We start from the raw sequence: 60,948 nt of genomic DNA on the forward strand, positions 1-60,948 counted from the left end.
CTGGAGAGAAAAGTGGGGCAACGGATCATGCAAATGAAGAACATTATAAAAGTGATGGCGAGCCCTTGAGAAGGCACGTGAGTGATGAGTCCTCTATCCATGCAACTGAAGATGATCATGAGGAGGATGAAGTTGGATCCAAATTACAATTGGGTCCTCAGTGCACTCTGAAAGAGCACCTTGAGAAAGATAAGGTTTGTATCCATGTCTCTGCTGAAATTTATGGTCACGTTTCATCCTTCATTCTTTATTGATTAACTCTCTTCTTTCTTTTGGTTTAATTATGGGATTAATGTAGGACGATGAGAGTTTAAGGAGATGGAAGGAGCAACTCCTTGGAAGTGTGGATGTGAACAATGTTGCAGGTTTATATTCTACTTCGTTTTTCCCTTACAAGCATTTTTTTTTATCAAATTATGATCATCCGTATTCAGAACACATAAGGACATTTGACTTATTCTTTTTAAGTTGGTAGGACTATAGCGCAAGCATGAAAGCTTGTAAATTGTAATATTCAAATTTGCATTATATTTTATTACTAAAATTAATAATATAAGGCTATGTCGTTACTGCTTAATAATTATAATATTAATAATTATAACAACTGTGTTGACTTAGCTAGGCAACTACAGCAAGATTAACATGAGGAACCATGCAAATTGGCATTTTAATTCTGTTCGTGTAATGAACAGTTTGAGGAATCATAATATCCACTATATAGTCCATTAAAACTTCCAAACTAGTAGTTGGGATTTTCTTTTTGTGAACAATAATAATTGGAAGATTTCTTTTATGTGTATGTTGGAGATACTATGTTTGTTATATGTTCTTTTTTTTTTTTTTTCTAAAGCTGCATCAATTATTACGTTAATCTTTCTTTCCAGAAATTCTGGACCCTGAAGTGACTATTACTTGTTTGACTATCATCTCTCCTGATAGAGATGACATTGTTCTTCCCATTCCTGAAAATGGGACTCCAAAGGGTTTATGGTTTACTCTTAAAGAAGGTAGTCATTACCGCTTGAAATTCACCTTCCATGTGAGCAATAATATTGTGTCTGGCTTGAAATACACCAATACTGTTTGGAAGACAGCGGTCAAAGGTAAGTTTTTTTTTTTTTGCCTAATTTATTTCAAATTAAACTTGTAACATGCAAAACTTGAAACACACTCTTACAACAATTCTAATTTCAGTGGATAGCTCAAAAGAGATGCTTGGAACTTTCAGCCCTCAGGCAGAGCCTTACACACATGAGATGCCAGAAGAAACCACACCCTCTGGGCTATTTGCAAGAGGATCATATTCTGCAAGATCAAAGGTAATATTAATTCTAAATACGTTGAACTTGATTGTACAAATATACACATTCACACACACAATTTCATAATAGGATGATATATTCCTCTTAAATGTTGCATAAAATAGTCACGCTATCATGGTTTTGTCATTTCAGTTTATCACTTCCATAATTTCCCAATTACAATTCTTTCTTTCTTTCCTTATTTTTTGCAATGTTTCTTTATTAGAAGTGACATATTGTCTGGATTTAATATATTCTGGTGTTAGTTTCCTTGTACATGGATTACGGTCTGTAGTGGAGTAGAGGTTTGTTGGCCACCAACTTCTTGTGTTGTTCTTAATAGTATTATATATGGCACATATCATCATAGTAATAAATTTGAAGTGGTGCTTTCACTGCATACTATAGAAGAGAATAACATTTATATTTTCTTCTATTGTTGTATGATACAACCATATACCATCATATTTTGCTTTTTGCAGTTTCTTGATGATGACAACAAATGCTACTTGGAGATCAACTATACTTTTGATATTAGGAAGGAATGGGCTTGAACAAGGATGGCAATATACTCAATTTGCATCTGCATTAGTAATTCTTATTCATTTAGTCAAATATTTTTTTTTTATTTCTATTGTATTGACTTGAGAAATTCAGATATATGGTAGGTACTAAATTCATGTATGTACTAAAACTATATATTTTTTGGTATTGACTAAAAGAGACAGAGGCAAAAGAGGATTCTTTTGTAACTTTCCCAATAAAAGTGGCCTAGTTGTCTATTTTTTTTTTTTTATATAGTTTTTATATCTCTTCTTAGCTTCATTACTTTTGCCAATCTAAATTTGGGGCACAATAATCTCTTTACTGGTCCGGTTGATTTTGAGTTTTGAAGTAAAGTCGTGGTATGTGGGCCGGGCTTTTCAACCAATGAGTGAAAATGGAAAAATAATCTATATTATTGGGCTACCATAGTTCCGGATAAGAATATTCATAAGAGAAGAAAAAAAATTATATTACGGATTAGCAAATGGGGTATAAAGTCGAAGAAGGACGGAGACAAAAGAAGGGAATGAAGGGTGAGATATAACGGGGTGTACTGTCGAATGTGCAGGAAACATGTTTAGGAGAAAGAAGGAAGTTATAATAAAAGAAGGATAACTTTGAGGATATTAAAAACTATGGGGTGCAGGAAGGAAAAAAATAAGAATTAATAATTTAACTAAAATTGAAAATTTTCAAAATAAAATACTAAATCTCTTTATTTTAAAATAGAAGAATTAAAATTATAAATTTAACAAAATAGGAAGACAAATATTATATGTAATCAGGATAAAAATTACAATCCAACCTAATCCATGAAAAATTGCAAATTGAGTTAGGTTGACCCATCAACTCTTGTAAGAAATAAAATAAAAAACATGTAATTATTTTATTTGTCTTTTAACTTCTTCTTTTTTTAAATTTGATAATCAAATATAATTAAAAAAAGAGAAAAATGTTGTAAAAGTAGTAAATAAAAAAAATACTTAATAGATCATCATAAATAAGTGTAAATGTTAAATATAGTTAAAAAGAAATGATTGATTGATTTATTGAAAATCTAAATCCAACTCAACCCATTTGGGTTGGCTACATAGGTCAAATCATTAGATTTAATTCGTTTTGGCATCATAATTATGATCTCTCGTCTTATTCAATTAACTATTGATCGATGTCCTTCTTCTAGGCTAGTACTCGCCTTATCCATTGGTAGTTACCGTTTCTAATCGCTTTTGTTACATTTGCTGATTAAATTTGAATACATAATTTTTTCTAACATTATTACAGTCCTTTTTTTTTTTTGTTTGAGGAAAACATTACTACAGTCCGTTAGAATTGCATCTAATGAGGATTTTCTAGATAGGTTAGTGTATTGGAAAATCAAAACCTGGTCCGATATATGCCTTGATGGTTACACAAGCCTAATCAACCAATTTAATAACTCTTGAGCATTAAGCCTATTATTACAAGTCTGGAGTTGATCTTGACCATCGTCATTTCGATCTCCACCCTTGGTTGCATCTATATCTCTAGTTTATTTGTATTATGAACAACCTACAAAATATTTTTTAAGATGATTTTGTCCAACATCCATAATGTCCGTTATTATATAGATATGGTGTACTAAAATTATGAGCAATAAACTTTAACTATAAGCATTAATTTTAATTTAATATTATGAAACAAAATTTAGTTAGTTAAACTTTACAGTTTGTTGTCCTCAACCTGGACTAATGATTTGCTTATTGCAACTTAAAAACATTTACATAGAAATAATTTTGTTTGAAACATGTAGGATTTTTCTTAGTTTTACTAAGGATGAAATATAATGAAATGACTTCTTTTTTTTTTATCTGGAAGATATATCCACATCACGCGCATTAATCAAAATATAAAAAATATAACTTGTCTTTTTTATATTAACTATTTTAGCACTAAAAAAACTGCTTGTTTTATAGAATTAGAACTTGAAACACTTGTTAAGTTATAATAGTCCTTTATCAGTTCATTTACGTGCTCGTTGGTGACAAAAAAAAATTAATTATTGTAAAATAATAGAGTTCGAAGACATAACAAGTTATAATGTAAGAAGGAATTCTCAATGGACATTGTCTTTATTTTTCATAGTTATGAAAGCCTTGTGTACCTAATAATTCCTATTATAGGTAAATGATTATTTTAACGTAAATATATGACAATTTAATTTATGAAATGATAAATTAAATGTGAAAAAATATGATAATTATATTTTATTGTATAATTTAATATTAAATTAATTCTGGAACACAGTTCAGATGTTTCACAATTTCAAGAATAAAATGATAATTTAATAGATAAATAAATAAATAAATAACTCTTCTTTTGTAGGTTTTGGGGCATGTGAACAGCATGGTCAGATTTGAGCATTGGTATGTATGTATGGCTAAACGTCAGCTTCATTTTTGGTGATGAAAATAAATAAACTAGAAATGAAGTAGAAACCATTTATGTATGTCGGTTAGCGAGATGATAAAATGGGGAGATGGAAAAATGGTGGGGTAGAGTGCAAGGTTGGTCTATGATGGGTTAAAGAAGTAATTTAGTTAAAGCGGATATGGAAAGGCCACCATACAAGGAGAGAAAAAAAGTGTGTTCCAGAGAAGCATTTCCCATTAAAGTATATTATGTCTTCACCCTCTAGTTAGAAGCATCTCTTTGCTGTAATACCCTTCCAGCTGGTATACGTACCCTCCATTCTATCTTTATATACCCTCCTTCCATTCTCCTTCCTCGTCCTTCACATTCTCCTCTCTGAATTCCTCTTATTCAGGTCTGTGTGCTCTTCTATCTCATTATCTTTCCTTTCCTTTAATTTACTTTTGTTCTGAATGTCACTCAATCTATGGTTAGGTGCAAACTTTTAGCTTTTCTTGCCTTTTCACATTTGAATGCCTTTTTTGTCTCATGGGTGCTTGTGATTTTGGATCAGCTAGTCTAGATCTGTCTCTTTTCATTATGGGGTTCATGAAATTATGTGAATTCTGTCACTGTGTACTTGACTGCTCTAAGTCTAACTCGCCTACATTTGGCTTGGGTTTGTCAACAAGTTTGAAACTTTGTGGGGAAAATGACCTAGTAATGGATTCATTCCATTGGCACTGGTTGCGGGTGATGATTAATAGTTTCAAAAAAGAAAATAGAAAATCTTTCAACATTCATTTCATTAGGTGTCTGTGTCTGATCTCGAATTTAGCATTTGGAAATTTAGTCTTCTGGGAGTTCTGATTTTAACATTTTTCACTAGTGTGAAACAAAAGTAGCACATTTGAAGTGTTCTTCGCCTCTTTCAAATTGTTATATTTTTCATATCATGTTCCGATCCGCAATTCCTTCCGCTTACTCTGGTTCAATTCGCATTCCTAGATCTTCCCTTATGCATTTCATATTCTATTGAATATTTTATTATTTTTCATTTGTTCCTTTATATGTTAACTTTTGCAAGATCTGGTTCCGGCCATTATGTTAGTCTCTAGATATTATTAGTAAGTTGTAGACAACTTTTTAGTGAGATGTAAAGAAGGTTAGGTGGAAAAAAATTAAGAGGTTTATCATTATTTATTTATTGGAGATTGAGTTTGAACTCGGAGCTCATTTTTTATTCGCGCATTATTTAACTTTTTTCGCAGGTTGGTAGGTTTTGTTATGATGAGATCTAACCAATGTGGAGCTCTTTTCTTACAGGAATTTGGAGAGACTGTTGATATAGAAAGGTAGGATAAACCAGTGGCCAAGGAATATATGGCGTTTTCTATGGTTTTCATTGTTAGCAACATTATGCTGCTTTTCAGTTCAGCATTTGCCAAAACTGCTAGTCCTCCCTCTCTGAGCCCAACTCCAGCACCAGCCCCGGCACCCGACTACGTGAACCTCACCGAGTTGCTCAGTGTTGCTGGTCCATTTCACACCTTCCTTGGATACCTTGAGTCCACCAAAGTGATTGACACTTTCCAAAACCAAGCCAACAACACTGAAGAAGGAATTACCATCTTTGTTCCTAAGGACAGTGCCTTCAATGCTGTAAAGAAAACTGTCCTATCCAACCTCACCTCTGACCAGCTAAAGCAAGTGATCCTCTTCCATGCCTTGCCACATTTCTATTCTCTTGCTGAGTTCACAAGCCTTAGCCAAACCAGCTCTACTCCCACATTTGCCGGAGGGGATTACACTTTGAATTTCACTGATGATTCTGGGACAGTGCACATTAGTTCAGGATGGTCTAAGACCAAGGTGAGCAGTGCTGTTCATGCCACAGATCCTGTTGCAATATATCAAGTTGACAAGGTGCTACTCCCTGAGGCCATTCTTGGCACTAATATACCTCCTGCACCTGCTCCTGCACCAACTCCTGATATTGCCCCTGCTGCTGATTCTCCAACTGAACACAGTGCAGATAGCAAAGCATCATCTCCATCATCTACTCATGATGACTCCTCTTCTCACAAGTTCATCAGCTATGGAATCTGGGCCAACCTTGTCTTGGCAACTTTTGGTGTGCTGGTGCTCTTCTGATGGCACTCTTCCTATTGAATATTTAATTTAGATTATATTTATGTATCTACATTTGGTGCCACTTGCTTTGATTTGAATCCATTTTTTTGAACATAAGTGTTATTCAATATATGTATGAATGTGATTTCTTCTATTATACTATTTTTTTGTTAAATCTCGTAGCATGTGGATGTCATGTGATGTGGTTGCCATGTTATTATGACTGTATCTACCTTTTTTGAGAGTTTAATGCCATCACTTAAAGTTAAAGTCTATTCCCAAAGTTGATTTTATTCCCTAAAGGGATGTTTCCGGAAATCAAATGATAATGGGTTGGCTGATTTACAAGCTCTTTTTACGGTTGCTGAAATGGAATTAAAGATGCAGATTTTATATTGGGCCTTTTAACGTTCCAGCTCCTGAAGACCCGGTATTTTTCTTATCCCAGTGGCATGTGACAGGAGATGCGGTTTTGGAAAAAAATAATCAAGGATATATTTTTTCCAATCCAGATCTTGTAACTATAATTAACATGTTTTTTTTTTGGTCCTTGACAGCTTTTTAGGCTGCCTGGTGAATTCATAATTCAAACTCTAATTAATATATACAAAAAGCTTTTTGGTCCTTGTAAGTAAAACTCGCACGGTGTTGAAGTCTTGAAGTCCATTTCCAATGCAACCTTGCTGTATTGGATTGATAGTTCCTTGACGAAAAAGAAAGGTTGATAATTATGAGATGCTAAAGTAATTTTTGGCCAAAAAATCTTTGCAATGTCGTTTTCAAAATAACTACAAAGATAATTGAAAATTGGGTTAAGTATGAGCTAGGCGACTTTGTTTCACCTAATCAGTATGCTATGCGTTGGCTTTTTTGAAGGATACGCTTCTGGAGATGGAATTTAATCTATCTTTTTGGTGACTTAATTAATTTTGAAGCGTATATTCCATTGCTCCTTACCTCTTAGAGGGTGTGGAGGGTCTTGCTTGCCCACTGCATCAAATGAGGCATTAATAAATAATAATATTAAGGGGTTATTATGGTATGGATGCCTATAAAATTAGCCAAAGATGGTCTTCCAGTCTCCTCCCATCTTTTCTTTGCTTGCTAATGCTCACTGTTTGATTCATTATCAGTCAAATGCAATTTGGGTTTGGACTTTGGACCTTTACTGTTGCCAGTTGAACTCCAGGCCAGAAGCCGAGTAAAGTAAAAAATAAGACTATTTCAGAAGTATTTGCTTAAGAGGGATCCAACTGAGGGAAAATCAAATTTATTTAAAATGCAAGTGACTGTGCTTATGATTTTCACAAAATACACTCTTAAAAAGTCCTAATTACAGGCTCATTAAACCTGTCAGTCTCATTACAGGTTCAAAGTGGCAAAACCTGTGAGATACATAGAGGTCCCACCGAAAAACCAAAAGTCTTAATTATTGTGGTTACCAAATAAAATAAAATAAAGAACAACTCCTTGTTTGATTAGTTTGTAAAGGGAAAGTTAAAAAAAAAAAAGTTAACATGATGCCCTTAATATCATGAATAGGGTTTCAAAGATTAACATTGTGTTTGTTTCCAACAATGGAAATCATATTGAGAGGATAGAAATGAGTGTTATTGGTTTGATAGGGACAATAAAGGCAAGAAATATGTTTAAAAATGGTGGAATGTTGTATTATTTTTACTCAACTTTTTATTTTTTTCGTCTTTATTTCTCTTGAATCAAATAACTTTATTTATCATTTTATTTCTCACTTGCTTTTATTTTTCTTTTTTTCATCTACACTATTTTCCTCCTCTCAACCAAACACAACCTAAAACATGAACGGCTTTTTTTTCATATATTTTAAATTTGTTAAGCCTGCTTTCTTATTGTTGGGACTTATTTTACCTGTTATGGTTTGCTTTTGTTTAGTTAATAAGTCGCTATTTGATTTGTTAGGAATCATTTTTATCAATATAATTAATGAATTTATGTGCATGATTTTGAAGGAAAATAATAAGAGAAAAATGAAAAATAAATATTGAAATCTTATAAAAATAGTAGAATTTGAGTTTGCCCCTAAATCTTTGTAAATATTGAGTTTTAAGTAGTTTTTTTAACTTTTGTATAAAAATATCAATACATTGTCTTTTGTTTTGGAATGAAGAATTTCTAATCATATGTTTTCAACTTTAATCATCTAAGAAAACAAATTTTTGGTGTTTAAAAATGCTGAAACTATGCAGTGCTCTAACATCACTAGTATCCCAAATGCGAGTTAACATCCTATCCTAGACGCTTGACCAACTCGTTGAACTCTTATTGCAAAAAAATGTTGAACATTGATAGCGTTCCAGGGTCTCTGATGAGAGAAACACTAGACTACTAACAAAATCACAGCGTTCTTGCATCTTGGATGCTAGGCTTGCGTAGAAGGGACTAAATATGTTACTAGAGAAAAAAATACTAAGAAAATTATTTAGAGACTAAAAACAAAAGGTTTAAAAAGCTTAAGAACCAAAAAGATATTAATCCCTACTTTGTAATTGAACTGTTATTCATTTAAAGAAAGTTTTATTCATGAGATTGAGTAATCTACTCTGTTATCGATGCTTTCTTGCAACTAACCATTGATGAGATTGATCTTAAACGTGTGGACGATGAGAAATCGTATATATGTGATTTGGAGATGCCCTTAGAATCTTAACAACTAAATATTTAATGCATAATTGTCACTTTGGAGGAACCCTTTTAACTTAAGCGCTGTACTACCTTTCATTCTTTTGCAGGAACCTACCATTTCACTCAAAATCTCGTCCATGCCAGAAGACTTATCACTTGAAATCTCAAATCTTAGTCCACCCAATTCAAAATCCCATCTTAGCTGCTAACATTCTGTGGCCATCCCAAACATCCAATCCATCTTATATGTGGTATTAGACAAATTAATAGTAAAGAAGTTAAATACTAATACAACTTTGTGCGAAAAACTTAACATTTGAAAAGAATAGGTGTTTTTAATGTCAGTTAGATAGATATTAGAGTAAATGTCAAAGCGGTTGCATGTGATAGTTAAGGGATTGGACCATACATGAATGATGAATGGAGCTAGCTCTCACGAGGTCGGCTATAGTTCATTTAGCAAAGATATTCACAAGTTCGCCTTTCTTTTTATGATGCACGCCGTTCTATTTGTGTACAATTTTAATTTTTCAACTATCTTCATTGCCTAAGTAAAGCATGCTCCATATTCAACATGACATTTAAAATAATAAAGTTTTCGAATTGATGGTTCAAGATTATATTTAGTTAATAGCGCATGCATACTAACTTATAATTTAATGTGACATTGTCTTGCAAATCTTTCCTATAAAAAATAAATATATTTAATATCTTGAATACTTAGAAAGTATTCAATAATTTGTTTGCCTAATAAATAAGATTAATAGGTTTTTTTTAGAAAAGAAATTAAGATTAATTTTTTCTTTAACTTTTGTATTTGGTTTGATTGCGATGAAAAATAACTTCTTTTTATTGTTTTTGGCTAAGCAAATATCTTCATCTTAGAAATAAACGTACGGAAATGTTAGGTGTGGATTTATATAAAGGAAAGCGGAAATAAATGTTGTTACTGAGTTCCGATTTTAAAAAGAAAAAAAAAACAAAAGAACACGAGATTAAGAACATTGCATATATATAATTTTATATAACAAGGAAAAAATTGTAGACGGTGATGAGAGTTTTTTGGGTTTGTGAAAAAGCAACAAAATAGATAAAAACAATAAGAAGGAAAGAGGAGTGTGGGGATTGTGAATTGACGCCAGATGTCAATTAGCAATTTGGCAATAGCAAAGTAGAGAGTGAAAGAAAAGCATTGCATTTGGTACCGTTTGATAATTGATAGTATTCGCGTTGCATTCCCTTTGTCTTCGCGGGTCCTTTCGTTTTTTTCTCCCCACCGCATTTCCTCTTTCTCACAATCAAACAACACACAAACCTCTCTCTCTCTCTCTCTCCCTAATACGATGACGAAGCCTTTCCATCTCGCTCTCCTTCTCTGACTTTCTCAGGTACGTTTTCTCAATTCTCCTTTCCCAATCTCTTCCTGCCTGCCTTGTCGCAATCTACTGTTGGATCTTTGTAATTTAAATATTCTCGCACCGTTGATTTTCATTTCAATACAAATGTGTTATCTCTATTTGCTTATAAACATTTCATTTTTGTGTGTTGGCTCAGTGTTGTTCCGAGTGTTTGTTGTTTTTCTCCAACCGAGTCGTAGTCGAATATGTCTAGTTTCGTGGGTGTCCTTGTTTCTGATCAATGGCTTCAGAGCCAGTTCACTCAAGTCGAACTTCGAACCCTCAAATCCAAGGTATGTTTCTTTCTTCCCCTCTTCTTATGTTTTTCCTTGACACCACAATTTCGGACTCATAACACGCATTGTGTTTGTTTCTTACGTTCTTTCTAGTATGTGTCGGAAAGGACTCAATCGGGACGTGTTACTGTCGGAAATTTGCCACCCATTTTTAAGAAATTGAAGGCTTTCTCTGAACTGTTCACCGAGGATGAGATTAAGGATGCCTTGGCTGAGTCATATCAGAACATGGATGAAGAGATTGATTTTGAGTCCTTCCTAAGGGTGAGTTTTTGTTTTAAGGTTTCTCAATTCTGCTCCCATTTGTTCATGTGTAATGTGTTTCTTAATTTAACTTTTACTATATGTTGTTAGAATGGTCTGTTTATTGCTTTCCCAATGAAATTGTTGGAAAATATACACTAGAATGTCATTTGATGTTCAAATTGCCTCAACTCTTCACGTGTATATGCACCTTACATGAAACCACAATTTGTGAGTAATTTTGTAGGTATTAATTATATTTATATTGGACCTAGCAACTTATTCGGTGACATTGAATGGCAGGCACATTTAAATCTGCAATCCCGAGCAATAGCTAAAGATGGTGGTTCAAAAAGTTCTTCTTCATTTCTGAAGGCAGCTACAACAACTGTTCATCATGCAATTAATGAATCTGAGAAAGCTTCTTATGTTGCACATATTAATAACTACTTGGCTGAAGATAAATTCATGAGTCAGTTTCTTCCAATTGATCCATCTACAAATGCGTTGTTTGATCTTGCAAAAGATGGAGTCCTTCTTTGGTAGATTTTCAGGACTCAATGTTAGCTCAATTAAAAAAAATGTCCCCCCTTTTTTCTCCCTGACTTTGCTGTTTATTTTTTTTGCTGCAGCAAGCTTATTAATATTGCTGTTCCTGGGACCATAGATGAGCGAGCTATCAACACAAAACGGGTTCTTAATCCATGGGAAAGGAATGAGAACCATACCCTTGGCCTCAATTCGGCCAAGGCTATTGGGTGCACGGTGGTTAATATTGGTACACAGGATTTAATTGAAGGAAGAGTAGGTTCAATCTTTGTTTTGTCCCTCTCTTCATGTTTCCAGTTTCCTTTTTTTTTATTTGACCGACTTTAACTCATTTTTGAAAATTTTCCTGTATGGTTATTTGTAGCCCCATCTGGTACTTGGTTTGATTTCGCAAGTAATCAAGGTAAACTACTGAAACTCCCACCCTTTTCCTTGCTTAATATGGAACTCAGATGAGGAGGTTGAGACCATTTTCATTGGTAAGACATGTAAACTTATGCTGTCTTTTTTGTTTGTTTGACTTTTCATTATGGTGGCAACATTAGATTCAATTGTTAGCTGATCTCAATCTGAAGAAAACTCCTCAACTTGTGGAATTAGTGGAAGATGACAAGGTGATATTGGATAATATTTCTTTTATTTGTAATTTACAAGTACAATGGTTTTCTTTCCTTTACATATTTCAGAAATGTGATTGAAATAAACCTGTGTTATCTTTAACATGCTGGCAGGATGTGGAGGAGCTTATCAGTTTAGCTCCTGATAAGCTCTTGTTGAAATGGATGAATTTCCACTTGAAGAAAGCTGGATATGAGAAACAAGTTACAAACTTCTCTTCTGACCTAAAGGTGAGGGAAATTCTTACTAACTTTCTATGCTGACTTACTCTAATAGAAATATTTCTGGACGTGAATGAAATATGATCCAGTATTTCTTATAAACAACCTTTTATTATACCCACCACTGCCTCCATTTTTGTGCCTTTTAAATCAGTGTAACAAAACTGTGGACCTTCTTGTTATACTCTGTTGGCCTTGACAACCATCTACAAGTTTTCAAGGAAAAGATTCACTATATTGCCCTATCTCATGCCAATTTCTGAATCATTGTGTGGCTATTTTTTATGTGCATGATGTTTGCATAAAGAGATATAATATGATTCTAAGCTGCATGAGTCTATTATGTCTACAATATCTTCTTTTTGCAGGATGGAGAGGCTTATGCTTACTTGCTTAATGCTCTTGCCCCAGAAGTGGCAGGCCCATCTGCCCTAAACACAAGTGATCCAACAGAAAGGGCAAACATGGTTCTTGAGCAGGCAGAGAGATTAGATTGCAAGAGATACCTCACTCCAAAGGACATAGTGGAGGGGTCACCTAATCTCAATCTTGCATTTGTTGCTCAAATTTTCCAGCATAGGTATTGTTCGTTTTAAGAGGTTGCAAATGTGCTAATGATTTCATTATAAATTATGCTGTTTTCTGCCCTTCTATGAATGGGGATGGGTGTGGCTCCTATATCATATAACATTGTCACTAAAGGTTATGTATTTTATCTGTTATGATTATCCTTAAATAGGGCTCTGAGTAATAACTAATAAGTGATGGATCTCGCTAGTTGATTCATTTGTTAGGGACAAGTAATTGGGTTAGTGAAAAGTACAGGATGGATCTTGAACTGATTTAGATTGTGAGTTTCATTTATATAAATCCAATAATCTCTGTTACTTGTACTTTTGTAGGAATGGCCTTACAACAGTTGACAGCCAGAAAATGTCCTTTGCTGAGATGATGACTGATGATGCAGAGACATCTCGGGAAGAACGATGCTTTAGACTATGGATTAACAGTCTTGGAATTTCCACTTATGTCAATAATGTTTTTGAGGATGTCAGAAATGGGTAAGTTTTCCACTGTTCAGTTGGCTCATCATCTGCGTCTTCCATTTTCTTATCATTTTGTTTTTAACTTGTCTTTAAAAAATTTCCTTGATCTTAACTACTGGTTATGATGGTCCTTATTTCCTTTACTACAGATGGGTTCTATTAGAAGTTCTTGACAAGGTTTCAGCTGGATCTGTCAATTGGAAGCTGGCCACAAAGCCTCCTATAAAGATGCCGTTTCGGAAAGTTGAGAACTGCAACCAAGTCATAAAGATTGGGAAGGAACTAAACTTTTCATTAGTGAATGTTGCTGGTAATGATATTGTACAAGGGAATAAGAAGCTCTTATTGGGTGAGTTTCATTTTTTCCCTGCTTTGTAATGATTTGTTATTTCTAGAGAATTTCTTATGATTGTATGGTTGGTTCCCTCTCTTTTAGCATCTGCTTGAATTCTGTTTTGTCCTCATTGCATTGGATATTTTGATGGGTCAACGCATTATTTTATGCTTTTACTCTATAGTTAAATCTGCCCACTGAAGATAATCAATAGCCAAGATATGTCCTTGTGATTTATTACCGAGGAATATCAGAATATTCTGTGTGGTGCATATTCATGTTATACAAATCAAGATATATAATTGTGCGGTACAAAACATAAAGCTCTAACCCTTATTGTGCCACGCCTCCCCATCCCCCCTTTTTCCCCTTCTCATTGTGAACTTTGAACAAATCACTCACTTGTCAGTGTACAAAAAACAGTCCTCTTATCGAAATCTTCTCAACAATGGCCTCCATTTTTGGTTGTATGGAATGCAGTTCCAACCTAAGTCTTAACTCCACCTATCCTTATCCACCAAACTTCTACTTCGAGGTCAGCAAAACAATGTTTCCATTTCCTTTTCTGTGGTGGACGCCACCAAGTTTAAGTTCAAAAAGGAAGACAAGATCTGAACTTTCTTCTTCAAGACTGTCTCTCCTTTCCCATCCCCACCCCACTAGGAAGACTGATTATTCTATCAGATTGATACGATTAAACATTTATTTCTGATCCGATCCTTTAATGAACGAAATAGTTAAAAAAATCTGGAAGATGAACAGTGTAAAATGTGGAAGATGGGCAGTGATGATGTGGCAGCACAATGGATATTGGATAAAATAAAGCCATGTGGAAATTATGGCATGGCTCTCTGTTAGCCACATCATCTCTTAATAGGATTGATTCACTTAAGTTGGGGACTAAAACTAAACACACTGGAATAATGACAGACCAAAATGATAGAAAAAAAATTATGACTAAAAGAAAAAACATATATTATTGGATATTTCTTTTATATTGTAACATTTTCATTTGTCATTGTTTTGTTAAAAATCTGCCCCATTATATGTAGGGAATATTCACCTCCATTTTTTCTCTGTCCCCAGCATTCCTGTGGCAGCTGATGAGGTTTACTATGCTTCAACTTCTGAGAAATTTGAGATCACACTCACAAGGTAAAGAGATTACTGATGCTGATATTCTAAACTGGGCAAACAATAAGGTGAAAAGAGCAGGAAGAACTTCTCAAATGGATAGTTTCAAGGTATAAAACCATCTATTGAGAGTTATGTATGTGTGTGTGCGTGCGCGCACTTATATAGTTCTTGCTACTCTTAATTTTACATTCATCTATAACAATTATCAGTCTTAAATATTTTTGCTGCTCATATTGGGAGAAAAATTACAGGCATATGTTATCAATAGTACTAAAAGTAATTTTATTAAGGCTTTTGATGAAGAAAAGGACTGTTCAGTGTGCATGATGGTTGCTTTGATGTTGGACTACAACTCATTGTTGATATTTTTGTATTGTGCTTCATCAGGATAAGAATCTTTCCAGTGGCATTTTCTTCCTTGAGCTTTTGAGTGCAGTGGAGCCAAGGGTTGTCAACTGGAGTCTTGTTACTAAAGGAGAGACTGGTATGTCAACTTTGTCATGCTATTGAGAAATTGTGCTGGCTAAAATGCAGCTCTTTAATTTCTCATTAAGCATTATATTTGACTATTGGCATTAATATGATGAGAATATGTTATCTTATGAGCAACGATTGAAATGGTCAAATTATTCTGTTATATGAATTACAGGTGAAGATAAGAAGTTGAATGCAACATATATAATCAGTGTCGCCCGAAAACTTGGGTGTTCCATTTTCCTGTTACCTGAGGACATAATAGAGGTACATTTGTCGATGTTAAACATAATTTTGATGATAATTATGCCAATTGTCTATGAAAAGGGGTGTATGGACTTAATTGGTTGCAGTTTGTTGCCAATGAATATGCTTTTATATGACTAGAAATAGATGATGTTTCTGAAATCTTAAAATTGGAACGGTACGTTTCAACAATTGATCTGGTGGATATAATGGAGAGCTTGTCATTTATTCAACGTAAATAACGTACATGGAGCAGCATTTTTCTTCTAGTCCTAAATGTATTTGTTCATTGAGCTTCCTGCCCACATACTTCACTAATCCTGCATTTATTTGGCTGAGAAATTTTGTGACTCTAGCTTATTTTGCATTTAACATGACAGGTCAACCAGAAGATGATTCTCATTTTAGCTGCTAGTATAATGTATTGGAGCCTCAAGAAACCTGAAGAAAACATCACCCCTGAAGCATCGCCTAAAGCTTCAGTAGATGGTGAAAGCGAAACAGATTTAGTTGATGAGGTATCCCATTTAGCCATTGACGAGGTATCCAATTTAGCCATTGATGAGACAACTTCGGAGAATGCTAGCTCTTCTTAAGTTAGTAAAGGTTGAAGTAAACCATACCCAATGGAGAATGAGTGGGAAAAAACACATTTTTGTTTATAGGGAAAAAGGAAGATGCCAACCTCTTGGTTCCCAGCTTGAAAGAAAGCTTATTGTTATGAGAAACTGCAGATAATAGAAGGATCTTGTAAATTCTTCTTTAGAATTTTTTTGTACTTAGGCATATTCTTTGATGAAAATTGCATGCGAGGTTTCCCGATAATAATATGGGAGGAAGGCATCGTTTTATTTTCCGGCTAATTGTTAAGATTATTCTTAATGCGTGCATACAGATACGGGTTGAAGTGGATGAACGGAACCAGTGATGATTATCCACTTCATTTAAGTGGTTTTTCTATTTCAAGTCTTGGATTCAAATATATTTATACAGGTAGTTGATGCTATGGCAATTGGAGATTATGCATGCCAACTTTTTTCTGTTTTGCTCGAAATGCGGATTTATTCTTGGTTTCTTTTCTTAACTTGGTTGTCAATATAGCCAGCAGAATTGTAGAATTATACATCCACCAACGCAACAACAATAACAAAGCATTTTCTTACTTGTTGGAGTTAACTCTGTACGTAATGTTTTTGTTAATAATGTTTATAAACAAATTATTGACCACATTTCTTAATTGTTTTTTTTATCATTTTTCTAGATCTTATCTCTAGTGATTCGACTATCCTTCATTTGTTTTACTTTCCTCATTAGAACTTTTACAAGTCTTATTCACACATTCAAATAATTAAGGCAGGTTTCTACTGTTTTTTATGTTATAAGTGCTATCCCGACGTTTTATTGCCTAAAATTCACCTGTATAGTAAAATTTCTTTCGGGTAATACCTTTTAATTAAAGATAACATCTCAAGTCCTTCTTCATTCCATCCATTACACTTAAATCATTTGATTGACATCTCTTATCTTTTATATAACATGTTTGAATATCGTTAAAATCATAAGCTTTTTCCAAAGCAATAATGTGTTGCTTCACATTCACCAAATCAAAATTGATTTTGACTCATCTTACCACCATCAAAAACATGCTATTGGTCATTCTATATGATGAACCGTGACTTTTAACATTGATGAAAAATGTTTTGGCACATGTCAAACAAGTATCAAATAAGTGTTGGTATAAAAAAAATGTGTCTGACATTATAATACTTCAGCCAAAAGAGGTGTACTTGCTTCATATATCAGTAATTATAAGTACACAAACATTCTACCCTTTTGTTGATCTTTGCAACTTTCATCGTCCGTCATTATTGAGCAGAAGTACTGAACCGATGTTGATGGCTGAACCAAACACATCAACATACATATTCACATTTCAAGAACTGATAACAAAATCATTGTAAACTCGCATAGAAACAAAAAATGAACAAATTAACACACACACACACACATATATATATATAGTCAAACTGTACTCAGAAATTAATGTCTTCAACTCTTCATCTAAACTCATCCCGTATCATTGTAATCAACCTTGTCGTTAGATGAAAAGTAGTAATCGAGTCCACTATATGATTTATGATTTATTATTATTATTATTATTATTTGGATCATGCTAGTGAATATTTTAAATATATTAGCTAAGAAATTAATAAATAAAAAGATTTTATTAGAAATCATAATATTAATATGTCAGAAATATTAAATATTATACTTTTTTAATATATTCAATTTTAATTCTTTAACCAGGGCATTCTTGAAGTAGGTTTTTTGGTTGTTGAAACTTGAAATACTGGTTAGCATAGCTTGTTAGGATATTAAGACAAGAATATAAAAAATCATAGCATGTATTGTTCAATATGCCTGAGTTTCCTTAATGTTGGGTTTTGCTATGCCTCTTGAATTCCTCATGTTTCGATATTAAAAAGAAAAGAAATATATGCTATTGAAATTACGCTGGTTGGTTCTATATGTTTTTGTTGCTTGCTAATTTATTCCTCCTTTGAATCATTGTGTAATTGAGATGCTGAAATGAATCGGTTCAATGTGAGTGAGGAATTGGTGAACTTGAAAAGAAAAAAATAAATGGGAATGGGATCTATTAGTTCGATGTTAGTGAGAAACTTGTGAATTTAAAAAAATTCTTTATAGAGTCACAAGAAAGATGAATTGCATTGGTTCTGGATTTGATTTTGCATTAATTCTATTAGTGTTTATTTGGATTGTTGGAAGTTGAAATTGGAAAAATTGGTTTGAACTTGTTGTTGTTATTGCTGTATTTTTTTGGGATCCTTACAAGGAAGACAAAGGTATTTTGGACAGAAAAAAAAGAGAGAGAAAGTACATGTCTAATAAGAATATAACTGAGAGGGTATCTCATATTCTCCTATCTAATAAAGTCAGCGGAAATTAGTTATTCCGCCTCACCGCTTACAACTCATGAACCCATCAATCCCAACATTTTCAATTTCCTTCCATCTCTAATTTTTCAATGAAAACCATAGCTCAACCATACACCACGTGATCGCATTTATTCATTCATACTCACCGTAATAACCAATACGTCATTTTGATATTTCATTACTTTCCTATTCAGCGTTGGTAAAGCAATAGCGATTTGATATTTGTTATGAGCTTCTTCTTGTCATTGAACTTCCTGTGTAAGAAAATGCATTTAAGTTGATGTTGCCCTTAAGTGGCGACTTGCAACCAAGCAATATTAAGTCCATTATCCATTAGTTGATGTTTCGAAATTTTACCAGCACATGACATTCTTGATTTTATCTAAACAAAATATTTTTAAAATTATGTAACATTAATTGTGCCAGAACTTAAAAAAATCTGTCCAAATTGAACAGGCTAAAAATGAGTTGGGCATTGAAGTACCACAGCAGTGAAATTTGATGTTGATACACATTATAACATTAATTAATAGTTTATGATGTGTCCATATCCACATTTACACTTTATGACCTACAAACAAACATCCTGAAAATGAACAGGGCTTGTGTTGTGGCATGCCCCGAGGGAGAGAAGAATTTAAGGTAATGCATAATTCTGCATTCTGCTCGAGGCAGTGGAGGACGACATTTAGACTTTGGAAGCAACGTGCGTACCCAAAAAAAAAACAAAAAAAAACCAAAAGACAAAAAAGCAAATGCTATTTGTCCTCCATTCTAAGGGAATTTAGCCTTCTGATCCTCTGATCAAGCTCCTTCATCACTTCAGGTTCTTGCTTCTTTCTTTGCTTTGATATGGTATTTGTTGTCATGGAACCTATCTTGTCAAATGCCACCTGCAAAAACATAAGGAAAGTTTAATTCAACAAATGCATGCACCTTCAAATGGTTTTCTTCTTGTGATAACATGGAAAGGAAGGATGTTAAGATAGGAAATAGTAAAAGTTATCTTACTGTCAATAGATCGTCTGGATCAAATAGGTGATGGGTGGTCATCTGCAGAATATTGATTACTTCGCCAACATGATGGGTTAGAACTAATTCATTTTCCTTCATCTGCAATTGGGGGCGACAACTGTTGAAACATCCCTTCCAATGTGTTTTTTCTTTTATCAAAAATCAAGAAAGAACGAAAAGGCTACACTACTGGTACCTTAAAGATTGCCAAGGCCACGTTAAATATAACCTTAGCACCCTCATAGAAGATAACATCCCATACGCGAAGAGCTGTCTGATTCATGGAAGAAGTATTAGTATGTGGAACAATTTAGCATTTGAATGTATAATTTACTGCAGCACTATTCTAACCTCGGAAGGCAGGCTTTTCGAAAAGAGGCAAAGGAACCACTCCGTGGTAACAAGGGAGACATCAAATTCCAAAGCTTCCAAATGAGTCGCAATCCTGCATTTCCATTTCTACAATTTTCAGAAGATACTAAGAAACAAACATACGATACACAGTTAACACATCAAATAAATTTACCTTGGACATTTTTTAGAAAGTAAATCTTTAAACACTCTTTGTTCCACATGGCATCCCGACAAGTTGTTTGTGTAACAGTCGTTAACCAGGACGTTTTCCAACAAGACAGCAAGCATCCAAAATGCATCTTCTTCTGTCTTCATGACAAGCAACAACAATGCTGCAACATAATTTAATCCCTGGAGCAATAATATAGTAGAGTCAATATTTAAGAAAATATGTTCCCAAGTATGCATTTAATTTTTTTAATTTTCAAGTAAATCACATATTATTGTCAACTTCAATTTAACTGAAGAAACTTTGTGGCGCTATATTTTACCCGCCTTAAATTTTTAACCATCAAATATAGTGGCTGAAGTAATTGAGAAAAACAAATGTAGGTAGAACATAGAAACTAATCCACACTTTAGTCACACGATGTTGTTAACTAGTTAGAAGAGAAGGATTGAGAGGCCTGCATTTACTAATTGAAGATAGAACATCTAATTGCAGAAGAAAAAGAATAGAAGCAGAGTTGATTGAATCAAAGAGTAAGACACATAAAAAGATATTTTCTCTTCAAATACCTAATACAAAACATAGGTAGTATCCAATTTCAATTTAACAAGACATAGGTAGTATCCAATTTCAATTTAATAACAAGTCAGAACATTGTCTTTTGTATACTGAGCAGGGGGTCAATACTTCAAAAGAATGGACAGAGCAAACCCACCTGACAATACCCAACATCAGAATCACGGAAAGAATAGGCAACAAGAACACGCCTGAGAGCAGCATGTCCCTCAGGAGTGTCCAGCCATGGGTGACCAGGGAAGGTTCTGGGTAGATCCTGCAAAAATGCTTATATAATGATTAGAAGCCGAATAAATATAATGAACAAAGTAACAAGTAGACAATTTCATATTCTTCTTGAACAAAAATCAATAACCAATCACAATTTTAAGGATCACATCAAAAACCCTGATGACAAGTTCTTTTCCAAACCCATAAAGTACACATTGTTGGACAAGTAAATAAACAACAGCCACATTCCAAAATATATACAAAAGCCTACACAAACTTGATCCCCAATGTCAAACAGTACCAAATACCCACACAAATTCCTATTTCTTTCTAATTAACATTTACTCAAAGCTGCGTTTTGCCTCAACTAAATTTCGTGCACTCAAGAACATGTAAATTATTTGAATGTGATACGCCAATACGGTTCATAGATCCTATAATTGTAAGGGTTACAAACATAGGGCTAACAAATGCTTCAACTCTTAGATCAATATTAAATTTTGCTCATTGGAAGAATAAAGAAAACAAAAACCACACCCACAATCATCCATCAAAATCTGCGGCAAAATTTTGTCTGAAAATCTTTTCACAAGTCACACAATATAAAGTCTAGACAAAGTGATTCCTCCACGAAATTCATTTGAAAATGATCCACATACACACCTGCAAGCACTTGTAAAATAAAGGGTGATGCCCACAACCACAATTAATAAACTTGTAATCAAATACAAAACAAACCCAATTGTGTGATGATTATAAAAACCAAAGGGGGGGGGGGGGGGGAGTTGCTCACATGATCTATCTGCCGGGTAGCAGGGGTGACCTTCCCTTCCACTGCTTTGGTCAAATCATCATAATAACTGTCAGGCACGGTGGACTTTTTCTTGGCTGCCCCTGACAAGGAAAACCAAATCTTAGGCCTAAGAACTGGGGGTATCCCCTTCCTGATCAACTTCTTCAAAGTTATAGCATTAGCCATTGCTGAGAATTTCAATGAGGATGTGAGGGCACTGCCTTGCCCTATGGTTGTTTGCAAATACCAATTTGCCCCTTTGCTGGCCTCCAATGCCCACCAAACCCTTCCCTGTTGCCTCACTTTCTCCCTTACCTCATTCAACACATTCACATCATCCACATTCCCTTCAACTGTGAACCCATAAAGGTCTTGGAATTTCACAGTCAGATTTGCTCTCCTGGAATGGATGCTGGGCCTCAAAACTGCAACTTGGGATTGGTATTCAAAGGCAAGGTCTATTTTGCTTTTGGTTCCATACATTTTTTCTTGTGCCAGATCAAGAAAGAATGAAAGATAGCCCACAACAACAAAGGGGGTTTGGCGTGGCTTCGGTGTTCAGACTAGGTTGTCTTTTGAATTGGAAAAAGGAAGGACCTTGTCAAATAAGAAAAATTATCCACTAGTCTGAAACCGTGAAATGGTCCATTTTGTGGACCTGGGTGCTTGAGATTAGGTGAGGAGAGGCTGCAAACAAAATGGGTGAAAAAAGATTTGGTGAAACAAGGGTTGGATTCAAAACTTATAACAAAAGGGGGAATTTTTTTAAAGACACTTTCCGCATCCCCAGGAAGTTTGAGACTTTGATGTATTGAGCTAAAAATCTCTTCTGAGCCTATTGAAAACAAATAATAAATGTAAATTGTGGAAAGAAAAAAATAGGGGGGGTTGAATAGTCAGGTACAGAGAGATAAGATGAGACCCAAGAAAACAAAAGTGGGAAAGAAAATGGAAAAAAAGAAAAAACAATCAGGGAAATTACAGATCCTTTAAGATGAAATGTAAAATACAGAGAGGAATGATGAGGAAAAGTGAAGAAGTCCTGAAATGGGTAATCAGAGTGTTCTAACAAAAGAATGGACTAGAAAGATAGGGACAAGAATAAAAGCCTGAAATTTAGGGGGGAGGAAATTGCATAGAAAGAGTGTAAAAACAAAGAGAACGGAGAAATAGGGGGTGCTGCTGCTGCTGCTGCTGATCTGAGCTGGTGGGTGGCTTTCGCTCTGCTACATACGCTCGCCTGTTTATGTGGTTTTATTTTTCGGGGACTCATTCAAATTTCACCTTTTTCATATATTAAAATATATATATTAGAACGTTAAAGAAGAAGATATTCACCATGTTTATTAAGAATTAAAATGCTTAATTTGATGAGGGAAAAGTTTTCAATATGTTAAATGACATAAATGCATTTTTAAATTTTTTACCTTTTTAAGATAAATAAATATCTGGTGTCTTATTCTTTGAAACTTCTACTATTTTGCATAATTGCATATTCTATTAATTATATTAACACTTATTAAGTATTTTTTTAGAATAAAATGCAAATTTAAACATATAACTCCGCATAGATATCATGAACAGTTTCATTATGTTATGTCTGATAAAAGTAGTTAAAAAGTTATTTGGAAGTTATAAAATTATTTGTAATAAAAAAGTTTGTAGCAGAAAACTTTTAAGTAAATTTATTAGATTATAAATGTTTGATAAAATAAGTATTGAAGTAATTAAAAAAAGAAAAATAATATATTTAAAAAGGATAATGAAATTAAAGAAATATTTAAGAATAAAAAGAAAATAAAATATAAAAAGTCAAATGCTAACTTTTAAAAAAAATTAATAATTTCTAACATTTTTTTAAATCCAGTACTTCAAATAATAATGTGTTTTAAAACACTAACTCTTTTTATATTACATTTTTATCTTCAATATATTTATTCATCTTTTTTTTTATATTTTTTAATAAATTATATTTTTTTTTATTTTATATTTTTCAATTACTTCAATAATTTTTATCAAACACTTATAATTTAATAAAATATTTTTTTAACTTTCAACTATCAATTAGTTTTTTAGTTAATTTTGTCAAATATAACTAACATTAAAAAATGCTAAAAATTAATTTAAAAAAATTATTTATTGAGCAATCAAATAAATTTTTTAATTAGTGAAAAATACTATAAATTAACTAAAATAATTTATCAAACTTAATTTAAGTGGATAAAAATACATAAATTATTATAAATCTGATCACGTCTATCTTGAATTGATACTTATTAAAAAAATACTTTGCATAAATTGTTTAAATATCTCACCTCTAGTCTTAATCTTAATATATGAAAAAGATTCAATTTAAACTTTATCTATTGTGAATATATATATATAAAAAAACAAAATATCAACCAATTTTCAATCTTGAGATTACAAATTTAAAGGTAATTATTATGATAGTAAATAAATTTATTATTTGTGATTAAATAATAATATAAGAATTAATATAATATATATGATAGTTTATAATTACATGATTTTGTAAGAAAATTACATTATTTATATATATTATTTACTCAAAAGATAAATATTAGTATAAATAAAAAATTAAGGAAAAACAATTAAAATAACAGGTACTTCGATAGATGCTAGTATTGTTAAATAAACCAACGATTAGTTATAGAAATTATTTCTTTTATTTGATATTCGAGTAACAATTATTAATTTTCACTATGTTTTTTAAAATAAAAAATTCAAAAAGAAAATTGATGATTCGTGCAGATGAGATACAAGCCATGCACAAACGTAATTTTTTTTTTGTGGTAAAAACTAATTTTGTGTAATGTTAAATTTAGGCATTAATGTAATCATTAAATCTAAATCGACAGATGAAAATGAGACAATTCATATCTTAAATTCATTTTTTAAATTTATTTTATTATGATAGAATTTGAGTTATTCATTTTTTTTATTATTTTAACGGTTGTAATTTGTTAACTGCACGTTATGCATAAAAATGAAAGCAGAAAATTCCGATGCCCCAATTTCACAAAGAAAATGATTGTTTTACTCTCAATTGCTTGTTCAGAAAACGTGCTGGTATAGTGGTATTAAGATATAGCATGATTTTCTTCAATATATATATATATAACATAATTTTAAAAATAGAAAAATAAAATTTATAAATTAAAAAATAAGAGAATTAAAAATATAAATTAAAAAAAAAAGAGGAGAAAAAATATATTATATCTTTTTCTTTACTATTTAAAAATAACATATGCATTTGCCCGCTATTAGTTTTTCCCAAATAAGTACATCACGTTACAAAGTCAAAATCAACTTCAAGGAACAGTTCAAATTTTCAGAATCAAGGATGGTAGTCTCCGATTGCCCATAACGTGCAGAGTGTTAAGAAAAAAATTTCAATATTTAAATATAGTTACATAATAAGTCGTGTCAAAGACTTCGTCCTGATAGTCAGATAAAAAAAAAACAGTAAAATTATTTTTCACCAAAAAGATTAGTATGATGCTATTATACTGTATAGCAAAACACGAGCTTAAGAATCTCCAACATATGCTAAAATAGTGGTTTTTTATCAGAAATAAACTAAAATAGTGGCAAACAACAACACAATTCTTATATATTTCTGAGATTTAATTTCTTTCTTAAAGCGTATTAATTGTTGTTGTTGATTAATTTCTAGAAGTAAAGGGAAATACAGAAAAGGAGAAATGTGAGGACGCGTTGTTTTGTGGACCCACAAAATGATTGTTTGGATTTGAGGAAAACTGAGACAGTGTGGGTAGGCCCGTCATTTCACTAGCGCCAAACGGAAGAAATCACGTGTGGCTGCGTGTCAGCGTGTGAGTATTCTCAAAGGAAGCAGGATATGGATAAGGCTCACAAAAGTTTTACACAACCTACTTGGTTGATTATGATCTTACATGTTACTGAAAATATTTCCTCCTTTTGATTATTTGTTATCAACTTATCATACTATTTAGTTTGTTTTACTTATAAAAAATTTCTAAATCAAAATTAAACTCATAAATATTATTTTAAAAGTATATAGCACTGGCTTTTCATGCCCTTTGGTTAATGTTTTTAGAAAATTAATAGTAATTAAAACCTCAAATGTAGTAGTTATGTTGCCATTAATATTTTGAAACTATTAACAAAAGAAAAAAAAGGTTATTGGACTATTAGTTGTTTTATTGGTTCAGTCAATATGAGTAATTTGGGAGGTACAAATTTGTGTATTGCATGATTTGTTTATTAGATAATTGCCCCAGCAGTTGTTCTTGTGGCATGGGCCGGCTATTGGGCTGGACTGGCCGGTTGATATCGACGTGGGTCCCAATACCTTCTGGAATCGACAAATTTAAGCCATTTTTCATCTTCATCCAGAAATTTTAAATATAACTGTATATGATCAATTAGCATGAATAGTACTATTCCAATCTAAGCAGTAATTTCAAATAATTATAAATCTTGGTAAAACAATTATATATGAATTGTGAAGATTAAGAATTTATTAATGATCACATAATTATTTCAAAAAACCATGTTGTACATTATTTTCTCAAAATCTTGATTATTCAAATACAATTTGATAGTCCATATTTATAAGGGCAAAACTTATAAACAGTTTTACAGGTACTGTTTTTATTGTTATCCAATAGTAACATAACAAGTGTATTATTTTATTAGCGTAAATTAAGAGCATGGTTAATAGAAGTTTTTGAGTTTGGTTCTAGAACTCAAATTTCCATTTCCAATGGATCTAATACTATTTTTGTTTAAAAAAATAATATGCTTGAGATTGATTGAGTTACAGTAAGAATTTTCAAAAATTTCACTTGCATTTTATGTGATATTATGAGATCCACCACAATGATCTAAGAATCTAAAATAGAATCTTTCACTAAAAATGTTCTAAGAGACTTGACTTAGATAAATATTAAAGTTTTTATATTCACACACACGGATCCTTCATTGAGTGGAGAAATCATTTTTAAATACATTGATTTTTAAAAAAAATTCTTTTACCAAACAACTTTTGGATATTTAAAACTAAAAATTAAGAATTTTCAAACAACTTCCACTTTATTCTTTTAATCTCATTTTTTAAGCTTTAACATTAAGCACTTTTTCGGTGAAGGATAAATGGTGAAGAGGAGAAGAGATACAAATTAGTTTGATTGTTTTGTAGAAAAATTAAAAGAAGAAATATCAGGTATTTTTTTAAGGGAAAAAATTATAAGATTATTTATAATATGTATCAAAATTATAAGATTATTTCTATCAATCGTATTTCGTACAAACAAACGTTATTTTGATTTTTTTTAACTCTGAACTTATAAAAGATTCTCGTGGGTTAATTTGTTAGATTAATATTTTGTTATCGTGGGAATTTTAAATTGAGGAAATAACAAAGCATGTTTTAGAAACAGAAAATATAAATAAATAAAAGGAAAGAATAAGTGCATAACACACTGATGAGACCAACCTGATTCCTTTGGTACAAAGATAAAGACCATTCACGTGGTATGTCATTATTATGATATTTTTATTTAATGAAAAACTCCCTATCATTATTATTATGATATTTTTATTTAATGAAAAAAGCTACGAGGAAGAGAGAAAAAATTGTGTATATTCCACAATTTCACCAAATTTATTCTTTTTTAAAATAAAAAAATTCACCAAATTTATTAGAGTAAACATCAATTTGATTTATCAACAGACACAATTACCAATATCATAATAAAAAAACAAAAATCATGAAAAAAAAACACATCAATTTGATCTTTGAAATGCACGTGTATTAGTTAATTGTGTCTATTGTCGAATACTAATGAATTGGCTTAATAAAGTTAAACGGATCTATTTTTTTATATTAATGAAAATTCTGAGTTATTCTATCACATATTAAAGAGGAAAATCTCAACTAAATTAACAGTCAAAACATCATTTTCTACATATAATTACGTGAATCTAATTAAAACAAGAAATGTGATATATATTTCTAAAAAACTCTTTCCTAATAAAAGATGAAAGAAAATTTCATCAAACTAAACTATTAATAGTAACACTATGTAAAACAAGTCTATTTGTATAAAAATTACTCTCACAAATCACAATAGATGTAAGAAATAAAAAAAAAACATGAATAAGATTTACACAATTTAGTCATTTATTCCAAAGTCTCAGTCTTAAAGTTAAACTGATTTAGTTAGTAATACTAAGAAACAAGTTGAACAGTATTATTAATTACATAGACTTTAATATCTCATTTTTCGTAAAATAAATTAAAAGATATTTTATTTAAAAATAAATAAAGTTTTAAAAAAATAATAGGGTTTTTATAATTAAATAAATCAAGAAAAATAATTTTACTAATTAAAATAATGACTTGAAGAAAAATAAAAAATAATTTTAATTTATTCATTTGATAAAGAGTAAAATAGAGTTTTTTTATAAAATAAATAATAAAAAATATAATAAATAATATACTGAGTATATATTAACTATAAATATGCATATTAGGTTAATTTTTATATTTTATGATTATGATACGTCTCTACACTGTTTCAAATTCACTTTTCTTTCCCTCTCAAAATTATCTTTTTTTCTTATATACACTTAAACCTATCTTTAAGAAAACTATATTGATTATATTTCAATAAATATCATGATAATACATTTTATGTATGTAGTGGGTATGCCATGACTAGAATGACGAGCAATGCTTGAGATTCTTGGAGAATGGTTATGATTCCCTTCTTGACATTGAAAAGGTGATTTTGGCAGAAGGCATTATTCTAGAAACCCCGGATTCTAAGTTAGCTTCAAAGTGTGAGTTTCAAATGGATGTTGTCATGTTGTGTCATAGACCAAGTGGAAAATAGGGAACAGAGAAAGAGTACAAGGCCTTGGCTAAGGAGCTGGATTCCATGGTTTCCGAATATCATGTTGTGTTGTTAACAATTGTTGTCCATACCTTCCTTTGAATTACAAGTAACACATTCATTATCTACTCTTCTTGAATTTTTGCTTTAGTTTAGCTTCAATTTAGTTAGAAAATATAGTTTTATAGAATTTTAGGTTGTAAATAAAATTTTAATCATTTTCTCCTAGTTTCTACTATTTTTTTTCAAGGTTTTGGAGTACCAATTGAAAATGTCATTCATGATGTCTCACCTAGCAAACTATGTTTACCCAACAAGACTAATTGTGCAAACAAGGTCATGTAACAGTCCAAAAGTGAAGAAGTGATAAGTCATTAGAAAACTTGCACAACAAAAAGAAACTCAATTAGCAAATAAAGGCCACAAAGTGAAGAAAAGACATTTAGAATTTCAATTGTCTAAGAATTCATCCAAAGAGTTAAAGCTTGCACAACTAGTGGAATCATATTTGAAGTGTCTTTTGAAATTCGTAAAGAACTCACCCAACAAGTATGTCTTGCCCAATGAGTCGATCACACTTTGAAGTGACAAGACAAAAGTTTTGGGCCCGATATAAAATGACATTTTCTTAGGATTGACATAAACTTAAGGTTGTGTGCGATGACTAAAGCTCCCATCTACCTCCATCTTTCATTTTCCTCCATTTTCCTTCAATTTCTCTCTTGCATTTTGTAATTTTAAGGTCTCTCGTGACAATGAGAAGTTAGTTCATCCATTGTTGGGGAATTTGTACACTAAGTTTACTTTTATGTAGTTAATCTTTATATTTATTCAATGTTTATTCCCGTGCTATTGTTTCTTTTTATTTTGATTGTTTGTTTTATGGTTTGATTGACTTTAATTCTTTGTTTTTTATTATCATTAGAATATGCTTGAAAACTGAGTTTTGAACACAACATCTACAGATGAAAAGATGTTTGTTAGTGATCAACCATATGAATATGTTTTATAGTTAAATTGTTATTGGAAAATATTTTTTGACTAAAATTTGAAAGTGATATCCAATGAGTGTCATATCTAGGGATGAAATAACATTTGTTAATCTTGATAAACTTTTGTTTTTGAATCCAAATGGTTTAACTTGACTTGCTAAAAGATTAAGAGTTAAGTTAAACAACTTAGACTTTCTCACATGAGAAATCATTATTAGAACACTATAGTAGGTTAAGGTAGCATTAGAGTCAACATTGGATACATAAAACTTTTATAACTACTAAGTTTAGTGTACTCAAATCTCCAACACTTCATTTAATTTGCATTTGACTCCTTTTGTCCATCAATTATTTGTGTTTTTACTCACCTTTTAATTGATCTATTTTTGTTTTTTAATCATCTTATATTAAAAATCCAAATTATATTTTCTAGTTATTGAGTTTGCACAAATAGTTTGATACAAATAAGACTATGTGGATATAATACTTGGATTTTCCATTTGATACAAATAAGACTGTGGATATAATACTTGGATTTTCCATTTTATACTAATTGCATGATACTTTAATACGCTTGTGAAGGATTTGACCATTCTCAACACATATCTTATAAAATTTCTTAAAAAGGCTTAAGTTCTTCTATTTTGCTACTTGTATTTTAGTTCTGTGACTAATTTGTTGGCTACAAAGGTTTCCTGCTATATATCCTTGTTTTTTTTATAATGACTAATGACAAAAAGGTTTATGAGAATTTAGCGACACATTATGCATAGTCATAATCATACAATGATAATTATAATTTATAAAATATTATTAGGCATGTACTTCAAAAGAATAACAAGTTATTATTTTTTTTTTACCTCTAAAGAAATTGTGGACAGCAGTATCTAACAGTAAGTGTCTAATCTATTATAGGTTCAATTCGTTTACATTATATGTTCAAAAAATTAATATCTATAATTATAGTATCATAAATCTTATTCTCATACTTAATATTAATAGTCTAAAATTTAATCCATTAAACAGGCAATGCTACTCTACTATATTTCAATAATCTTCAATTTAAATGACATTATATTAGTTATTGGAAACAAAACATTATTAAAACGAAATATTAATTATATCTAAAAAATAATGAATTATTAACAAGGCAAAAAATTATAATCGACTGAAGCAAACATCAATAAACTCACATTTGTAACAACTTGAATTTTTTATAATAAAGAAGATAGCAGTATTTAAATAATAAATAAATATAAAAGTTAGGTAGAAATTAATAATAAGCGTGAGAAACATGAGCTTTATTTTTTGCAAAATAGTTAGGTAAAAACTAATAATAATCCGTGAAAAATAAAATTGTCTCAGTAACCTTACAATAAATAACTGAATGAAAATATAAAATTTATAAATAAATCTACACAAATATCAAATAAGAACTTCTTAGCCTTATAATTATATAAAATGTAAATTTAATTGTATAATAAAACAATATCTAATTAAAAGAGAAATTTGACATTCGTTATCTTTAAGAAAAAACATTAAAAATTATTTATTATATTTTTCGAAGTAAATTATTCATTATATTTTAATATAAAAATTATTTATTATATTAAAATATAAAATTGTAAATATTTTTAAATAATTATAACTTTAATTATATGCATAATATTTTTTTTGAGAAAATATGCATAATATTTGTTAACCAGTGCCTTAACCATAATCGTTAACATATCATGATTCTTTCGGTAAAAAAAAAAATATATGATGATTCTTTTTACTTCTTACGTGAATAAAATATGAATTTTGGATAACAATATGAGGATTTTTTTTAAAGGAATATGAACAAGTTATACACCACTACATTCAAATATATATTTTTTCCGCATTTACGCAGATAAAATAATAATTATTTATCGTAAAAAATTATTATTATTATTATTATTTGATTTGTTTATATCTTATTTTTCTAAAAAGAAAAAAGAAAAATCTTATTTGAATCAAATATCTGATCTGGAGATTCTGAACTGCTTACGTTGGCTTAGTTTGCACTTTGCACAGGAGAGTTTTATTTGTTATTTTTGAAAACTATCCTACGTGTAGACTTGTTATTGGATCGATGACTTATATTGTCCAATCACAGACTGACACATGAGAAAAGCGGAAGGTAGAGCAACGACGCCGTTTCCAGTTTCAGCAAAACACACAGTTGAGATTAAAAAGCACAACTTGGTGTGTCGTGTTGTGTTTCATCTCCATCTTTTTCTTCAAATTCCCGTGAAGAGACACTCAGAAAGGTATCTATATATCTATCTACTATCTTTTGATTTTCTGGATCCGTGTTTTTGAGATGAGTGTATGAATTTACCGATTGTTTTTCAGATGAGGTTATCGTTGAGGCATGCTTTGGTGTTTGTGTTAATCGGGGCGTTGTGGAACTTGCAAAGGGCAGAGGGTATCCGATTTGTGATAGACAGAGACGAGTGTTTCTCCCATGATGTGAAGTACGAGGGTGACACTGTTCATGTCTCTTTCGTTGTTATTAAGGCTGATTCTCCCTGGCATTACGGCGACGAAGGTGTCGATCTCGTGGTATGTTCTTTTAAACTCCATCTCATTCCATGTTGCCGCTTTTATTTTCGGCTTCTTTACTCTCAATGGGAACCACTAATACTCAACGTTTCTTTCTTGTGCACTTTTTAAGGGTATTCATATATATGCTATTTGCTATTTGCTATTTGCTATTGTTGATAGGAATTTCTTTCAAAATTCTGTTTAGGGGAGATGGAAGGGAGTAGAACCATTGGTACATGAATACAAAGAAAACCAACAATAATTGCTTTCTCTTACGCCTTCCTGTTGGCTTATTGCTTTAGGGTTTGTTATTGCAACAAACCATCAATTTCATCTTTGAAATCTTACCCTCGCTCTCTCCTAAATGATCCTAATGTGAAAAAACTATGTAAGTAATTTCCCAGGCATTTGAAAACATGCTAAGTAGTCACCACAAATATTAAAAGGCCCTTCAAATTGGTCTCTGAATTTTACTAAAAATACATCACCTCTGATTTTCTGTGCTATTCTTCACTATAACCATGAAACTTTTATTTGTTTCTACATCTCGGGATCCGTTTTTAAGCTTAAACTAAACCCCATTCTGGAAATTTAAATTCATTGACCATGGTCCTTGAAGCTAAAATTATGTTTGTCGAACACCTAATGAAGAAAGGGTTAAGAGATAACTTCACTGTGCAAAACAGTTAAGAGTTTTTAAAGCAAAAGTGTATGTTTGTCAAACACCTAATGAAGCAAAAAGTTTTATCAATGATTAGGAGATAACTTCACTGTTCAAAACAGCAGTTCTTTAATTTAGAGAAGGATGAGTACTTATGGTCATAGAGATGTTGTGCATTATATGTAGCAATTTTCATGTATCACCTTTTACATTTACAATTATATATAAATGGTCCACATTCAGATAGTTATATTTGTAATTTTGTTCTACTTACACAGTTGATAGGAATACCCTTTCTTTGAAATTATCTTTTCTTCCTTTTTCCTTAATACTCTACCTGATCATATGTTGGAATCTCATTACACCACAATGTAAGAATTTCAGGTAAAGGGACCTTCTGGCGAGCAAATTCAAGATTTTCGGGACAAGACCAGTGAGAAGTTTGACTTTGTGGCTCACAAATCCGGGGTCCATAAATTCTGCTTCACCAACAAGTCTCCTTATCATGAAACTGTCGATTTTGATGTACATGTTGGTCACTTCTCTTACTTTGAGCAACATGCAAAAGATGGTAATGCCTCTTCTATGAGGTCCACTTGTATTTGCTGTTTTTTTTTTTTTTAATGTAAAACACTGCTCTTTTAAGTTACATGGAAGTCTAAAAAATGAGAGAACTTTCATTGAAACTTTTTGTGACTGTCTGCAGAGCATTTCACCCCCTTGCTGGAGCAGATTGGGAAGTTGGAGGAAGCTCTATATAACATTCAGTTTGAACAGCATTGGTTAGAGGCTCAGACAGACCGCCAAGCAATAGGTATTATTTATGGTTTACTTTTCTGTTTATCTCACAATTTACATTTTTCTGTGCATAAAATCTTTCATACCCATCAATACATATTACTCGTGTTAAAGGTAAAACCCTAGTTTATGTATGCCATCTTGTTTTCTATTCTTGATACCATTTAATATGAACTAATGTCCCAACATGTGATCATCCTAATTTATTCAGCTACCATACCAAAAGAGACCACCCTGTTGAGAACATTGCTTCCTATCTCTTTGACAATGTTCACTGTTGAGAACATTGATTCTGGTGAAATGTTTCGAACAGAAAAACTAATACACTAAGCATCTTAGTTGATAAAAGCTACAAACTTGTTTCTTCCTTCTATTAACTCTTCTTGACTGCGGATGCAATATGGTGTTATCTTATGTCTGGAATGCAGTGAACGATGCAATGAGCAGAAGAGCAGTACACAAGGCAATTTTTGAATCAGCAGCACTGATTGGGGCTAGTGCGCTGCAAGTCTACCTTCTGCAGCGATTGTTTGAACGAAAGTTGGGTACCTCAAGAGTTTAGAGCTACGAAAATGTTGAGAATCTGTAACAGTACAAATGAGAATGTTCTTTTAAACTTTTCTCCGTTGTCATCACATGGATATTTATACAACTAGTTGTTCAATCCTACTCATAATACATGTGAAAAGATGCCATTTAATGTTTATTATAGTTGATACTTGATTTCCGGTAAAGACTAAAATATGACAGGCTACGTCAAAGCTCCCACCATGCCCTATTCATCTTTTTGTCGTAAATGAGAAGTGCTATAACATATTTTTTAACACTTTTTTTAATTATTCAAAATTTATTGAAATTACAAAATCAAGAGAAAATTAGTAAATATGATGTGAAATTTATCAAACTTTGTTATTTTTAATAAACTTCAATGATAGAGTGGGCTTTTAAAAGAGTGTGTATGTAGCATTTTTCTATTATAAATATATCCTTCACTTCATGGCTCCTGATTAAGCTGTTATGGCTTAAGAGAAATTGATATGTACTTTGTGAGCAAAATCTCTCTCTTATTATCATTTCCCTTTTAAGATTAAAACGATGGTTAAATGTGAGTTGCCGTAGTAACCTACATTCTCAAGTCGCTCCATATTTTAACGGGAATATATCTTTAACTCTATCCAGTATTTAAGAACTTATTATCGCTTAGTACGAGAGAAGTTATTATTGACGATTGGCACATACGTAACAGGAAAATTTCACGATGCGCCCCTTAAATTTGAATCAAAGTATTATGTAAATTAAATTTCAATTTCAACTTTCTATGATTATGATTTTGTTTACCGTGTGACTCGAAAGAGATGTATTATAAAACAGTAAATCCAACAAGAAATATAAAATAGTACGCAGCAGGTGGAATAAATAAGAATATAGTTATACACAAATATCAAACTCTACTGTAAAGTGGAAACAATACAGAGAGAAGTGTATGATGCAATAATATTTGTATCCTAATAAAGCCCAAGTACGGACACTAGGTATAGATATATGAGAAGAGATTCCAGCAGGAGCCATCATATATATATATATATATATAGCTCCAGATATGAACAACTTAACTATCTTACGTTTCGGACCTCTTCATGATTCTGCAGATGTGTTTATACAGCAAAACCATTTTTTCTGCAATGAATAAAAAAGTAACGTAAGGATTGAGCATGAAGCAATGCAAGAAGTGTGTTGACGAAGGTAATTAACTTACATAATGGGACTTGCCAAGAACGACTTGAGGGGGGTTGCATTTTGTTGTGTTATTATGATTTGGGGGAAAGTGGATCTTATTAGCACCAGTCTTTCTCTCATTCCTGGCTTTGTTGAAGATTACTGAGAAATCCTGAGCTGCTGATGGATTATTCACATCCCAGTCCCCAAACTTAGGTAATGCTCTACCCCTCTCCTGCACGTACGTATATATGTATTCAATTTCAAATATTAATTAATGCAATTGCATGCATGCATGCCTACGTACCGCCATGGTCGATCGCTAGCTGCAGAAGAGAGGGAGGAATTGAACGATATATATGGCTTTGGCTTTAACTCAATATATGATGTTGGTTGATCCTTCTCCTTTTCCTTGATTTTCAGTTCCCAAGGCGAAGGAGGAAGAACAAACAATGAGAATTGAGACAGGAGCTAGCGGGGCCAATGCCAATCAAATACACTTTTCACGCCAACCACGCTCAACCATCAAACTCTTTCTTCTCTTTTTTCACGCCTCATTTTAATTACTATAACTGAAACAAAATATTAAATCCACTGATATATTCACCTGTGTCTCACTTAATAGACTATATTTAATTATTTTTTTTTATCATGAACTCTATTTTTTATGTGTTTCACCAAAAAATCTATTAATTGTAAAGTTCTTATAATGTCACATAAATATTATTTTTTTACTTAATCTTTAATTAATTGGTTGCTAAAGTATGTATTTAACTCAATTTCCTAATTTTGTTTGCTGATTTTTGGCTTGAAAAATATCTTTTTATTGATAAAATTTAGTTGAATAATGTTGCTTACTGTAAAAAAAATGTCACATCAAATGTTTTAGCGAAAATTTAAAATATCTTACTTTTAAACAATTCACGTAAACAATTGTTGCAATACTTATAGTAAACACAATTTTTGGAGTTCACATCTCTATATCACATTTTTAATTACACATTTTAAGAGTAATGATACGATAATATTTTTCTTCAACCTCATTTCACTCCATCTTTCTTATCATATCACATATATATCCTATCATATTTACACCTATTAATTATTTTGATATATACTTTTTTCTCTTCTATCTCTACTAAGTGAAAACTAGATTTGCAGTTTTAGCAAATCTTTTTTCTTATTTTAACTTTTAGGAAAATTAATTTTCAACCGCTAAAGTTGATTATAACAGGCACATAAATTAATTTTAACAGATGTTAGACATGTAAGATTCTCTGAGTGTTAGAGTTAACTAAACACTGAAAATTGACTACTTACCATAACGTGTAAATGGGTTAAGAATTTATCCTTCTCTCTTTTCTTGTACAGAGAATTTTCTTTCTCTATTAACAATTCGAAATTTATTTTCTTTTAAAATCCCTATAAGGTGACCACTTTGATTGTTTATACAAAAAAACCTGTTCAAGGCCGTTCGGTAGTTTACATCAAAAAGTAATTCAAGGCAATATAGTATCATAATTAAAATTTGAGAAGCTGAGTAGCGATTACTCATTAGAACCCAAAAGAACAAAAAACTGTCTTGAGTTTTCTTTTTGTATTTTTTAATCAAAATTAAAATTTTAACTTAATACATATAATCGAAGAAAATTTTATTTTTATTAAAAAGTAATTACAAAAAATACTTAAATTTAACATCCAATTTAATTTTTTCCTGTAAAAAAAGAAGTTTACCGAAAATTTCTCTGCTTTTAAAATTCCCAATATCATAAAGACTAATGACTGATTGGATTGTATTTTGTGAAATTAACTAACCGAAGGGCAGTGACAGACACTATGGATACAAAGTTGAGCAAAATTGAATTTATATAAATAAAAGTGGATTGAACTTTCAACCTGGAAACAAGGGATACATAAAATAACAGACAAAATTAAAATAAAAGAGGTTATACAAATTAATGAATAAAATGGGGGAGGGGTCTAAATCTTATTGGAGTGAATTACTACAAGGACCAAATAATTACACCAATATACCTAAAGTAAATATGCAACACAACAGCCAACCTGAGGTGAGCGATTAGGATAATTTGATATGTATATATGTGAATGGTGTTTGGGTTGAAATCAAACATTATCAGTGTTGTCTGGCTTGGAGTGGGAGTGGGGTGCAGGAGGTGAAGGGAAGAAGGTGTTTGAAGCAACTGCACCTGGGGGTGGACTTGGCATCCCATAAACTTGTGGGTTGGTTTGAACCTCTTTCCTTCCTCTGGCTCTTCCAAAGAAGTAACATCCAAAACCCAGAAGAAAGCAGAAGATTATGAAAGGAAGAGAAATCACCACAACCATCCCCATCTTCTCTTCTTCTTAATTAATTGCTTGCTTCTTATGTTAATCTGAGTGAGTGAAATGGTTTGGTAGCGTTGGGAAAGAGTGAGAGTGTTATATACTAATATGGAACTAAAAGTATTGGGAAAGAGACTCAGAAAATGGTTTGGTAACGTTCAAGTTTCTAACGGCCACTTTTCTGTCCCCACCCACATTAGCTGTCTTTAACCTCACTTCACTTTTCCCTCTGGCTTGGTGGGAATTATTCTCTTTATTCTAGTATTTAATTTATTGTGTTCGTGTACCATTTTCTCATGCATATTGCATGTGCCACTCTCATGAAAGTTTTTACTATTATTATTAATTATACTACTTTTCATTTTTTTTATCAACAAACAAAGAAAAGACTTCTTTTTATATTTTTTATATATATTTAAGAGAAGGGCAAAACCCATGTATTTTATAAAGAATAAAATAGAACTTTGGTATCTCGTTTTACTTTAGTCTCCTAAGTTTTAGAAATTTTTAGATTCTTATGATTTCTTTTTATCATATTTTAATCTTTTATAACTATGAGTATATGTAACGATGGCACATGTAACTTTTAAAAATCAAACAGTTTTCTCTAAAAGTATTAATCCCAATACATACTTTTATGAATGTCATAATGTAACGGAGTTCGATCCCATTTGAAAGAGAGATTGATTGTATGATTGAACACGATATTAATGAACTTGTGTTTTAATGCTCAAAATTGAGCGATGATTTATTTTATGAAAGTTATGATGCAATACCCTCTCTATTTTCATCACTCCCGTTATTGCAATTTGTTTTGTACACAAAGTAAAAATACAACTATTAAGCAAATATTCAGGCGTACTTTTGTTTGTTTAAATATTGAAAAAGGCACTAAATAAGAAAAAATAATTTCTCTCACATTTTAGTATAATGCTCTTCAACATGTGTCATACTTGATATCAGAGCAGAACCATAGCTACTTGTTTCTTTTCTTTTTTTTGAAAACGAGGTATTAATATATTGATTTGAATTTCCGGTAGATATTTGGTGATAATCAAGAAAGTGGAGGAAAAATTGTAAGCAAGTATATTGTTTGAAAACAGAAAGGAAGGAAACATTCCAAGTTTCTAACTGCATAACGTCGGATGGAAGGAAACATTCCAAGATGATAAAGTTCAAATAAATTTGATATAAAATATGATAAACTGCGGGTAGAGCCAAAAAGCCACAAATTAGAAACAAAGAATGACCATATTTATCTAAAATTATTTTTATTGTTCACCATTGGCTACCTCAAAACTCATCAGTCCCTTTCTAAACAAAGCATATTGACCTCAAAAATCAAAATAGTCATGGTAAAAAATAAAGACTCTGCAAAGCATTAAATTTCTCTTCCTTGGGAAGCAACTAATAATATCGTAGACATAGCTCACTGGTTGCTAACCGCAAAAGAAAATACAAAACACTTGGATTACATTGGAGGCCTCCCAGAACCAAGCAGCTGACCAATTAGATTAGTCACCTAGCCAAAAAAAAAAAAATCTCCTTAGACAATAAGACAATCACTATTTGCAGTTTCCCATTATTTCAAAAGCAAAAACCATATTGAAGTCAAAACATTGTAATCCACAAGTACTAAAACCCCACTAAGATTTCATCCTAAAACATCTGTCTGAGAAACTATCTTAAAGCATAATAGAGTTTGATGAGAAAAAAAGGATAACTAATATACAACTCAAACCAGCGCCAGTGATAGATCCAAAAGTAAACTTAAGTAACATCTTACATGCCAATATTTTGAAACACAGCGGTCAATGCAACTATTTTCACCCATATTTAGCTCAGACTCCTTGTACCTGAGATGAAAAAGTGGTAAACAGATATTATCATAACATTCACATTGAGCCATAATCAAAATAATGCAACAGCAGATAACTCTTGAGAAATAAGAAACTAATCTCCAAATTGTCAAATTGACTGGACTGGATGACATTTGAAGGGCATCAAACATGACACTTTCTCAAGCAGATTATGCAATCAGAAGAGTTTCCCTACCTATTGTCAACACACTTATTGAAACAGGTCTGGGTCATCCTGAATGGTAAAAACAACAAAAGGTTAGCCAAATGTATTATTATGCAAACAACAAATCTCATAAAACAAATGCAGTCAGATTCTACATTGTACTTGCTTACAACAGCAAACAATATCAAGGCAAGCAAGAGCAGGGAAACCTACTTGTTGAATAATTCGACCCTATATTCCATCTCCTTTTCAGCCATTCCAAATATCTGCTCCATAACCACATGAATTATAGAAACACATCCAAAAACAAGAAAAACTAAATAATCAAATAACACCCAAAAAAACAAATTTAAACTTGGAACCACATTGGGGTATCAAATTAACAACATCAACCACCAGATCAGTTTTACCAGAATTGGAGGAAGAGAAAACAATGCCTACCTGTTCTTTATCAAAGGCAGAGGGCGAGATGTTGGAAGCCATTGTACCCTGAAAATCCCCTAAAAAATAAAATGATGAATTCAGATCACGAAAATCAAGGATTACAGGAAGACAAGAAAGTTTTCTGAATATTCAGAACTAAAATATACGATTGAAGTTTGATAAGAGATTTTTGTGCAACTTAATAGTATCAGGTTAGTAAACAACACTGTGAGTGTGTGTAATATCAAATTCTTTAAATGAATTTGTATATACTATTCGATATTTCTATATATTATAGTCTTCATTTATTATCTTAATTATTTTGAATAAATAATTATTGCTTAGGGAGATGGGATGTGTTGAGGTTATTGATGTTGTACCATGAGACTATTGGACTATAAGACAACATCAGTAAGATGATAGGCTATTAGAATTGGATTAGTGCTGAAGGGTTGAGATAATTTGGATAAGAGAGAGCATCACCATGTAGATTTTCATTATTTCTAATAGATTAAACCAAAGACGAGAACAAGAACAACTAAACATGTAGGGTTTCTTAATAACCTCCAAAAACTTGGAACAAAATGATTGAGAAGCAAATGAGTCATAGCACTAATTTATTGATTGAGTCATTCACCATTCCACCTATCAGGTCCTAAACTTTCCCATTATGTGAAATTTAGGCCAATAGAAACAATGTGAACTGAAAAGGTTTTCAAAAAGGCCATTAACTAAAGTTTAGGCCAGTACCAATATATCCTACAACCCAAATTCGAGGCTAAAATCCCCAACTAACTTGGGGAAATCATTCAACTCCATTCTCATAGACATAATTTTTTCAAACTTAAGGATTGAAATCCTAACAAGTTTGTAAGTACATGCATAGGTGACACTGAACAACAAAGAGATTAAAAAGGGTGAACATCACAACATCAGCAGCTCGATGATGGAAAACTGAATAACAGAACAAAGATTAAGTAACATTCCAATTGAAAGTTAAGGTTCCTGTCCCCCTTTTTCCCTCCTAATCTAGAGTGAGTCACACACGATTTTTCTTATAAAAAAAAACGCTGCGTTAACAAATTCGGTCTTCAATTCCAAATCCCTTACGCTTTGAAGAAAGCGGAGTTGAGGAAACAATGAAAAGAATATGAGAAAAAGAAACTTACAATGGGCCGAGTTGAAGTGTTGAATCTCGATTCACAACACAACACACAGAGGCCGAGAGGGTTAACAAAGACAGAGAGAGAGAGAGCGCGAACAAGTGAGAAGCTTAGGCTAGGGTTCAGAAAAGATGAAGAAAAAGTGATAAAATTGTGGAAGAATGAACTGAAGAAGAATAGTTTATTAATTATATAATTGATGTTTTTAATTATAATTAAAAGTTTAATTAATTATTAAAAATTCAATCATTTTTTAATTATTTAATAAGAAGATTTAAATATATTTTTTATCCTTTGAGTATTTTTTTCGTCTTTTAAATTTAAAATTATTTTTTTAGTCTTAAAATGGATAAAATATTATTTTTAATCTTTCTGTTGTGAATCTATGATTCAAATAAAAAATAACAAATTTAAAATATGATTTTTGATGATTAAAAATTATCATAATTAAATCATTAAAAATTCATCAACTGATTTAATTAATATTGTTGATGTTAAGATTGCAGTAAATAATTGTTTGAAATTGTCACCAACATAAAAAATTAACGTTCTCAATTTAAAATGTGCATGTAGATCCGCATCATTTTTCCTTTCTGCGCCTTTTGGGCTGTTTAACGTAATTTTGGTGCTGGATGTGGCTAAATCATGGGGTCATCTTTACGTTTGAGGGATTAAAAAACATCAGTCTAAATACTGATTGATTTATGTAAGTACAACTACCCTGCAATATTTTTTGCATGTATAATTGAATTGTACGTATACCACAGTAATAATAAATTAGCAGACGCAAGACCAACTACAACTCCCACATTTCCACTCTTTCTTTTTGGCAATTTCAGTTCTGGAACACATTTTTGCAAAGCAAGGGAATCTGTAATCTTGTGTGCTTGGAATAAGAGGTTTTATAATGATTCATTCCAAACCAAAATTAGGATAATATTGCTTCATGTTCTACTTTGATGCTAAGAAAATTTCACTTTCACAAGATGAGACTTAAACCTAACAATTATGTAGCTAAATTTCTCTCCTCTCTTTCCGTCTTGTCCTTGTAATAAATTTGAAACTTGCATGTTCGCTTGCTAAAGAGGGAGGCAAGATCTTTTGAGCTTTGCACCAAACGCTGGTTCTTAAAAGGACATCTACGGAACATAAAATAGGTTTTACAGAAGCTCAACAACAAGGGCAGATGCACCACCTCCACCGTTGCAAATGCCACCAACTCCGTACTTCCCATTCTTCTGCTTCAGTACCTGCAGGTGATGACTTTTAGATTAACTTAATGGAAAAATAACATTCAGAATTGCGGAAAGATCCATACATAGAAAGTCACAATTATAAGTTACTTAAAATATTAGATGATCACTGAAAAAAAATCTTATTTTGTGTTGTAATACCATTCATATAAGATCAAATGATCAAGATTTGTTCATTTCACTCTCACAATAAACTACTTCCCCAGATTGTCAATGTAATTTATTAAAAATATAGAAAGAAAAAAGGAACAAAATAATAAAATTATTACATTATCTTTTTGAATAATTGAACATAAGGAATTTAAATAATTAAACTAAGAATTTAAGAGATGAGCACTATGATAGACTTTTTTTATACAAACACAAGGCAATCTTTCAACATGCATGCTATTATATATTGTAAAATAATCGAAGTTATGAACTGAGCACATACCCCCAAAAGTGTCACCAGAATGCGAGCACCACTGCAACCAAGAGGATGACCCAGTGCAACAGCTCCACCGTGTAAGTTTACTTTTTCCTGCAAAATAATAGTTACTTGAGTAAAAGAAATAAATGGAAGGGTACATCCATTAATGGTCACAATGAAGCTAAATTATGGATTATAGACAAATTTTAACATGTTCTGCACTGTGCAAAGAGGGGTTCTGGACCTACAACAGCATGCACTCTTCAAGACAGACAATTGGAAATAGTTTATTATACATACACTAAAGGATTACAACTTTCACACAGTGACAAGGGGAAAAACTCACCGAGTTAAGTCCAAGAAGTTTCTGATTTGCAAGAGCCACAACCTACAGACAGCAATAAGAAGAATTAAAATTCACGGCATCATGAGTTGAAAAATGACTACAATTAAAAATGACATGAAATCCTACCGCAAAGGCTTCATTAATTTCATAAAAATCAATTTGCGAAGTCTCCAACCCTGCCTTGGCAATAGCTTTGGGAATGGCAAGGGATGGAGCTGTTGTAAATAACTCTGGTTCCTGCACAGCTCAACCTCATATGAATATGAAATTATACTAATAATACATCAAACACTAGAAATAATGTGAATAAAATGATTTTTTCTACTTCTTATTTTTTATAGTCTGAAGATGTAGTTCATATTTAAAATATATTTTATGTACCTGAGCAGCATCAGCATATCCAGTGATTTTTGCAATAACTTGAAGCCCAAGCTTCAGTGCCTTCTCTCCACTCACCAAAACTAGTGCAGCGGCACCATCACTGTTAGCAAGAGCATTTTCATTCACACACACACACACACTAGGAAAAAAGTTAAGCAAATTTCAATAATATATTAACCTTATGCTGGAAGCATTGCCAGCAGTAACAGAACCTCCAGTCTCCTTGAAACTTGGCCGAAGTTTGCGTAACTTGGCAGCATCAAACTGGCATAGGAAAAGGAAAATATAACAATATATTGATTTGTATTCAACTGCAAGTATACACAAAACTAATGACTATAGTAACTAATTTGCAGCTAGAAGTAACATACATATAAATGTTGTTCATGTGAAGAGAAATTTTTTTATAAATTCCAATCCCCACTCTTGATTAATTATTAACCTTAATGGAAGTATTTAGAAAAGATATCATGCGATATCTATATTCTCATGCTTAGAAAACCTATAAAATTTTAATACTCAGGTATTATTGGGTAAACATGCGTTTTCGTAGGCTCACCATATTTATACAAGAACAAGTATTTACAATGGTTCAAGTTATTTATATGGTTACCTTTCCTAGGCCTTCGTCCTTATCAACAACTGTTGATGGTCTTCCCCTTCCACCAGAGACTTCAACTGGAGCAATTTCCCATGAAAAAGCACCACTTTCTTGGGCAGCAATTCCGCGTTCAAAACTCTGAACTGCATAGTTATCCTGAGGGGAAAACAGAGACGTCAACAAAAAATCTACAACAATGGTCCTGCCGAAACCTTTCTGAACGGAAATTAATCATAAAATACCTGGTCATCTCTTGTTAATGCATGGTTATCTGCACATAGCTCAGCACAGACTCCCATGCCAACATCCTTATAGACATCCCACAAACCATCTTTCAACATCCCATCAACAAGTGAATCATGTCCAAGGCGTGATCCTTTCCTGAACTTTTAGTATTGAATCAGTTTATTTCAACACAAGAACTAATCATAAGGAGAGTGTTGAATAAAAGGCAATATTGACCTTGCTTCAGCCAGGTACTTGGGTACATTAGACATGCTTTCCATACCACCAGCCACAACAACATCATTTATGCTTAATTGAATACTCTGTGCAGCAAGCATTGCAGCTGCAATAACCAGAACAAGTTTAATATCCTTTTCCTATATTTTTTAAACAAAATACAAAGAAACAAATAGAATTAATTTTATAATAAACAAACCTTTCATTCCTGATGCACAAACTTTGTTAACAGTAGTACAGATTACTGAATTGGATATTCCTGCTCCAAGAGCAGCTTGTCTTGCAGGAGCTTGCCCCAAATTAGCACTAAGAACATTCCCGAAAAATACTTCTTCCACAAGGGATGGATCAACATTGGCCCTTTTAAGAGCAGCTGCAGATGAACGAAAAATATGTAAACACAAATAATTCAAATGCAATGTAATAAGCACTGACATAGGTTTCCAAAGACATAGTTACCTTCAATAGCTATAGAGCCTAGCTTGGTGGCAGATAGAGATGACAGGGTACCAAGAAATCCACCCATTGGTGTACGTGCAACACCAACAATGCAAACATCTATAGAAATCAAACATATGAAGTCAACTAGCAAATAAAAGGGTATAAAAACACTCTCTATATATAAAAGCCAAAATGTTTGATGAAAGACCTCTTGGCTTGATTGAATCTGAAGATGCTGCTGCTACTGGAGCCATTGATGGATGAAAATGGAATCTGCAATCCAAAAGATTAAATACGGACACATATAGGTATAATTCTCAAGCTAACATGCAAAATCTTTGAGAACAAATTCCATGTACGATCAGAAAATGCATAGCAGAAATTGATCCCATAATATTTAACCATTCAGAAATTTGAAAAGAAAAGAAGCAGGTGGAGATTATAGGAATGTTCCTCCTAGGTTGTTTCTGATATAAATAGAAAAATAGGAACAGATAGTAAAGCAAAAATGATAGTGATGTGGTCGTAAGAGAAACGCGGATCTGATAAAGTGTTGAGCAAAGAAGAAGCTTACGAGAGATAGCTCGGCTGTCGTCGTTCCAAAACCAAGGACAAGTGAAGAATGCTCCCACCGTGTTGCCGAGCAAGCCAAAATCAATTTGCCAATTACTCTTCTTTTTCCCAAGTTTTTCTGCTCGACCATGATTCATGAATATGATTCAATAAACAAGTTACACGATTTTTATTTTTTTTAAATTTAAAAATAATAATGTTCACTATTTAGTAATAAAATTTGAATCTTCCAACCCAATCCCATCAATTTTTAAATTAATTGTTTCTTTTTTTTATTGGTGTGTGATTTATTGAATGCCAACACCCCTAGTTTTTATAATATTATATAATAATAAATTAACTTTTACAATGGTTATCTTTTATGTCATATTTATTATCATGATTTTTTATTGATTAATATTATAAAAAAATTTAAAACTTAATTTATAAAATGATATGATGATAAATATGACATAAAAAATAATTATTATAAAAATCAATTAATTTATTATACACTAAAAAAAATCCTTTACATTAACTTTTTTTAGACTATTTACTTCAATTTGTTTCTTTTCCTCTCTTTTTTTTTCTTACATTCTTTTGGCTTAGGCGACTATGTTAATTTACGGTCGATAACGTAATGATGTTACCAAGAAAGGCAACACAATTGTTTGATAGCATTCTGATTAAGGTGTGTAAAAAAAGCTTTGCTAAGATAGATAAAATTCATTTTGATTTTGTATAAAAGAATTATTTTTAAATTTCCGGTTGAAAAATATCTTCATGCACATGAAAAAAATCGATTACAATGGTGTCTTCTTAAAAATAAATTGATGATTAGTTTAAGGTAATTTCATATACAAGAGTGATTAGTGAATTGGTGATGTTGTTGGTACAGAGCACTGTGCGTGGGGAGCAAAGGCAAGTAGTTGAATAGAGATGATAAGTTAATTAAATTTGGAATCCGGTGCATGCGATGTACACTAATTGTTTTTTTATTTTTCGTATAAAGTCACACGTGCACTCTCAGAGCCACCTACCAATAAACTAAACTAAGTGCATACATATAAACTGTAGGCCTAAAATTAGTTCTGTCTGCTTGGGGTGGAATATCATTTGGTTTACCAGTGTCACATTAAAAATACCTAACATACAAATTTTGTAATTGGAATGAATAAGAAATTAAGTCACATAAGATTCATTGGAAGTTTTGAAATAGGTGATTTGTATGGGTGGATAGTGTTAAGCTTGATCTAGCATAAGAGATACATGACTTGTTTGATATCTATGATCATAACCCCTACATAATTTGTTTATATTTAGTATTAACCAGGTCATTCAAAATGATCCGTCAAGTAACAAATAACAATTATGTGATGGAGTACCCAATCAATTGCTTATCAAGTTTAGCTATTAAAAGGATTTGAAATACACGGTTTAAAGCAATTTACCTAAAGGCCTTTTTTTTGTGTTTGATAAGATTTTTGAGAAGTTTATAAGTTTATTCGACTAATTTATAAATTATTTTGATCAGATAAATTAACTAATTTAAAAGTTTTTAATTTTTCAGTTCCTAATTTATGTCTTATGAACTTTCACTTAGCTTATAACATGTCTTTAAAGGAATGGTGGATGTTCTAGTGAGAATAAAGTCTTACAATGAGAATAAAGTCTTACAATTTGTTTGGTAGCTATGAATAAATAAATAAAAGAGGGAAAATAAAAATAAATGAGAAATATGAGTTGTTACAAGAGAGAAGAGAAATAGAAAAATGTGAAATACACATCTTTCTTTTTCTTTGCTTAACCATAGGAAAAGAACATTAAACTACTTAGAAATGAGAAAGTATGACAATTAATTGCCGTGAAAAATAATTGATTCTAAATAGTAAGAGGTTTAAATATCTTTTTTATCATTCTAATTAACATTTTTATTTTTGTTTTTACCCCTATAAATTTATTTATTTTTTATTTAGTCTTTATAGAATATGTTAATTATATTTTTTATTTTAAAATCACTTTAGATAATAGTTTTTTACGGTTCAAAATATTTTTTATAGTTAAAAGTGTTATTTAAAGTACTTCAAAGATCAAAAAATAAAATAAACATATTTTATAAAGATTAAAATGATTTTTTTATGGTGACAAAAAAAAACTAAATTACAAGCAAAAAATATATTTAAGACATAATAAGATTGATTTATTGTGTTTTTTTTTGACACATTATTTCCTTATTTCTCTTAAATCAAATACTGATATTTCAGATAGATGAATTAAGCTTCCCTACATTTTTGCTTCTTGAGCATTGTTTTTTTTTTTCATTTCTGGTTTTGTAATTTTTTTCGTTTTAATTCCTATAAGATGTGATTATTTTATTTTTTATTTTTCAAGTACTTTAGACAATATTTTATAACTGTTTAATGTATTTTTTTTACTGTTTATCTAAAATACTTTAAAAATAAAAAACAAAATATCATAATTTATAATGACTAAAAAAAATTTACAAAAAAAATTAAAAAAAATTACATGATCAAAAATATATTTAAATCTTTAAATTAATTTTAATTTTATTTTCCTATTTTTATTTATTCTATCTCTCACTTATTATTGTTTTCTCCTTACAAACACACCTGGAAGATTGCACAATTATTCAAGTTATGGAAGAACCCCAAGGGGGATAAGCGTCCACATTCGCCCACACCAAGAATAACTTTAATTTAATTGAGAATCTTAATTGCAGGTCCTATAAATAAACAGTCACCCCAGGCATTTGTTTGTGGGTAGAGATAAACCCTAACCTTGTGAGGAGGAAAGTGAGACAAACCAACTTGATTGATTTCCGATACTAACCAATCTCATATTGATGTAATTTATGCTTCCATTGTGGGATTATGATAAATGCGGAAAGGACCAGTGGGAGGAATCTGTCTGAGAAATTGTAGCCATTGAAAGTGTTGAAGCATTCGGAGCCTGCTTTTAATTTGATTTGCTTGGGGACAAACAAAGTTTTAATTTGGGGGTTTTGACAACTGCTAAATAATTGTATTTTGATAATAGAAAATAAGGCAAAATTGTCTTTAAAAATAATTATTTAGCAGTTATTTGCGCTTAAATATTAAAGAATTGATGTTTTGTTGAATTTTGGCTGCAGATATAAAAATTGGAGGTGTAACAAGCAAAGAAGCAAGAAAAATTGAAGAATATAAGAAAATCTAAAGCAGGCCCAGCCCAATACGTGCGCTGAGCGCGCGTCACGCGCTAAGCCCGCGATCCAACAGAAGCTCGCGCTAAGAGCCCACTTGAGCCGCTATAAACTATACATAGAGAGCCAGCCCAAGGGACAAAAGACACCACGACAGAACCCTCTCCTAGGGTTTCATTTACTCCCTCTCTTTTTTTTCACCCATTCTCGTTGTAAAACCGGTCATGAGCCCCACCTAGACGCTCTCGGGAAAGGATAACTTCTGATAGAACAAGAAGAGAAGAAAAGATATCATAATAAAATCATTGCTAGGCATAGAGTGATTGCATTATGCTTATGCGTCAAAGCAAACATCTAGAATTAGAACTTCATGGCATTTGAGGGATAGATAAGTAAAATAGGCTTGCCATTTTTTTTTTATCTAAATCTTTTATCTTTCTTATCTTTCACTTCTCTAATCTTCTTCCTTTTTTTTTTTTTTTAATTTTATCTTTAATCTTTTCCTTTATCTTCTAATTTTATCTTTTCTTATCTTCTATCTTTTTCTATTTTTTATTTTAAATTTATTATCTCTTAGGTTGTAAATTGGGTTTGCATTAATATAAGTACAAACAAAGTCCCTGTGGATTCGACACTCGGACTTCCTTGTGAAAAGTTGGTACACTTGCTAACCTAGTCAACAAATTTTTGGCGCCGGTCATTGTCTTTCTCAATTTTGGGTGAAAAAAAAATCTGGGAAAGAGAAATAGAAGGAAGGACGAATAAAAATATGGTAGTGTGATGTAAAAAGAATCAAAATAAATAAAATGGAAGAAAAAACGTCTAAAAAAAATTTTAATTATCTATGCACTTTACACGTTTTTCTCCTCTAATTAAAAATTAACAATTCCATGACAAATTAACCATTATTTTTTAAAATAAAATAATTGATTATCTGAATTATTTTAATTAGAAAAAAGACAAATAATATCAGTTTTCATACATACTTTACCTGATCTTTCTTTTATGAACGAACTTTCCTTTTTTATGAACGAACTTTCCTTAGCTGATGAGTTTTATTTCTTAAACGCATCTTGTTTTGGTCCTCACTGTCTAAAATAAAAATAGCATAATGCAGCTAAAGAACCCTATTTTATAAAATCAAAAGTTATTTAAGATTAATTTTGTTTTTGTTCGTCATGATATTAATAAGAAATATTTACGGTTGGAATTAGTAATTAATTTATGTCAAAAACCATAAATATACCCAAAGTGAATATTTCTTTTATTTTTATATATAAGATTCAATTATCAAATTTATTAAGATTAAAAAAAATATTAACTTAGTTAATAATAATAAATTTATTTAAAATTTATATTTTTTTAAAATTATCCTTATCATTGATATTTTTTTCTCTTCTAATGAGTTATCAATACATTTTCTTTATTTTTATAATGAAAAATATTTTTAATCTAAAAAAAATTACTACAAAAAATATTATAGATTAAATTTTATAAAAAAATAAATAATATTTTAAATAAACAAAAAAGGTATTTACTTATCGAAATAATTTATTTCATTTCCAACCTGATTTAAATACTACCTTAGCCTACGAACCAACTGCTGAGGACCCACAACCATGCACTTATTTCGTTCACTTCCTAGGAAAATCCAGTTGCAAACAGGAACAGAAGTTGCTTAAGTCAATAAATAATTGATACGTGAGTCATTTAATGTTATTTTTGCAACCACATATCACTTTTTTAACGAGAAATACAGAAGCAAAATATGGATAGGAGTTTGCTTAAGTAAACAAATAATTGATACATCAGTCATTTATTATCTTGCAACCCCATGTCACTCTCTTGCACGTAGGTTTTGGCTATATTTTGTTTTTTATAATTTTCATATTTTTTAATATTTTTATTCTTGCTCGGACTGTTAACCCATTTACTGAGATAGATTTTGTTTAATCATATTTCATCCTAAAATAATTATCATCCTAAGTTATTTTATATAAATTAAGAAAAAATAATAAAAAAAATGAAAAAAATAATAATTTTATAAAATTAATCTTACATCATTAATTTATTTTTAAATTTTATAGTTGATTATTAAATATATAAAAGTATAAGTGAAAAAAATAATTAATATTACATTAAAAAAAATTAAAATAATAATTATTTTGGATTTTTTTCTTAGGAGTAGATATATTACGGTCCAACACAAGCTTTACCACTTTATGATCTTTTTGACGGAGTGTACTTAGAAAACTATATGATTTTTTTCTCTGTCTTGAAGCCATGAAATGCCTTGTATTGTAGTGACATCATATCCAATCATGTTTCTTTAAACTTCGTGAAATTTGCTATGCTTGTGTAATTAAAAAGATTGAACGATTACAAATTACAAATAAGAAAATGAAAATGAGGACAACTTTACACAAGTTTGAAAGAATTGAATTTGTTGGTAACCATTTATATCATTTTCTCAAACTTATCAAGCATTTTTACCCTTTGCATGGATCTGACAAATAGTGTCATAAAAATACCTGCACATCGAAATGCTATATCTATCAGCCTTAAGAATAATTTGAACATGATTAGACAATAACTTGAGAGAAAGCTTTATAATATATAGTCACCTGCACCAATGAAAGATCCATTCGCAATAGTTATGTTGCCTTGGCTGCTCAGAGTGATACCAAGATTTAGCAGAGTTGCTCCTAATACGGTATACATAGTTGCCATTTGTAAAGCCGTTGCTTTCCGAGCAGCTCTTTCAGACTAGCAAATCAAGTTAAATAATTTCAAATTTACAAAACAAAAGTTCCAGAATAACGACCTCCGAATTAGAAAATTGTTCTCATTAGGAAAATGCTTAGAAATACTTGGTCACACATAGCATACACCATGTGAAGAAAAATAAAGATTTAACTATTCAATTGGTCATTATGATTATCTTCATTTTAAGTTGTAGTCCTTATATGAAAAAATTTGTAAGCTTTAATCATATAAAAGTTACATTTCTGTTTGCTAACACTAGAGTCCGGAGAAGTTTGTTGGACGATATACAACTGTTAATAGACACTTTTTGGCGATAATAAATTGCTACAAAAAAATTGTAGAGACTAAAATTTATAATTTTCTAGCATAAGAATTAAAATAAAAAAATGGGGTAAACGATAAGAATCAATAAATAAATAAACTGACCTCAAGCACTCGTACCCGAAGTTTCAGATCCCCTGCCTCAAGTTGCTTTGTAAACTCTTCTATTCTTTGAACTCTGTATGGCATAGACATGGTATAGGTTGTAGCCTAAAAGCATTATACGAGGCAGCGTTATCAATTAAAGTGGATGCACATTAATTGCACAATGCCATAAATAAATGGGATTTTTCTATTATAAGGAAACATCATCCGGAACAAAGGTAAAGGTGTGGTACATCATCTGCTTGCTTTCTTATCTCCTCCACAAGCTGTGGCGCAGTGCGCTGCTTTTGCCTTATCTCTAAAAGCTCCTGTAACGTAGTGAAATGTATGAGCATGCATTTTAATGCACTATGAGAACAATATTTGTTCATGGACGATATGAACTTCGAACCTGTGCGTAGGGTGTAGCAATCTTAGCAAAGGAGAAATTTGGATTGAGTGTGTAACCTATGCCTGTCAGAAAAAATGAAATAAATAGATGATGAAGAAATACAAAGAACTAACTAACATATATCCTTTTGCTGTTTTCTTTACTTATTTCAATAAATTTCAAATTTATACATATTTTGATCAACTTAACATTTAAGCTTATAAGTAAGTTCATAAGAATTTATTGGATATGTATTTAATTTGGTTGTTTACTTAAATGTGTCTTAAATCAGTTAATTTTTTCCCAAGAAAGGATGGGGAGGTTACCATCTTATAATGCATATTCTAATGTGAAATCAATAATAAACGTTAGGACATGTTTAAATTTTTAGAAAGAATGGCCACCAAAGAGATAAAGATAGAGAGGGACAGTAAGAGAATTGAGAAGATGCAAACCTTCAAGTGTTGAAAACGCCCTTAGAACAAAGGCAAAGGTGGATGGAAAACGGAATGGTTGGTCTTGTGCTATTGCAAATAAATCCTGCCACAGAAAGCCCTCAATAATCAATAATAACGTGTGGAGTAGATTCTCTAGATACCAAGAGAAAACAATGATTCTCCACCTTCAGCTTAATCTTTAGTTCGATTGAAACAAACACTCAAACTATTATGAATTCATTGATCCAATATAACAATGTTAACAAACCTCCCCGATTGCAGAAAGGGTCTGCTCCTGATCTGGTGCCTGGCTTAGCAAGTGGTCCAGGAAAAACTGCACAGATCTCCTCACCTGGAAAATAAATTTATCATTTATGAGGTCAATCAAGTGTCAAGACACAAATCAGAATATTTGAAAAGCAGTAGTTGACATTCTTACTGATGACAGGTCCCCAGTAGGTTGGAGGGCTCCGAGCTCTATAAGGCGTTGCATAACCTGCATCATTGTTTCTTGTATAGTTGTATGTTTGTAAAAGTGTGAAACAGGGACACTTAAGTTGATCAATTCAAGTTATGAGCAACGCCAAATTCTTTTTTGCTGGATTGAAATTTACAATTGTAATTGTGCTTAGGCAAAAGCCGTTTTATGTCATTGTGCTTGTTTGAGTTAATTGAGGCAAACTGAGAAAGTTACAATGAAATTGAACAATGGATATCAATTAAACACTTACCAAAATAGCATATCATGATATCAGATATTGATTTCTTATTAGTAAAAAAAAAAACAATATGGATTTAAATAATCTAAGCGTAGTACAAATCAAGACCTTTTTGGCATCTTTTTCATACATAGCATAGAAAAGTTCAAGCAGTCTCTCCCGGGTAAAAGATTTGATCTCTCCCATCATGCCAAAGTCATAATAAATAATCGCTTCGTCCACATCAATAGCAAGATTTCCAGGATGAGGATCGGCATGAAAGAAACCTGTTTTCAATATCTGTAAGGTAAAAAAAAAATGATTATTTATCAACTCAACTTTTTTAGCTACAAAAGTGATGGTAACACCTATCTTCAAGTGACAATTCATTCTTCAATTTTTTATTTTAATATAGGTAGAGGCATTTTACTTATTCTGAGTAACAAAACGAAAACCATATTCAACATCAGATATTACTATTAGATCGTGATTAGGGAGAACCAAGGTGGTGCACCTGAATCAGGTATGCCTCAGTAGCACGTGATGAGATACGTAATCGATCATAACCACGCGAAGTTAAGGTATCCACATAGTCTATTTTGATACCTGTCCCAGGAGTAAAACCAAAGATAGGAGCAGTTGAAAAATATGTTCTCTACCATAATGTCATACACAATATATCACTTTCAAGAGAGAATTATTAGCTCCCACATATACAATATATTATTTCTCATAATACCATAATGTCAGACAATTAAAATGAGAAACAAGGCACATGGCATTAGTTAAGATGAAAACCTGGTACATACTCCATGGTCAACACCTTTAATGCAGTATAATCCCAATATACCAGCTACAACAAAAGAAATGGAGATGTGATCAAAATCCAATTTTTTACAAGACATTAAAAATTTATACAGTTTATAATGGGATGATTGTGTTGCAGCAAGAAACATACAGGTATCCGAACCCACTTTATGTTTCTAAAATCTCGGCGGAACCTGTCAGCATTCTTTCCTTCATTTATATAATCAATTTCTTGATACAAAATACTGCAAAGTAGCATGAACAGCACAATAAAAATTAAGGCATTGGAAACTAAAGTAATGAAGAGAAGGTGAAATGCAATGAACATAATTTAACATATGCTTTGCTTCATGAAATATTGATAACGATGTACTTCAATGCTTATTACTTACGTTTTACATTCTTCATATATTCCAATCCAATCTCTAAGTGGACCACCAAAAGTTTCACTTCTCTGAAAATACTCAGCAATCAACTTTAAGTTTTCTGGACATAACAAACAAGCAAACTTGTGAGAGTAACAAACAATAAAATAGTAATCCTTAAACCCTAAACAAAAGTATTCACTAAAATAGTAATCCTTAAACTCTATGCTGCTATGCATAAATAAGTCTTGGCACCAGATGGTAAAGTTTTTTGTCAATGGCACAAACAAAGTAACCACTACTTACTCAAATCAATGTCGAACAGCTTCTTCAGACCAGGCCTTTGAACTTTGATGACTACTTTTTCTCCATTATGCAGAATAGCACGATGAACCTACAGATAGGCTCCTCCAAAATTGATGTTACTATACTAAGAACAACATTAATAAGCTATTATCATGGTCTACAAGATGGGAGAAGTTAACGTTCTAGTTTGTTCTAATAATGAACAAAGCCACATGCCAACGACACTAGGATATTATCATGTTATATTTATCAAATTTTGACCAATTCGAATAAAGCTACAAGTTCTTAACAATATGAAAAGATCCAGTGTATGAAAATATAAGGTCAAATTAGATTGATCCTTTTTTCCGTACATAAAGTCAGTTTACATTTTGACCCATGCATAATAATGGCTGTAAAGTAATTGGTAAACGCTTTCACGCAGGGGTTAAATTGTGAGTCTTTTTAATGTAAGGATCAAAATGAAAAATATCAAGTATTAGACCAAATTTTTAATTGAACCAAAATAATAAATGCAATGTAATGAGCAGGGCTTGGTTGAATCACCTGACCGAGACTAGCAGCAGCAATTGGCCGATCTTCAAACTCCTCAAATAATATGTTAATGGGAGCTCCCAATTCACTCTCAATGAATTTTCTTGCTTTCTTAGGAGAGAAGGCAGGAACCATGTCCTGTATAATGTTATATTAAGAATTACTTTCTGGTCTTGAATATAGAAAGAAAAAGAAAACTCATGTAAATTGATTAAAAATGTTAGTTCATTTTATTTAACAAAGTTGTTTTCAAAATATTTTTTTATTTAATTGAGATTTTATTTTCAATAATTCTTTATATCAAATTTGAATAAGGGATAGTCTAAGAGAGATTTTTTTGAAATAAATAAGTAAAATTAAATTATATTAACAAACTTTTTAAATTAACATGAACTATTTTTTTGCTTATATTCTTTTAACAAAAAAAGGGGAATCTATACATTAATGATGAATCTGAAAATGAGAAAAACAAAATCTACAGAAATACCTGCAATTTTGCGAGCTCATCCACAAATTCACGTGGAAATAGATCTGACCTTGTTGATGATAACTGGCCAAGTTTAATGAAAGTTGGACCAAGCTGCAATACACGCTCTCTTAACCATGAGGCAGTTTTCCGCCTTCTGCTTTTCTAAATAAAATATTAAAAAACTTCAGGTCAGCAAACAGAAACATGACCAATTGAATAATAATAAAAACACTTGTAATTTATTTCCACCAGCTATGAAATATGAATACATAAATAAATGCAAATACGGCCAAGGAAAATAGTATTTTATTTTTGGCAAGAAACGAAAAGAACCTACGTACGTACCTGCTTTGCCTCTGTGAAACCTCTCAAATATGCCCATTTTGCATTGTCCAACAGAATCCGAATACGCAAAGAAGCCACAAAAGACCAAACATCAATAGATCTCTGCCAGGAACTGTAATTTTCATTGGCCCAACTGAAACCTTCATCTGTGGCTAAAACCTTTAGCTCTTCCAATGAGCTTCTAGATTTCATTGTCTTGCTCAAGGCTGGGATACCATTTTTTCTCACTACCTTTGAAGTTGCTGAACCATTATTCACTGTCTTCTCTAACATTGTCTTTCTTTTCACTAACTCATTTGTTCCATACTCTGAGGCGGCAGGCATTTCTGTCTGTCGCATTTTCACGAGTAACCTATGAAATTGATTGTTCCCTGTGGTCCTTTCATTCTTTGACAATTTTTTAACCGAAATTGAGCCTGAAAAACTAAGATTGTCCAGTGTTCTTCTTTGAGTTGCCAACTTCGTATAGACGTGACAATAACAACCTTGCATTGCCATTGTTTCTGTCATCTAAGATGAATTGAAGTCACCTTAAAAACAAACACAAGGATAAACGGTAAGAAAAAGAGATAGCGCATGACAAGGTCAGATATTTCAAGGTGTTGCAATTTCAGAAGCTTAATTTACAGGACTCGAAGTACGAGATATTTGGAATTAGCCCACATGCAGATTCAGCACCTTAATTATGTTAGGGTGAAACCAATTAGATTAAAGTGTTAAAAAAGAAAAGAGAGAGAAGAAAAGAAAGCGTGTCATCCAAAATTCTGATACCTAAAATGGGGACTTTAACCAAAAGGGGTAAATTTATTAAGATTTTTTTTATTTGGAATCAATTTTAAATTATTACTGAAAGCAGAATAAACTGCATTATGATTTCTGACTTAAAAGTTGTAATATTTTTAATCGAAGGTGTAAAAAAATTTAAGATTTTAATTAATTTTTTTATGCCTTCAAAATTTTATATGTTTTGTTTTTTTATTTTTAAACTTATGACTTTGAAGTCATTTTTTTTTACGTTTAAAGTTTTTTGTTTTAGGATTATTTATTTACTTTTATTTTTTCTTTTGCTTTCAATTTTTTTTAAATTATAAATATTTTTAATTATTTAATTATTAAATAAATATTTTTAATTTTACTTGCTATTAGTTTTATTTAATATCTTGTTTATATTTTTTATATGATTTTTTTAGTATGTTATATCTTTTTTAATATTGTTTTAATTAAAATATTTTATATATTTTTAATATTATTTAGTTTAATATATTTTTTATATTTAAAATTTAGATAATTTTTTTAATAATATTATTGAATTTGATTTTTTTTGTAAATGAAATAAAAAAAAATTAACATAATGATATTTAATATATTTTTTTAATATTTGTTTTATTTTAAATACTTATTTTTAAAAACTAAAATTTTAAAATAAACATTAAAATATATTGTTACAAATATTAACTTATAATTTATGAAATAATATTATTTATTTTTTATAAAGGAATTTACTATTAACAACATCTAATAATTTAGTAATAAAAATAGTAGTTAAATTAAAAATAACATAATACACTAATATAACATAAATAATACAATTAAAGAAAAATATAAGAAGTAAAAACTATATTAATCGTCTACTTGTTTGTATTGACAAATATTATACTTATGTTAAAAAAAATACATAATTTTTATTTAAATGTCTTGAATTTTTAAATTTACTTGTTTTAAAATCTTAAATTTAAGTATTTTATATTATTTCTTTCATTTAAAAAAATTAAATTCAATAAAATTATTAAAAATGATCTAAATCTTAAACATACAAAATATATTAAAAAAACATTATTAAAAAATTATATAAAATATTTTAAATAAAAAAATATTAAAAATATATATAAGATATTAAATAAAACCATATAAAAATTATATACAATATATTAAATAAAATTAATAACAAGTAAAATTAAAATATTTATTTAATAATTAAATTATTAAAATTATTTGTAAATTAAAAAAATTGAAAGCAAAACAAAAGAAAATACAAATAAATATAAAAATTTAAACGTAAAAAAAAATATATATGATTTTGAAGTCATGAATAAAAAAACAAAAAGTCGTAATAGATTTTTATATTTTAACTCAGGAATGGTAACATCAATTAGGACCTATCTCATTTTTTTAATAACTTAAAATCTAAGAAAATTTAAAAGTCCCCTAAAATGGAACTGGCAGCAAGGTGGTAGCCTCATCATATACTAGGGTTGAACTTGGTGAAACATGATTTTGATGCAAAGAAAGAAAATTAAAGGTTGCTAATGGGGAATATGCATCATCAGTCATGACCAACTAACCAATCAAACATAAAACCGATGGATTCCATTACAGGTAAAATCAAACTAAACATGCTGGCAATTTGTAATCGTATTAAACACGAGAGACAACAACAATATTGTATCAACTCAATACAGCAACAAATATTCATTTGGTCTTGAACAAATTAGTTGAGCAACTGGCATGAAACTTGAACAAACTTAGCATGGAATCAAAATTATGGTACCTGTTGCCTCTTTACTTGAGCGAATACAGATTCAGCAAACCTTGGCAGTTACCAGCATACTTACACTGAGATTTTTCATCATTTGCCTTGTACCAACAACCACCAGAAGGAAAAAATGTTAGTATATTATATACGCGGCCAAAGGCAAAATAAGAATGAAAGAGGTACAAGGATGTTGTTGCTTCTAAGTTTCAAACCGAACAGTGCAAGTAACTGACTTTTGATTCAGTTTCGGTGTTAACGACAAAATCGGAAAGAAGCCACACGGTGTGCGTGTAAGGCTCTACTATCTTTTAAAGTCTTTCACTGTTTGCCAATAATCATTAATTGCGTCCTTCTTGTCTAAGCCACAAATGTCATAAACCTTATTTATTCTTCTAACTATTAACCTAACTATGTCACGCTATTATTCTTTTTTTTTTTTTAAAAATATTAAAATGTAATTATATTAATCTTTTAAGTGAAAAGCGACCCAATCACTTACTCGATTGAGATAATAAGTGAAAGAATCAATGATCAAACCACTATTTGACTCGATTTAATCTAATATATATTAAAAGAAATTAAAATTTCATGATCTACTTTAAAAATAATTCAAAAAATCATATCACAGAATAATATAATTCCACTCTAAAACTTATTAATTTAATTTTTATTCTTTGTTTATCATATTACATGTTTTGTTATATTTAATTTAATTTATTATTATATTATGAATTATGTTTTAAGTGATTAATTATTTTCATATGATTTATTATAATTTATTTGTTATTTAATTATTATATTATATTAAATTTGCTAGTAGAATACCAACTAATACAACTTGGCTTAGTTGCAGTTGTGCGTGGGAGAGAGTTCGATTCTTGGCTGGGCTAAGTTTTGCACTTTTATTATTATTATTATTATTATTATTATTATTATTGAACAGCAACTTACTTAATTAGCTATGTACGAAAAGTTTTCAGTTCACCTAGAATAATTATTGGTTATTTTCCCACGGTAAAAAACTTCATTTTTATGAAATCTTTTTCTTCTTTTTTACAACAACAACATGAAAGTAATGTACATTTGTTAAATTATTATGATAAATGCAAAATTATTTTTATATAAATGTTTTACTTCGTGTAAGTGTAAATATATTTATATATTATAGAACACAAAAAATATTTTTTTTTAAAAAGTCATTTTCAACAATGATAGATACAAAAATATATTTTTTAGTTTTTCATTATCACTTAAATAAATAAATAAAACATTTATAAAAGTCTAAAAATCAATACTTAAAACGTGTGTGATAAAAATATGTTTATCTTGATTTTTTCCTTTTAGAATTATATCTTGCAAATAAGAAATCTATATTATCTGCAAATTATTTTCAAAGACATCCTTATTCAAAGCTTCCACTTCAATGCACCATCAGCATCACGAATTATACCTTGTAAAAATCAATGAATCACGTATTGATGCATTCCAACAGAACATTACGAAGCAAATATCTCCTACTACCTCGGTCCTTTACTTTCAGGCTACTGGGGAAAAAGAAATTTTTCCAATGCAGATTACACTCACCATATCCCTCCTTCAATTTGTAATAATTCATAGCATATACCCAATTAAAGCTAATTTTAACTAACATCACCGAAGGCTCAAGCTCAACAGCGGAAATTGATAGCTGAATAGAGAACAATTTCCATTCATTCAATTTCAAACAACACCGCAACAAAATTAAAATCACGAAATTCCATCACAAACTAACAGTTGGTAAATTGTTCGGTACATTCTAATGAGGCTCTTTTTTTGTGCAAGAAAATGAGCTCTTTGACCTTATTAGAAAAATATGCTTTTCAAAGCTGGATGGCAACTACACCGGTTTTTCTAACGTGATTACTTGTACATCTTCTGTATTTTAACAACCGGGATGCCAGCCTATTGTTAGCTTCCAAACAGGAGCAAGCTTGACATAT

General features: G+C 31.0%; 10 protein-coding genes across 12 annotated transcripts in view; 4 read left to right on the forward strand and 6 right to left on the reverse strand.

Moving 5' to 3' along the window:
* The window catches only part of LOC114372212 (rho GDP-dissociation inhibitor 1-like), a 2,271-nt gene extending 210 nt beyond the window's left edge, over nucleotides 1-2,061 (forward strand). Inside the window, exons 1-5 of the mRNA XM_028329670.1 lie at nucleotides 1-194; nucleotides 299-365; nucleotides 885-1,103; nucleotides 1,195-1,319; nucleotides 1,784-2,061. The exon at nucleotides 1-194 is cut by the window's left edge and continues 210 nt beyond it. Of these exons, the coding sequence (XP_028185471.1) occupies nucleotides 1-194; nucleotides 299-365; nucleotides 885-1,103; nucleotides 1,195-1,319; nucleotides 1,784-1,855 (677 nt within the window). The 3' untranslated portion in view covers nucleotides 1,856-2,061. The remainder of the gene's footprint in view (nucleotides 195-298; nucleotides 366-884; nucleotides 1,104-1,194; nucleotides 1,320-1,783) is intronic.
* A 2,435-nt stretch (nucleotides 2,062-4,496) lies between these two features.
* Nucleotides 4,497-6,641, forward strand: LOC114403722 (fasciclin-like arabinogalactan protein 7). The gene is made up of 2 exons (XM_028366847.1): nucleotides 4,497-4,653; nucleotides 5,565-6,641. Exon 2 carries the CDS (start codon nucleotides 5,622-5,624, stop codon nucleotides 6,390-6,392), a length of 771 nt encoding a protein of 256 aa, XP_028222648.1. The 5' UTR covers nucleotides 4,497-4,653; nucleotides 5,565-5,621; the 3' UTR covers nucleotides 6,393-6,641.
* Nucleotides 6,642-10,242: 3,601 nt separating this feature from the next.
* LOC114403730 (fimbrin-5-like) lies at nucleotides 10,243-16,612 on the forward strand. Its single transcript, XM_028366856.1, has 15 exons — nucleotides 10,243-10,420; nucleotides 10,587-10,722; nucleotides 10,819-10,989; nucleotides 11,272-11,510; nucleotides 11,601-11,772; nucleotides 11,882-11,920; nucleotides 12,063-12,131; nucleotides 12,249-12,365; nucleotides 12,725-12,936; nucleotides 13,259-13,417; nucleotides 13,552-13,751; nucleotides 14,823-14,980; nucleotides 15,261-15,357; nucleotides 15,523-15,614; nucleotides 15,974-16,612. The coding sequence occupies exons 2-15, from the start codon at nucleotides 10,636-10,638 to the stop codon at nucleotides 16,187-16,189; spliced, it is 2,028 nt and encodes a 675-aa protein (XP_028222657.1). The 5' UTR covers nucleotides 10,243-10,420; nucleotides 10,587-10,635; the 3' UTR covers nucleotides 16,190-16,612.
* Nucleotides 16,613-19,038: 2,426 nt separating this feature from the next.
* LOC114403735 (TBC1 domain family member 2B-like) lies at nucleotides 19,039-22,946 on the reverse strand. Of its 2 annotated transcripts, XM_028366871.1 has the most exons (7): nucleotides 21,670-22,944; nucleotides 20,806-20,922; nucleotides 20,094-20,272; nucleotides 19,919-20,012; nucleotides 19,764-19,841; nucleotides 19,565-19,666; nucleotides 19,039-19,446 (listed from the first exon to the last, which is right to left on the reverse strand). In XM_028366871.1, exons 1-7 carry the CDS (start codon nucleotides 22,150-22,152, stop codon nucleotides 19,312-19,314), a joined length of 1,188 nt encoding a protein of 395 aa, XP_028222672.1. In that variant the 5' UTR covers nucleotides 22,153-22,944; the 3' UTR covers nucleotides 19,039-19,311. The 2 variants fall into 2 exon arrangements, with proteins under 2 accessions (XP_028222672.1, XP_028222681.1); XM_028366880.1 differs by lacking the exon at nucleotides 19,039-19,446 and having other exon boundaries at nucleotides 19,591-19,666; nucleotides 19,764-19,837; nucleotides 21,670-22,946.
* Nucleotides 22,947-31,726: 8,780 nt separating this feature from the next.
* LOC114403744 (transmembrane emp24 domain-containing protein p24beta2-like) lies at nucleotides 31,727-34,319 on the forward strand. 2 transcript variants are annotated; one of them, XM_028366900.1, is made up of 5 exons: nucleotides 31,727-31,860; nucleotides 31,946-32,155; nucleotides 33,183-33,369; nucleotides 33,505-33,612; nucleotides 34,025-34,319. In XM_028366900.1, exons 2-5 carry the CDS (start codon nucleotides 31,946-31,948, stop codon nucleotides 34,156-34,158), a joined length of 639 nt encoding a protein of 212 aa, XP_028222701.1. In that variant the 5' UTR covers nucleotides 31,727-31,860; the 3' UTR covers nucleotides 34,159-34,319. The 2 variants fall into 2 exon arrangements, with proteins under 2 accessions (XP_028222701.1, XP_028222694.1); XM_028366893.1 differs by lacking the exon at nucleotides 31,727-31,860 and having other exon boundaries at nucleotides 31,907-32,155.
* Nucleotides 34,320-34,985: 666 nt separating this feature from the next.
* On the reverse strand, nucleotides 34,986-35,845 carry LOC114372219 (protein NOI4-like). The gene is made up of 3 exons (XM_028329683.1): nucleotides 35,620-35,845; nucleotides 35,353-35,547; nucleotides 34,986-35,273 (listed from the first exon to the last, which is right to left on the reverse strand). The coding sequence occupies exons 1-3, from the start codon at nucleotides 35,623-35,625 to the stop codon at nucleotides 35,232-35,234; spliced, it is 243 nt and encodes an 80-aa protein (XP_028185484.1). The 5' UTR covers nucleotides 35,626-35,845; the 3' UTR covers nucleotides 34,986-35,231.
* A 1,304-nt stretch (nucleotides 35,846-37,149) lies between these two features.
* On the reverse strand, nucleotides 37,150-37,742 carry LOC114403759. Its single transcript, XM_028366912.1, has one exon. The coding sequence runs from the start codon at nucleotides 37,662-37,664 to the stop codon at nucleotides 37,437-37,439; it is 228 nt and encodes a 75-aa protein (XP_028222713.1). The 5' UTR covers nucleotides 37,665-37,742; the 3' UTR covers nucleotides 37,150-37,436.
* A 1,145-nt stretch (nucleotides 37,743-38,887) lies between these two features.
* On the reverse strand, nucleotides 38,888-41,444 carry LOC114403768 (mitochondrial import inner membrane translocase subunit TIM10-like). The gene is made up of 6 exons (XM_028366924.1): nucleotides 41,273-41,444; nucleotides 40,122-40,180; nucleotides 39,894-39,946; nucleotides 39,711-39,749; nucleotides 39,442-39,511; nucleotides 38,888-39,177 (listed from the first exon to the last, which is right to left on the reverse strand). Exons 2-6 carry the CDS (start codon nucleotides 40,161-40,163, stop codon nucleotides 39,127-39,129), a joined length of 255 nt encoding a protein of 84 aa, XP_028222725.1. The 5' UTR covers nucleotides 40,164-40,180; nucleotides 41,273-41,444; the 3' UTR covers nucleotides 38,888-39,126.
* A 616-nt stretch (nucleotides 41,445-42,060) lies between these two features.
* On the reverse strand, nucleotides 42,061-45,891 carry LOC114403775 (acetyl-CoA acetyltransferase, cytosolic 1). Its single transcript, XM_028366935.1, has 13 exons — nucleotides 45,734-45,891; nucleotides 45,368-45,432; nucleotides 45,178-45,276; nucleotides 44,918-45,091; nucleotides 44,719-44,824; nucleotides 44,499-44,637; nucleotides 44,269-44,412; nucleotides 43,834-43,919; nucleotides 43,656-43,755; nucleotides 43,401-43,511; nucleotides 43,275-43,316; nucleotides 42,953-43,039; nucleotides 42,061-42,516 (listed from the first exon to the last, which is right to left on the reverse strand). Exons 2-13 carry the CDS (start codon nucleotides 45,411-45,413, stop codon nucleotides 42,427-42,429), a joined length of 1,224 nt encoding a protein of 407 aa, XP_028222736.1. The 5' UTR covers nucleotides 45,414-45,432; nucleotides 45,734-45,891; the 3' UTR covers nucleotides 42,061-42,426.
* A 5,373-nt stretch (nucleotides 45,892-51,264) lies between these two features.
* On the reverse strand, nucleotides 51,265-59,168 carry LOC114403785 (protein ACTIVITY OF BC1 COMPLEX KINASE 7, chloroplastic-like). The gene is made up of 18 exons (XM_028366946.1): nucleotides 58,985-59,168; nucleotides 56,437-56,966; nucleotides 56,110-56,253; nucleotides 55,635-55,760; nucleotides 55,089-55,176; nucleotides 54,810-54,903; nucleotides 54,569-54,662; nucleotides 54,409-54,463; nucleotides 54,125-54,216; nucleotides 53,740-53,910; nucleotides 53,352-53,408; nucleotides 53,181-53,264; nucleotides 52,931-53,015; nucleotides 52,497-52,558; nucleotides 52,339-52,413; nucleotides 52,106-52,210; nucleotides 51,538-51,679; nucleotides 51,265-51,444 (listed from the first exon to the last, which is right to left on the reverse strand). The coding sequence occupies exons 2-18, from the start codon at nucleotides 56,944-56,946 to the stop codon at nucleotides 51,371-51,373; spliced, it is 2,058 nt and encodes a 685-aa protein (XP_028222747.1). The 5' UTR covers nucleotides 56,947-56,966; nucleotides 58,985-59,168; the 3' UTR covers nucleotides 51,265-51,370.
* Between the last annotated feature and the right edge of the window lie 1,780 nt (nucleotides 59,169-60,948).

The sequence above is a fragment of the Glycine soja genome, chromosome 2 (assembly GCF_004193775.1).
Source record: "Glycine soja cultivar W05 chromosome 2, ASM419377v2, whole genome shotgun sequence".
In the NCBI taxonomy this organism is placed as follows: domain Eukaryota; kingdom Viridiplantae; phylum Streptophyta; class Magnoliopsida; order Fabales; family Fabaceae; genus Glycine; species Glycine soja.

What these genes read in the sequence shown, in the direction of transcription:
- LOC114372219 (XM_028329683.1), bottom strand. An exon ending in TTCTTGGCAAGTCCCATTAT is followed by an intron (nt 35,274 to 35,352) that starts GTAAGTTAATTA and finishes TATTCATTGCAG; the next exon opens with AAAAAATGGTTTTGCTGTAT.
- LOC114403722 (XM_028366847.1), top strand. Translation starts at nt 5,622, where the DNA reads ATGGCGTTTTCTATGGTTTTCATTGTTAGCAACATTATGCTGCTTTTC.
- LOC114403730 (XM_028366856.1), top strand. Translation starts at nt 10,636, where the DNA reads ATGTCTAGTTTCGTGGGTGTCCTTGTTTCTGATCAATGGCTTCAGAGC. An exon ending in AGGATTTAATTGAAGGAAGA is followed by an intron (nt 11,773 to 11,881) that starts GTAGGTTCAATC and finishes GGTTATTTGTAG; the next exon opens with CCCCATCTGGTACTTGGTTT. An exon ending in TTTGAGGATGTCAGAAATGG is followed by an intron (nt 13,418 to 13,551) that starts GTAAGTTTTCCA and finishes CCTTTACTACAG; the next exon opens with ATGGGTTCTATTAGAAGTTC.
- LOC114403735 (XM_028366871.1), bottom strand. Translation starts at nt 22,152, where the DNA reads ATGTATGGAACCAAAAGCAAAATAGACCTTGCCTTTGAATACCAATCC. An exon ending in CTGATGTTGGGTATTGTCAG is followed by an intron (nt 20,273 to 20,805) that starts GTGGGTTTGCTC and finishes TTATTGCTCCAG; the next exon opens with GGATTAAATTATGTTGCAGC. An exon ending in CTTTCTAAAAAATGTCCAAG is followed by an intron (nt 20,013 to 20,093) that starts GTAAATTTATTT and finishes ATGGAAATGCAG; the next exon opens with GATTGCGACTCATTTGGAAG.
- LOC114403744 (XM_028366893.1), top strand. Translation starts at nt 31,922, where the DNA reads ATGAATTTACCGATTGTTTTTCAGATGAGGTTATCGTTGAGGCATGCT. An exon ending in ACGAAGGTGTCGATCTCGTG is followed by an intron (nt 32,156 to 33,182) that starts GTATGTTCTTTT and finishes TAAGAATTTCAG; the next exon opens with GTAAAGGGACCTTCTGGCGA. An exon ending in GACAGACCGCCAAGCAATAG is followed by an intron (nt 33,613 to 34,024) that starts GTATTATTTATG and finishes TCTGGAATGCAG; the next exon opens with TGAACGATGCAATGAGCAGA.
- LOC114403768 (XM_028366924.1), bottom strand. Translation starts at nt 40,163, where the DNA reads ATGGCTTCCAACATCTCGCCCTCTGCCTTTGATAAAGAACAG. An exon ending in AGGGTCGAATTATTCAACAA is followed by an intron (nt 39,750 to 39,893) that starts GTAGGTTTCCCT and finishes TTTACCATTCAG; the next exon opens with GATGACCCAGACCTGTTTCA. An exon ending in AATAAGTGTGTTGACAATAG is followed by an intron (nt 39,512 to 39,710) that starts GTAGGGAAACTC and finishes TTTTCATCTCAG; the next exon opens with GTACAAGGAGTCTGAGCTAA.
- LOC114403785 (XM_028366946.1), bottom strand. Translation starts at nt 56,946, where the DNA reads ATGACAGAAACAATGGCAATGCAAGGTTGTTATTGTCACGTCTATACG. An exon ending in CTGCTGCTAGTCTCGGTCAG is followed by an intron (nt 55,177 to 55,634) that starts GTGATTCAACCA and finishes GCCTATCTGTAG; the next exon opens with GTTCATCGTGCTATTCTGCA. An exon ending in GGCGTTTTCAACACTTGAAG is followed by an intron (nt 52,559 to 52,930) that starts GTTTGCATCTTC and finishes TTTTTCTGACAG; the next exon opens with GCATAGGTTACACACTCAAT.
- LOC114403775 (XM_028366935.1), bottom strand. Translation starts at nt 45,413, where the DNA reads ATGGCTCCAGTAGCAGCAGCATCTTCAGATTCAATCAAGCCAAGAG. An exon ending in TTGTGCATCAGGAATGAAAG is followed by an intron (nt 44,825 to 44,917) that starts GTTTGTTTATTA and finishes TGGTTATTGCAG; the next exon opens with CTGCAATGCTTGCTGCACAG. An exon ending in AAGTACCTGGCTGAAGCAAG is followed by an intron (nt 44,638 to 44,718) that starts GTCAATATTGCC and finishes CTAAAAGTTCAG; the next exon opens with GAAAGGATCACGCCTTGGAC.
- LOC114403759 (XM_028366912.1), bottom strand. Translation starts at nt 37,664, where the DNA reads ATGGGGATGGTTGTGGTGATTTCTCTTCCTTTCATAATCTTCTGCTTT.